The sequence below is a fragment of the Protopterus annectens genome, chromosome 9.part0 (assembly GCF_019279795.1).
Source record: "Protopterus annectens isolate FY-2018-M chromosome 9.part0, PAN1.0, whole genome shotgun sequence".
Classification (NCBI taxonomy): domain Eukaryota; kingdom Metazoa; phylum Chordata; order Ceratodontiformes; family Protopteridae; genus Protopterus; species Protopterus annectens.
Window position 1 is genome coordinate 461,565,948 of NC_056743.1, and position 72,089 is coordinate 461,638,036.

Here is a 72,089-nt window from a genome sequence, read left to right on the forward strand (position 1 = left end):
GAACTCCAAGAAGAGCTAAACCCAAACATAAAACTACTGTTCAATCTCAGCCTTACTACAGGATATGTGCCCAAAGAGTGGCGTACAGCAACAGTGGTCCATCTCCATAAAGGTGGTGCCTCAACGGATCCTGGAAACTATCGCCCCATAAGCCTGACTAGCTTGGTCTGCAAAGCTAAGGAAAGGATCATCATGGACCTCATAAATAAAGATATTGGGGACCTACAGACACTGGATCCTACCCAGTTCGGCTTTGTTAAGGGCAGATCCTGCCTCTTAAACCTGGTCGATTTCTTTGAAACAGTCACCAAGGCCATTGACGAGGGGAAGGTGGTCCACACAGCCTACCTGGACCTCGCAAAAGCCTTTGATACAATACCCCACTCGGGCATTATAGATAAGCTCACCAGCTTAAATATAAACCCCTATGTCACTAGATGGATTGCAAACTGGCTCAAGGACAGAACCCACATGGTTAGAATTGCTGGAGCCATGTCAGACTCCAAACCAGTTACAAGTGGTGTCCCACAAGGCTCATTTCTGGGACCTCTCTTGTTCAGTATATATTTCTCGGAGGTACAGGCCAACATGGAAGGACTGTGGCTGACCAAGTTCGCAGATGACTGCAAACTGGGCGCCATAATCGACTCTCCAGCCGACACAAGCATCCTCCAAAAGGGCCTCATAGAAACAGACAACTGGTGCCAGAGCCATGGCCTCAAGCTAAATGCCAAAAAGTGTATAGTCATCCCTTTGGCAAAACAAAGTGCCCACAAATTACCACATAGGTGGTAATCCATTAAGTACAGAAGAAGTAATTAGGGACCTGGGGACCCAAGTTGATAGCAATCTCTCATTTGACAACCACGTGGCCAAAGTGGTTAGAAAAACATTTTATATAGCCCACCTAATCATGAAGGGATTCACATCTAGATCGGGGGAGGTCATCGTGCCTCTTTACTCTTCCCTCATCAGGCCCATAATTGAGTACAATGCCCCTTTTGGGATGTACCTTACGAGACACCTGCAGCAACTGGAAAGACCCAGAAGTACCTCACCAAGAGGATCAAAGGGCTCAAACAGATGCCATATGCTGCCCGGTTAAAGAAACTCCAGCTCTACTCAGTGGCATACCGCCTGTTCAGAGGCGATCTGTGCCTGACGTATAAAGCCATGTCCAACCCGGAATTAATGGACATGCTGCACCTCAGAAAATCCAAATCCCATCGAGCTACTGGCTCCGAGAGACTTGAACCTCAGCACTGAAATAAATAGGACATGCTGGAGGGACAGATTCATAACCCAGAGGCTCCCTTCACTCTGGAATAAAATCCCAGTCCAGGTTAGGCAGAGTCCCTCATTGACTCTCTTCAAGAGGAATCTTGATGAGTGAATGGGAGATCGTAGGTTTACCCCGGGTATCACTTCTGTGTCACTGTTAGACAGAGGCACAGTATACTAACCTCGAAAAAGGGCATAGCAAAATAAATTTAAAATGGGTGGCGAAAGCCAAACACATTCTGGCTAGGCTTATAAATGCCCTAGGGCAGATAGCCTAGTATGAACCTATGAACCTATATCTCAGTCCATGGTAGTCCACACAAAGGTATTTCTGACAACAGTGCCCAGTTTACCAATCAGCTATTTCACAAATTTGCAAAAGAGCGGGACTTTATCCATGTTACTAGTAGTCCTGAGTACCCACAGTCAAAGTGCCTAGCTGAATTTGCAGTACAAAGTACAATGCAATTACTAGGGAGGTCAAAGCATGACAATACCGATGTTTTCTTGAATTTGCTTAATCTCAGTAATACATCCAATGACAATTTACTTGTCTTACCTGCTCAGAGACTTCTGTCTAGGCAAACCAGAACAACCTTACCTATCAGTTCCAGTTTGTTGGTGCCTAATGCTAAACACACCAGTGCAATCAAAGCCCAACTATTCAAAGAGCATTCATTTCAGAAGTCTAGCTATGATAAAACGAGCAGATTTATTCATCCATTGAAAGAAGGAGAGATAGTGAGGATGCAAACGGTGAAAGGCTTTGATTGAATGGGTCAAGTGAGAGGTATATGTGCGGAGCCGAGATCTTACTTAGTGGAATCTGACGGTATACAATACAGAAGAAATCACAGGCACCTTCTTCCAGTCTCTGAATCAATATCGCAGCACTGTACCTATGATACAGACTCTAGATCTCACAGCAACCCAGACGATGCTCCTGTTAAAGGACATATCTCAGTACCTATTCCCATTCCTGATGATGTCACAGATGTCCCTGAAGTTGAACATTCATTAAAGGCGGTCCCTGTTGTTAAACCCAGTCCTAGTTTTTATGTCACATGATCAGGTCATATTTCCAGACCTTGTGTAAAATACACAGCAACCTGGACATGATTGTTTCATTTATAATTAGTTCTGTATAATTGCATGTCAAAAGATTATTTCCGTACAACTGCATGTCAATGACTGTTGTCATTATTACTGCACATGACCTATTTCTCAAAGAGCGAGAATGTATGAGTGCAGTAGTCTATCTGTTTATAAGTTTAAGTTACTAAGCCTCAATCCTGATGTGTTTGTATATAATAAACCAGCTTGAACTGAACCCACAACTGTTTTTCTGTTTTACTGAATGAGCGACATTTTCCACTCAGCTGAGACAAAGCCAGTGCTCAGACTGAGATTGAAGAGTGTGCTCAGCGGTTCTGCTAACTCCTGTTTTAGACCATTTAATAGGCAGCCTGGGATGTTGCTGGTCCCAAAGAGGCTGTATTTTTGGCCTTGGAGAGTGCAGCTATGACCTGCTCTCTGGAGATACTAGACAGAGGATGGGTGACAGGTATGTTAAGGGGTATGATTGGTGGGGACAGGGGAGTGAAGTTTTTGCCAAACCTGTCTGTTTACTAGCAGGTTGGCGATTTCCTCAGGTTCAGTATAAGTGGTGCGGTCCCTGGCTACTTCAGCACAAAGCTAGGCTTTCCATTTTAGATTTCGGACGTAGTTTAAGAATGTATTGTGATTTACCTTAGCTAGGGATGCTAATTTAGTTTTGTAATTAGCTTTAGACAACTTTACAAGATGTCTAATCTGCTTGTCTATGCCTTGGAGGGTGGTGTTCTTTTGCTGGGACCATTTACTCTTGTTTTTTGACAGCAGTTTCTTTCTCTTATTGTATAACTTATTTATGCTGGATGTCCACCAGGGTGGCTTATTTTTTGTGAGGATCTTAATTTGAGCTGTTCCATTATGGCTGAGGCTATACATTTATATAGGTGTTTATACAGGACAGTTGTGTACACCTCAGTATAGGGGTCATTGCTGTCAGTGCTGGTAGGGGGGTCTGAAACTACTGATGCCATTGCTCAGTAGGCTACAGTTTGCTTTGAAGAAACTCTTTAACCTTTTTGCTCCTGAGGGTGGGTTAGGCATGATCGTTACTTCGAGTGAGACTGATTTTTGATCAGACTTTACCAGGGAAGACCCCATACATGGGGTAATGCAGTGATCTCCCAGGTTGGTGAGCACTATTTCAGGGATATTATAGTCCCTTGTGGGGGTGCTGACTATTTGCTCCAGAGCGCTTGTGTTAACAAAGTCCATATATGTTACCCAACCGATGGAAGGATAAAGTCACCCATGACCAGAGCATTTGGCTGTACTGAGAGTCACTCAATTAGGTCCAGGTAGGCTCTGTGGTTTTCATGGTTCATGGTAGGGGACCTATAGCTGACAATGATGTAGAGGGGGATCTTTCCTACAGTTAGTTGGACTTGGAATAACTCTACGGAGTCATATTGTTTAACCAGTCAAGAAGTGTATACGTCTTTAATGAAGATGGATACTCCTCATCCTTTGTTTTTTTCACATTCGCTGTGTGGTCTGAATGTTTGGAAGGCCCTGCAGCCCTGCATGGCCAGGGTACTCTCTGAGGCCTTGAACCAGTTCTCTGTAACTGCACAGACATCAGCATCTTCGAGGGTGAGAAGTGCAGTTTCTGATTTAGACTCCCAACATTAAGCAGCATAACCCTGATTTTTTTTTTCTGGAGGATATTTTTGTGTCAGGAATTTTATTCTTATGACATTGCCTAAAAAAGGCACTATGGGGGAGACAAGTTCCTTTGCCAGCAATCTAAAGCCTTGAGGTGACAGGTGAAGACCATCTCTGGCAAAGCAGCGTGGTCTGTCGACCATATCATCCCAGGCTGTCAGATCCTGAATCCCAGTGGATTAACACCAGAAGCTAAGGCCAATTGTTGAAGTCAGTCATTTTTTGTTTGCATTGTGGCGTCATCCTGGGTGAGGAAAGAATGCAGCTTATGGCTAGGGACATACCTGCCTGGGACACATAATCTGAAAGCTCCATCACGCCTCTTTTCATATAGTCCAGAGAGGTACGTCTCAAGTCATTCACTCCAATATGGGCTATGACAGAGTCATAACAGTATAAAAATAAAAACAACAGTTCACGGACTCTATTGGCAGCAAGTTTAGATATAAGACAAGCCCAAGATGCTGGAAAATCACACAAATCCTTTAGTCTTTGAAATAAAATATCCTGTTAGCGCTTTCGTTTAAACAAAGTGTTGAACTTCATCAGACCTGACCAGGGTCTGATGAAGTTTAACACTTTGTTTAAACGAAAGCGCTAATAGGATATTTTATTTCAAAGACTAAAGGATTTGTGTGATTTTCCAGCATCATGGGCTTGTCTTTTATCTAAACTTGCTGCCAGTAGAGTCCGTGAACTGCTGTTTTTATTTTTATTCAGTTTTGAGTGTTTTTTCTTTTAGAGTCATAACAGTACTTGCTGTTGACAGAATTGAGTGCATGCATGATTTGGCCAGTTCTGGCACCAGACAGGCAGCTGACCGTGACCTTCTTCTTGCCCAGCCTAGTGAGGGGGGCATCCGTGTGTCTCACTGCGGAGTTGCAGATATGTTTTGCCTTAGCAGTTTATTGGGCAAGACACTGATGCATGTATTATTACGTGCAGTGGGTGCTGTTGGTATCATATTGTATGCAGAAGTTTTGGGCTTGGGAGGTCTTTGCTCTTTTGCTATATTTCCAGAGAGTACCTCTGCGTATGTGGGTTTGTGTGTTCTGTGCTTGGTATGTGTGGGAGGTGGAATGTGGGTGCTGACAACCTGCTTGGTATTTAATATGTTGTTTAGAGAGAGAGAGAGAGACAGTATTGATTACAGATTCATAGTATAAATACATCTCCCACATATTGGATTTGCATGTTTTAGGAGTAGTGGGCTGTCTGTATGCGAGGCAATTGCTACATTGTCTCAGGATGCCCATGTCAATCAGGCTGACTGGAAAAACAGTGGGAAACTGACCTTCCATTATGCCATGTGTATTCTGTGATAAGTGGTGATGGGTGGGCTAGATGGACTAGGTTCTGTTGTAGAACTAGTAAAATCAGCTAATCCATGGGAGAGTTAGGGGTAGAAACCTGCAACGGCACCTCAAAAAGCGAATCTGGGTTGCTCTCTGGGCACCAGTGCGCAACTGTGCTGTGCACTGAGAAGCAGAAAGCTTAGGAGGGTTACCCTAACAGTTATCTATGGGAAATTTGACTGTTTAAGCATTTGCATCTATACACGGCAGTGCTAACCCTTGTTGCACAGTGCATACCTATGCGCAAATGCTGTGTTTAAATATCAGCTAAGTAAAACAGTTTTCAAAAAATCCAACCAATAGGAAAGCCCAAGCTTGAGCCTTGCTCTAACAATCTCCAACTCAGATGGGTTCTTGACTACAATATCTGAGTGGTTTGGCTGGCTACAATTAACTGTATTAGAAGCTGAAGTTAAGAACAAGCATGCAGTTTTAAAGATAATACTGTATTTTATTTTTGTGTTTATTTAATTGCTTCACTGAATATTGTGGTCTGTCTGTCTCTCTGCAGTTAGAGGGAGTTATTGCTGTTCTCACTTCTTTGTTATTCGATATTTAACTCTTAGCCTAGAGGGTTTCTCTGTGCTTTAAGTGTTAGCCACATAGCTGGGAATTTATTTTCTGCTCAATATCGGAGTGGTTTAGCTGGCTACAATCAACTGTATTAGAAGCTGAAGTTAAGTACAAACTTGCAGTTTTAAAAATAGTACTGTATTTTATTTTTCTGTTTATTTAATTGTTTCACTGAATATTGTGGTCTGTCTGTCTCTCTGCAGTTAAAGGAGGTTACTGCTGTTCTCACTTGTTATGCAATATTTAACTCTTAGCCTAGAGGATTTGTCTGTGCTTTAAGTGTTAACCACATAGCTGGGAATTTATTTTCTGCTCGGCGGATCCTGTTTGGGCATCCTGCAGACTACTACAGCACCAGAAACGAGAAGGAGAGACTTGCTGATCTAAGTACCTTTTTGGCTTTCTCTTAACTGATTTAAGCTAACTGTACTTTAAAAAGCCATTTTTACTGTCGTTTGCTGTATTTCTGCTGCATTGTACTGTTAATTCATTTTTACTGTGTGTGCACTAGTTTTACCTGTTTAAAACTTAAAATTTAAACTGAATTTATAACTGTAGTCATCAAACTCAAGTGTGACAGCCTTCTCTGTGCATCACTGCTTTTTAAGTGCTTTTTTCTGTTTAATTAAAAAAAAATACAAAAAAGTACTATCTCTACTACTCATTTCCTGCCCTTTCCTATACTAGAATAGTCCAGATCCCAGATCTGTGGGTTTCAGGTCTTTAGTTTTTGTTTCTGAGTGGTCCGGTCCTTGTTGTGCCAGTGGGAGGTCTTTCTGCTCATCAGTGAGAGTGGTAGGCATTAAAGCAGCCTATATGTCGTAACAGGAGTGGTCTCCAGCTCTGAAATTTACATTATTGGCTGTTTTTGGCCTAATTCCTATCCCTTACAAGTTTCTGAGTTAAAAACCCATGTTTGCACTTGTTTTAGCTAGGTGGATTCTGATTGGGCATCCTACAGACTACTACAGCACCAGAAACAAGAAGGAGAGACTTTTTGTTGATCTAAGTCCATTTTGACTTTCTTTTAACTGTTGTAAGCTAATCACACTTTAAAAAGCCATTTTTTACTGTCATTTGCTGTATTTCTGCTGCACTGTACTGTTAATTTGTTTTTTACTGTGTGTGTGCACTTGTTTTACCTGTTTAAAACTTAAAATTTAAACTGAATTTATAACTGTAGGCGTCACACTCAAGTGCAACAGCCTTTTCTGTGCATTGCTACTGTTTTAAGTGCTTTTTTCTGCTTAATTTAAAAAAAAAATACTATCTGTGCTGCGCATTTCTTACCCTTTCCAATACTAGAATAGTCCGGATCCCAGATCTGCTTAGTTTGTGTTTCTGAGTCATCCAGACCTTGTTGTGCCAGTGGGAGGTCTTTCTGCTTTTAAGTGAGAGTCGTCTTCTTCTTCTTTCAGCTTTTTCCCGGTTAGGGGTCACCACAGCGGATCACCTGTCCGCTCATGATTGGCAGTGGAGTTTTATGGTGTCGAGTTGCCAGCCCGGCGCCCAACCTTCCACAGAAGGCACACACACGCACACACTCACATCTAGGGCCAATTTAGAGTGTCCAATCCACCTACAGCATGTCTTTGGGATGTGGGAGGAAACCGGAGTACCTGGAGGAAACCCACGCAACCACAGGAAGGACATGCAGACTCCGCACAGAAGGTACCCCAGTCAAGGATCGAACCAGAGAACCTCTTGCTGTGAGGTGACAACACTAACCGCTGCACCACTGTGGCCGCCCTTTCTGCTTATAAGTGAGAGTGGTAGGCATTAAAGAGGCCTATCTGCCGCAAGAAGAGTGGTCTCCAGCTCTGAAATTTACCTTATTGGCCGTTTTGGGCTAATTCCTATCCCTTACAAGTTTCTGAGTTAAAAACCCGTGTTTGCGCTTGTTTTAGCTTGGCGGATCCTGATTGGGCATCCTGTAGACTACTACAGCACCAGAAACAAGAAGGAGAGACATTTTGCTGATCTAAGTACCTTTTTGGCTTTCTTTTAACTGTTTTAAGCTAATCACACTTTAAAAAAATGTTTTTTTACTGTCGTTTGCTGTATATCTGCTGCATTATACTGTTAATTCATTTTTTACTGTGTGTGTACTTGTTGTACCTGTTTAAAACTTAAAAGTTAAACTGAATTTATAACTGTAGGCATCACATTTAAGTGCAACAGCTTTTTCTGTGCATTACTACTGTTTTAAGTGCTTTTTTCTGCTTAATTTAAAAAAAAAATACTATCTGTACTGCTCGATTCCCACCCTTTCCTATACTAGAACAATCCGGATCTCAGATCTACTGGTTTCAGGACTTTAGTTTGTGTTTCTGAGTGGTCCAGACCTTGTTGTGTCAGTGGGAGGTCTTTCTGCTCATCAGTGAGAGTGGTAAGCATTAGAGCAGCCTATCTGCTGCAAGAGGAGTGGTCTCCAGCTCTGAAATTTACCTTATTGGCCATTTTGAGCGAATTTCTATCCCTTTCAATTTTCTGAGTCAAAAACCCATGTTTGTGCAAGTTTGCACATCGCTCGACGCTGTTTGGCTAAGGTTAAACTATTTCCAGCACCATAAATTCTGCTCTTCAGTTTTTCCCTTACAACTAGACAGCTTCTTATTTGTAGCACTTAAATCTGTTTTTTCCTGCTCAGCACTGGTTCAGAACAGCTGTACAAAGCACTCAACCTTTCTTATTACCTAGTGGCTAACAGTTCTTTTGTTACTTACTTATCTTCCTCAACGTTACCTTGAGGAAACAGCCCCAGTACTTACTACCCTCACTGTTTAGAGGAAAAAGTGAGTACCCAGGCATGTCCAAGGGACAGCTCCCGGTGTTCTCTCCTGTCTACCTGATGAATCTGGGCAACTTGGCACAATGTAGCAATTGCCTCATGTACACCGACAACCCTCTCTTCCTACCACCGAACACTACAACCTGTGAGAGATGTATTTACCTAGCCAAACTGGAGGCAAAGCTCTCTCAACCCAAGACTGAACTTGTCAGTCAGGAGAAGGCAAACATTTACTCCACACCACACTCACCACATAGTCCCAGTACATCTACACCACCAAGACCCACACATAGATACACAAAGACTTTCTCGGAGCTCTCAATAAAAATCTACCCAAACAACAGAGACCTCCAAAGCAGAAACGCAAGCAACCTCCAGCCCTCATCACAACCCAAAAGAGACATAACACACATACTCAGTGTGCCACTCAACCACTGACCGTAAGGCAAAACTACGTACCTAACACATTGGCCATAGGTGACTCTATACTCAGGCACACTGATGTTCCACTCACCAGAATAGACAAGAAGAAGGTTACTGTTAGCTGCCTGTTGGGTGCCAGGATTTGCCACATAAACCATGCACTCAGGTCACTCCACAACAAGTGCAAATACGACTCAGTCATTGTCCATGTTGGTGTGAACGACCTGAGACGTACCTCCCTGGATTGCATGAAAAGAGACATGGAGGAGCTCTCTGATCTTGTAATCCAAGCAGGTATGACCCTAGCCCTGAATAGCATCATGCCTTCGCCCAGAATGATACCGCAATACAAGGACAAAATGATTGACTTCAACAATTGGCTAAGCTTCTGATGTAATTCAAAGGGGATCCAGTATTTGTTTGCCTGGGATGACATGGTTGACAGACCATGATGCTTTGCCAGAGATGGCCTGCACCTGTCGCCCCTGGGATTCCAGATACTGGCTAAGGCTCTTGCTACCCCTAGAGTGCCTTTTTTAGGCAAAGCGCAAAATACAAAACCACCACTGTAACTGATACAGGCAAGCAAAAACTGAAGGTAATGCTACTCAATGCTAGAAGTCTAAACCTCAAAATGCACTCACTCGAGGCACTCCATAAAATGGAGAATATCGATATCTGTGCAGTGACTGAAACCTGGTTCAAGGGTCCAGACAGCACCGCTACATTACGAGGATACAACTCATACCATACCTTTCGGACATCAAACCAGGACCAGAACACCAAGGGTGGAGATGAGTCCATATTCATTAAGAACAACCACACCTCCAGGCAAGTTGCTCAACATAATTCATCCGAAATTATCCAAGTGCAACTAACTCTGGGCAAAACTGCAATCCATATTACAGCTTGCTACAGATCCCCCACCATGCCCCAGAATTCCCACTCCTCCTTTCTTGATATAATAGAGAATATCAGGGTCCACCCTAACACCTTAATATTGGGTGATTTCAACTACCCCACCATTAACTGGGAAAACTACTCTTGTACCAACTCCTTTCCTCAATGCTTTCTAGAATTCATAAAATCCAATGCCCTGGATCAACTTGTCCACACCCCTATCAGGGGCAATAATATCCTAGACCTAGTAATTACCAACACGAGTGACAGGTGCTCCACACCTGAAGTCAATTCCTCATTGGTCAGATCCGACCATAAACTAATCCCCCTAGATATCCACATCCTGACCCACCTCCATTAAGGAAACCACTGTAAAAAAACTTCTCCAAAGCCAACTTCGTACTTCTTAAGACAAAAGTGTACAATTCCATGACACCCATGCAGATGGACAATACAGTTACCACTGCCGAATCTTATACAAACGCAGTCTATAAGCACCTACACAGATGCATGGATCGTGCTATCCCTAATAGAACTAAGACACAGTCCTCTAATAAAAGGAAACCAATCTGGTGGTCCCCTGCTATAAACAAACTCTACAACAGAAGGAAGAAACTGTTGAAAAGAGAGTAAAATCCCACAAGTGGAGGAGCTCCCTGGTCAGCCTCAGCAAGAAGCTGAGATCCCTCATAAAATCCTCCAAAGCAAACTATGAAAACAAGATTGCCACTGACTCAAGGGAGAACCACAAAGCATTCTACAGCTATGTCAAGAATCTCAATGGCAACACCCAGATCTGCCCTGAGTTACAGCACAATGGCACAAAAATCATGGAACCAACTGATATCACCAACATCATCCCCCCTCACCTCCTAAAGGCCCCATATCCATACCGGAAGAATGCAGTGCCCCTGCAATCACAACAGAGCAGGTGAAAAAAAGAAGTTATGTACTCACCATAACGTTCCATCTGAGTAGTTGTACTTCATTTGTCTTCAACTTGTGGGTTATGGATCTGTATCGGATCCGAGTCGGCAACTTTTACTAGCATCAGCTACGAGCTCCAAACTCCTCCCCTTACCCATAATACACCTCCACTACCTTCCATCCCCAGATCGAGTTTGCTGACCGTCATAATGATAACCTGACCTGAAAAGCTTTACTTGTGACCTATACTGCAGCCCGTAGGCTGATCATATGCCAAGCTCCGGGGGAAGGAGGGAGGGACGGTTGAAGACAAATAAAGTGCAACTACTCAGATGGATTGTTATAGTGAGTATATAACTACTTTATCTGAAGTAGTTTACTTCATTTGATCTTCAACCTGTGGGACAGAGTCCCCAGCTACTACACCCCTGGGAGGCCCTCATGGAAGAATATTCCAGAGCATTGCGGAACCAAAGGATGCTCTCCTTCTGGAAGTCAAATCCAATTTGTAGTGAGAAATAAATGTATGAGATAAGGACCAAGTAGCTGCAGAACAAATATCATCCAAAGACACTCTAGACTAAAAAGCTGCAGACGTAGCCATGGACCTAATGGAATGAGTTTTCACCTGACCTGGAGGAGACAAGCCTCTGTCCTTATAGACCTGCAGGATGCATGAAGAAATCCATTTAGCTATAGTTACCTTGGAGATAGGCTTCCCCAAAAAGGGTTTATAGAAGGATACAAACAATTGATCAGATTTACAGAATTTTTTTTGTCCTGTGTAGATAGAATCTTAACACATTCCCTCTGGGAAAGCTCTTTTGAGTGTGTGCCTTTAACTCCCAGTGGGCATGGCTTAAGCCTTTAAAAAATGAAGTTATGAACTTACAGTTCTAGAAAATACTCATTGAGAAAGGTCAAATATCAATACAGTTGTGTTTGCTATCACATACGCTTCAAGATAAAATACCCTGGTACCTTGTATGTAACATGGTTTTGGAATTATTAATGCAAATATGAACAGGCAATATTTGACGCCTGGAGGAGCAGTAGGAGGTAACTGCAGAAACGCTTGGAGGAGCACTTGGCTTTAATGAGTTAACTGTCTATGAACATCCAACATATGGAGTTTATATTCTATCTTGTTAGTAAAATTAGGAAAAAACACAGGCAAATTGATGGTCTTATTGATATTGACTGGTGATGCCACCTTAGGAAGAAAGGATGGATTAGTTCGAAGGGAAACCCTATCTTTGTGAAAGATCATGTAAGGAAATTTGATGGACAAGGCCTGTAATTCTGAAACCCTTTTTTGCAGCAGTAATAGCCACCAGAAAAGCTGTTTTCCAAGATAAAAAATTCAGATCTGCAGTTGTGGCAGGCCCAAAAGGTGGAGCGACCAAAGCTTGAAGAACCATAGTAAGGTCCCATGGGGGAACCGGATCTTTGACCGGGGGGCGTAACAAAAAAGTGCCTTTGATAAAGGCTTTACACACTCTGTAAGAGGCTAACGAAGTAGAATTCTCACCCACATGAAAATGAGAGATGGCAGCCAAATGAACCTTGACAGTAGAAGAGCTAGCTCTGTGATGAAAAATATCAGCTAAAAATCAAGAATGGCGGAAATAGGAGCCGTGAAAGGGTCTAGACTCCTTTGAGAGGCACAAAAGGAAAAACGTTTCCACTTGCTGCAATAAACCTTCCTGGTCGAAGACTTATGAGCAGCCACCGAAATAGATCTAACTGAGGAGGATAGTCCAGGAGTCCTAGCAATCATGGGAACTGGAGCAGCCAAGCTGTGAGCTTCAGACTGTCCAGATTCAGATAAGGCACCCCGGAAGGGTGTGAAATCAAATCCTGAATGGGATCTAGGATCCAAGGTGGAGCCAGAAGGTGAGACCAAAGGAAGGGAAACCATACCTGGCGAAGCCAGAACGGGGCAATGAGGATCACTTTGCACCTCAGTTGATGAGCTTTCTGTAGAAACCTCGGAATGACAGGTACTGGCGGGTAAGCATACAGAAGACCGGGAGACCAAGCATGAACTAGAGCATCTCTGGGGGATTCTCCTGGCAGGGGTTTCAGAGCGAAAAACTTGCTGCACTTCACGTTGGAAGGAGATGTGAAGAGACTGCAGCAAGGCTGACTCTACTTGCTGAAGATTTGTTCCGCTACTGACTGATTCAGAGACCACTCATAAGGCATCACAATGGTCCGACTTAGCCTGTCCGTTAGGATGTTGGACCATCCCAGAATGTGCATTGCGATAAGAAAGCTACTGATGGAGATCGCCCATTCCCACACTCTCATGGCCTTGCGACAAAGGGGGTAAGATCTGGTCCCTCCCTGTTTGTTGATATACCAAACCACTGACATGTCTGACTGAATAGCAAATGTCCCCAGAGGAAAGAAGGCATGAAGGGCCTGCAACGCTAAAAGGACCGCCCTCATCTCTAAGACATTTATGTGCAAGCTGGTCTCTATGGAGGGCCACAGGCCTTGGACTGTCCTGCCCGAACAATGCCTCCCCACCCATGTTGGGAGGCATCCGTGGTCACTGTGGCTTGGGCCGGGGCTGGAACAAAAAGTCTTCCCTCCAAAACATCCAGAGAGCACATCCACTAAATGAGGGACCACTGACAAGACTCGACTGAGTTGAATTGGATATGTCAATGGCAGTTCCAACAGGGACCATTGTACAGCCAGAGTCCACTGTAGAACTCTCATGTGTAATTGAGCACACAGGAGAAGAATTATGGCCGCCGCCATCGAGCCTAAGGCCCTCAACACTGATTCCACCATAGGGAGATGAGAATGGTAGATCAGGGAGACATGCATCCTCAGGTTTTGAACACTCTCTGAGGTCAGGAATATTTTTCATTGAAGAGTATTTATCCTGGCACCAATGTAGTCTATCACTTGTACAGGATCTAGGAGAGATTTAGAGGCATTGATTGTAATTCCAAAACGCAGGGCAAGCGTTAGGAAATAATCCCTGGTTTGGGAGAGTAGACGCCTGGTGGGATCAGTGAGGAGCCAATCGTCCAGGTACAGATAGACCTGACTCCCCTGAAGCCTCAGGTGAGCTGCTACCACCTCCATCACTTTGGTAAACACCCTGGGGGCTGTGGTGAGACCAAAGGGTAGGGCTCGAAACTGGTAATGATTGGCTCCTAGCTGGAAGCGGAGGAACCTCCTGGAGCTTATGTGCATCTTTATGTGATAGTAAGCATCCTGGATGTCTAACGAGCACATCCAGTCGCTCCCTTGCAGGTACGGCATGATGGACTGTAATGTGTCCATCTGGAACTTCTCTTTGGCAACTGACAGGTTCAGGGTAGAGAGGTCCAGAATGGGCCTTAAGTCCTCTATTTTCTTTGGCACCAAAAAGGACATGGAGTAGAAGCCCGATCCGGACTGATCTGGGGGGACAGTTTTGATCCCTCGCTTTTCTAGCAGCTTGAAAATGTCCTGTGCTGCTGCCTCCCTTTGCCTCAGTGGTATGTCCAGGAGGTGTTTGGGAGATTTGGGGGAACCCATGAAGGGGATAGAGTATCCTCTGGATATGATTTGAAGCACCCAGCAGTCTGTTGTTATGGACTCCCATGCCACTAGGTGCAAGGACAATTGTCCCCAACTACCTCCAGAGTAGAGCATTCAGGCAACCCCTCAGGGTTGCTGCCTCGGTCTGTCCGAGATAGGTTCTCAAGACCCAAAGCTCCTTGGACCCCCACTGCCTCTGGGCTGGCGTCCATTCTGTCCCCCTCTACCTCTGGGAGAAAAAGAGCCCCGAGTGTCCCGGGAATACTATGACGTCCAGAACCACATCTTCTTCTGCCCTCTCTAGTTCCGGGAAAAGGACCTTTGAGGGTTAGAGAAGCGGATCGCGATGGCAGACAGTGTCTTCCCATCCTCCTCACTCTGGACTAATGTCTCTATGACGGTCTTACCAAAGAGTGTAGAGCCGTCATAAGGGGCATTAGCAAAGGATGCCTTGAAGGGTTCAGAAAATTGACATAACCTGAGCCAGGCATTGCACCTCATGGACACGCTGGACCCAGCCGCTCCTTCTGTAGCATGTAAAAGGAGTCGCATGGATGTGTCTGATACTGCTTTTAAAGTGGCCATCCTCGCGGAGATCTAAGCCTTGTCCTCCTGTGACATGGACTTGGGGTGAGACTCCTCCAGCTCCTTTACCAGGTCACATTGGAGTCTGGTGACATGGGCCAGGTAGTTCAGCGCCCTAATTGAAAAGGTAGCTGAAGAGTAAACCCGCTTCCCTAGGCGGTCCATTATCTGCGATTCTCGGTCAAGAGGGTGAACCGAGGAACTCTTCTGAGCAAGTTCCTTCTTAGTGGCTGCTGCTACCACCATGGCATCTACTGGGAGCCCTTGTTCCATGCTGGTCTGTCTATGGGGGGCTTAGGATCTTATCCGGTATGTTTGGGATAGGTTCCATGGTGTCTGGTTTCTTCCATGCCCATGAGTTGTCCAGATCCACCAAAGGATCCGTGGGAGGGGACGCCCAGGAAGTAGATGGGCCCATGCAGAAAGCCTCCAGGAACACAGACTCATTAGAAGAAGGTTTGGGGGCCGGCCAACTTTCCCGTTGGTGCAGGATTTCCATGATGTCTCCAAAGGAGACATCCTCGGGAGGTGACCTGGGGGAACCTTCTCCATCATCTAAGTCCATGTCCTCGGTGAGGGACTCGGAGGAGACCAAGTGCCTCCTCTTGCACATTTGCTTGCGAGGTACCTCTCCAGTGGGGCTTTCCGGGGGGAGCTCGCAAGCCACTTGTTCCTCGGGGGGAACCGTCTGGGGCTGTTTGAGCACAGGCTGTCCCTCTGATAAAATTATGGGGACTGTAGACAGAGCTGAGGGGGTCTGGGAGGAGTCCGAGGAGGCAGTCAGGGGTCTCGATCCAGTGGAGAGAACCCTTTCTACTACGTTGAATGCCGAAGGAGAGTGAACCTCCTGAGAAACCAATAAAGAGGCTGGTCTCCCCAGGTCCGATGACAGAATCAAAGCTGGGCCCGAAGTAGATGGAACTCCAAGGGTGGGAACCTGGCCCGGCATAGTCGGAGCTGAAGAAAAAGGTTCCACCTCGGATCCAACACCCAAGCTCTAGCTCCAAGAGTGGCTCGGATTCAAACTGGTTGGATACGAAATGCTCCAAGCAGCTGTCAGTGTCGAGGAAGCAGGTACCGTCGGCACCGACCCCCTGACCAAAGTCAACCTCAGATCCGAATACTCCGAACCCAAAGGTCGGATCAGAGAAGGCGATATAGGTTGAAAAAAGGTAAGCGAGCTCCCCCTCCTGAGGGAAGGGGGGCTGGCAAGATCCCCATCTGGATCTGTGTACAGATAAATCGCCTCATCATTTTATCCAGATCCATGTCAGACAAGGGCCGGGTGGACCACTACGAGGCCACGGACTATGACCTGGCGGGTTGGGGCACCGACGTCCAAGAGTCTGGATTGTGTCACGGATCCGTTGTGTCTTAGTAGGCGAAGCGAGGTCCGGAGACCTCTTTCTCTTTTCCCTCGCCTTTGACTCTCTCCCTCTCTCTCTCTACCTCTTTTCTGCTCTGCTGCCACAGGCTTTGGTACAGGAGTTTGAGTCCCAGCCTAGGAGGGAGGAGAAGCCAGAGGAAGAGAGGAGGGAGAGGCAGCCACAGCAGCTGCAGTGACCGAAGCCGGAGACAAGGAAACAAAGTCTGAAGGGGGAAGATGGCCTTTGAGGGCCAACTTGGCATTTCTATCTTTAAGGGTGTGGGGGCTGAAGCCCGCACATACGCTGCAGTCCACACTCAGGTGGGCAACGCCCAAGCACAAAACACACAGAGTGTGGCTATCCGCTGGGGACAACTTATGGCCACACTCTGTGCAACGCTTGAAAACAAGCTTTTCAGCCATACAGCCTGAGTAGAAAGAACCTGAGAACAAAAAAGAAAAGGTTTCTTTCTAAACTGGCACACTCACTCACCACACTCGTAAAGAGAAAACACTGAGAGGGGAGGGGAAGCTACAATCTACATAACAGTACAAACTACTCTAACTATCCTAAAACACTAAAATGCAATGCATCAAGTGAGGGGAGGAGAAAGAGGACCTATACTAACACTAAATAACAAAAAACCGTAGAAAAGGAGATACAAAGGTTTTAACCCACTGACTAACTTGGAGCTCAAGAGACATGATGCAAAGCTATTTGCGGCAAACAAGATCTGGGGATGGAAGGTAGTGGAGGTGTATTATGGGTAAGGGGAGGAGTTTGAAGCTCGGAGCTGATGCTAGTAAAAGTTGCCGGCTCAGATCTGATATGGATCCGTAACCCATAGGTTGAAGATCAAATGAAGTAAACTACTTCAGATCTGCACTATCGAAAGCCAAGAACACAGCATCCATGGGACTGGACAATATACCTGGCTGCATTCTACACGAACTTCAGAATGAACCAGCCCCCCACCTAAGCACCATGTTCAATCATAGCCTCTCAACAGACTTTGTACCTACTGAATGGCACACAGCAACAGTTGTACCACTCCACAAAGGGGGAGCCCACCACGGACCCCGGGAACTATCGCCCTATTACCCTGATGAGCCTCATCTGCAAGGCCATGGAATGTATCATCATGGAACTCATAAACAAGGAAATTGGTAACCTCTAAATTCTGGACTCCACCCAGTTCGGGTTTGTGAAGGCCAGATCATGTCTCCTGAACCTGATAGACTTCTTTGAAACAGTCACCAAAGCCGTGGACAAGGGTAAGGCAGTTCACACAGCCTATCTCGACCTCGCCAAGGCTTTCAACACCATCCCCCATTCTGGTATCATAGAGAAACTCACCAAATTGAGTATAAATCCATACATCACAAGATGCGTCGCCAACTGGCTCACTGACAGAACCCACACTGTAAAAACTGCTGACTTCAAATCTGACTCCACACCTGTGACATGTGGAATACCACAGGGTTCAGTCTTGGGTCACCTCCTGTTTAGCATCCACTTCTCTGAAGTACAGGCTAACACAGAGGGCCTCTAGCTGACAAAGTTTACAGATGACTGCAAATTGGGTGCCATAGTCGAGTCCCCAGACTACATGGACCTCCTGCAAAAGGGCCTCACAGAGACTAATGCCTGGTGTCAGAGCCATGGCCTCAAGCTCAGTGCCAAAAAGTGCACTGTCATCCTCTTTGGTAAAAACCCAGTACCCATGAACTATCACATAGGCACAGCCCACTTAACACCAAAGGCATGATAAGAGACCTCGGGACTGTAGTGGACAGTAGCCTTTCCTTTGATAATTACATTGCCACAGTAGACAGTAGTCAGGAAGTCCTTCTACATGGCACACCTTATCATGAAAGGGTTCTCATCCAGGAAAAAAAGAGGTCATTGTCCCCCTCTACTCAGCTCTCATCAGACCCATTATAGAGTACAACGCCCCATTTGGAATGTACCTTACAAGGCATCTGCAACAAATGGAGAGGCCACAAAAATACCTCATAAAGAGGATTATGAGATTCAAACAGTTACCCTATGTTGACCGCCTCAAAAAACTCTGGCTTTACTCCGCAGCATATCGCCTACTCCGAGGTGATCTCTGCCTAACATATAAAGCTATGTCAAACCCCAGAGCTGTTGGACATGCTACACCTAAATAAATCCCAATCCCTAAGAGCCACACGCTCTAGAGATGTAAATCTCATCACCACAATTAACAGAACATGCTGGAGGAATAGATTCCTGTCCCAGAGACATCCCATACTCTGGAACAAGCTACCTATCTATGTCAAGCAGAGTTCTTCACTAGCACTCTTCAAGAAAAATCTTGATGAGTGGATGTGTAATAGGAAATTCACCCCTGGAATCACTTCAGTGGGCCCTGCTAGACAGAGGTGCAGGTAAATAGCAGCCTTAGGTGGTGAAAGCCAGGGAACCTTGTTAGCTAGGCTTACATAGGCCCTAGGGCCGATAGCCTAGTACCTACCTATGAACCTATGACCTATGAACAATCTTCTGCCACAAGGGTGCAGGAGGGCCCTCAATGTCAGATGGCTGACTTTAGCGCTCAGAAAATGCCAAACAGTCTAGATTCAGCAAGTGCGAATCTAGCCTATGCTGCAAATCATTCAAGTACTGTAAATAGGCAGTGCAGAAAACACAGTCACAAACAATAAAAACAGTTTAAAGTAGGCTGCAAAACAGTTGCAAACAGTTTAAAAGTGCAAAGAATTATAAAAATACTTATTTTACAGTAGAATTCACAGGATGCCTTGGATTTCACTCAGATCGATCAAGTGAAAATAATAATTCCCACCTTCAAAGTATGTTCACCAATCTCTCCTCAGGATTACTGCCCCTTACTACATCTACTGACAAACTTATTCAAGAAAATAATATACAAGCAGATATTGGAGTATATAAATAAATATGCCCTACTTATTCTCGGCATGGATTATGAGTAGACCACAATACTCTCACTGCCTTTCATAGTGGAAATGGAAAAACATATGTAAAAGAGATGCTTCATAGCAGACATCTTCATTGGTCTAAAAAGGGCTTTTGAATGTGTTAAATGCATAGCACTACTACAAAAACTTCAAACATTGGGATGCAGCATCAGTATACTCAATGGGGTGGCAAGTTACCTTACAAAGAGATAATTTCCTATACAAAATAGAAATCCCATTTCCACTCAGGTTAAAGACAAGGCATGTCACAGGGATCAGATCTAGCCCTGATCCTCATTTACCAAGCAACTAAACATGTTTACTATTTACACAGGTGATATCCTATATAGATCTGCTCAGTGACCTTTGAAGTTCAAAGTCAGTATTGGATTAGTTTTGGAAAATTCATTTGTACACATTTTAGACAAAGTCAGTTTATGAAATGCAACCATATCATGCCTAAGTCCATATTTATTGCTTTATTGCTAATAGCAGATGGTCCACATATAATAATGTTGTTTTTGTTGTTGTTTGCCTTTCAGCTTTTCCCGGTTAGGGGTCGCCACAGCGGAACTCCAGTCCGCTAATGATTGGCAGTAGATTTTTTTATGGTGCCAAGTTGCCAGCCCGACGCCCAACCTTCAGCGAAGGCACGCCCATTCACGCATGTCTTTCGGAGGCCACTCGACCGCGGGGAGGGCATGCAGGCTCATGGTCTGCATATAATACAATTTTTAAATTAGGCTTTGCAAAGTGAATCAGTGTTTAGAAGTTATATAAATAAGCAGTTTGACTGGATACACTAAATTAACCACATTCATTTTTCTGTGTGGTCTGGCTCATTGTTGAAAACGTTTTATGAAAAATCATTTACAGAGTTAAAAAAGAAAAAAATATATCAATTAACAGCAGAAGCCCAAAGACAGAGTATTGTTGAATGCACGTTTGGTTTATAACAGTGAAAGAGGCAGTATGTCCTTGATTTGCACACTAAAATTTCATTGAAAGATGTAGTTTTGCAACTATGAAAGCCTAAGTTAACAGGATCACACAGCTACCTTTTCTTGAGAAGACTCAAATGTAATACACAATCAGATGGCTTTATCAGATCTATAAAAACTGCCCTAGTTAGGTCACTATGGCCCACTACTGTCTAAGCAGCACATATAAGTAACAGTATTGCAGCTGTTGTCCTAAAACCTGTTATGAGATCGTGCTGCTGCTCAATGCTCAGGCCATGAAACTCTTGTGTTTTTTTAGTTGTCCTGACACTGCAGTTTACAGTAGGTTTTTCAGGGGCAGTGGCACGAAAACAGGACTACAACATTTTGTGCTAGAATGACAGGTAAACTTAAGCAGCAGCAGCATTTGTGCCAGTTTCCATTGATGTGGAAAAATATGCGACATGAAGCAGATATTTAAAAAAAAAATCATGCAACTGGGAGACCAAGGCATTCTACATACACATTTTTTTTTTTAATTCAGAGTCTAGTTCATCTGCACCTGATCTCTTTGATTTGAACAACAGGGGCATTTAGTAACTTATCTCAAGGTTACTATCTGCAAGCAGAAAGGTTCACAATAAAATATTTCTTTGGATTACTAACTGACCATAATGTGGAATATGATAATGGGCAGAAGACATAATGCTGTAATTTACAAAGTCTTATGTTACTAACTTATGATTGGTTAGGAATGTACCACTGACTTCTAGTGTTTTCTGTTACTTTATTTTTTTATTTACTCCAGCTATAAAATTTAGGTCATTTCAGTACTTTGCGGTTTTCTGAAATAGGGACAGTTAATAAGGCAGCTGGCCTTAACATCGCTGATTTTAAAATTACAGTCATTACCGCGGTGGTGCAGCGGTAGCATTTATGCCTCACAGCAAGAGGCTCTCCCGTTCGATTCTCGGGTAGAGTGCGGGGAGTGCCTTCTGTGTGGAGTCTGCATGTCCTCCCCGCGGTTGGGTGGGCGTTTGAAATGACATGCGTAAATGGGCGTGCCTTCATTGAAGGTTGGACGTTGAACTGGCACCTCGGCGTTCGTGACAATCTACTGACAATCATTAGCGGACTGGAGTTCCGCTGTGGCAACCCCTAATCAGGAAAAGCCGAAAGACAAAAAAACTGTGTTATATAGATGTTCCAGTTTAGGATTGAGGTTACTTTTTCATATCTTTTGACACTTTGTTCTATCTTTTTACAGTCTCATTATATCTGCATTTATCCATAGAACCATGGGCAATCTAGTTCAAGTTGTTACGGGAAATATTTATCTTTGAGTAGTAGGAGTATAATGAAGAGAAAGTACTCAAAATATGGAGTCCAAGCTGTCTTGTGATATTACTGACTACTAGTTTGTTGAAGCAAGCTAAATGATTAGAAGACACTGACAGTTTGATAAGGGCTGAAAATGGATGCCACATTTAATACTTTTATTTATTAAATTATTAATTTATGTATGCATGTGTATATTTTAAAAATGCAATAAATATAGAACAATTGTCACTAAAACATCGGGTACCTTATTAGAGAAATACTGGGTTTGTTTGCCAGATACTACCCTATTAATAAGTGCTTATCATCTTTATTGCTTTGATATGCACAAGCAATGATTTCTATTCTCTAAACCTGCACATGTATTTATCTTTTTAGGCAGAGAAGTGCTGCTGCCACATCATTACTTAATAAATAAATGGCCTATGTTGCCCTTACTCAAAGTAGTCACAGCTGCAGGGCCCTATTTAAAGTGTTAGTGGTCCACATGGCTGCCAGAATCATCCCTGTTATAATCTGCCACTGTATAAGCTAATTGTAACAACTCACCTTCTCTCTTTTAAACCTACAGGAAACTCCACAACTTAACCAAAAAACTGGTTATTCTCAATAAGAAGTTTTACCAAAACCCACTCAATAACCCACACTCCAACCAAAAAAAATTCTGGCATTCCGTAAACCAACTACTACATCCAGGCAGCCCATCAACACCAAACCCCTTCCCAAACATCTCCACCCCTGAAACAGCCACTTTCCTCAACTCCTTTATTGAAACCATCCAAAAACTAACCAAGCCAAACAATATCTCCCCCTATACCCCCACAACTTCCCTTCCAAGTTCCTTCTCACTTACACTTGTTCCTACTAATTATATTAGGTCTTCCTTTGTAAATTAAAACCATGCTCATCATCAGCTGACAATCTACCCCACATATCTCCATACTAATAAACAGAGTCATTATGGAAAATACAGTCCCTAATATTTGGGGAAAAAATTCTACGTTTTACCACTTCACAAAAGTGGCAATTCCACTGACCCCTCTAATTTCCAACCTATTACCATACTGTCTCCTCTCTCTAAAACACTCAAAACGTGTGTTCACAAACAGCTCCTTAATCATCTGTTACATGAAAATCTCCTAACCCCCATCCAGCATGGTTTTTGCCCACAACATAGTACATCTACTGCACTAATATCTTCTACACAATATCGCCAAAGCTTGCAATGAAAATAAATGAATCTCCTGTTTATTCCGCTACCTCTCCATGACCTTTGATACCATCTCCCATCCTCTACTCCTATCCATACTCTAAGTTAAATCTCTCAGACTCTACTATAAACTGATACAGAAGCTACCTGTCAAATAGATTTCAATCCTTCAAATGTCTAACATCCTTTTCACCCTTTCTAACTGTAAAAAAATGGTGTGCCCCAAGGCTCAATTCTTGGTCCCCTTCTTTTCAACATCTTTATTAACTTCCTCTTCACCTCACGCCCTCTCAACCATTATCTTCTCCTCAGACCTCAGACAATTTTGACAAATTACACACCATCACTCAACAATCTCTACACTCTGTCAAAAAATGGCTAACATCAAACCGTCTGCTTAACCCTAAGAAAACCAAACTCATCCTTTCTACCAAAAGCACTTGAACCTCTAAAATTCAATTTCACTGTCATATCCCTAAACAACACTACAATTACAGTTGAAACACACACTAAAACTCCTTGATGTAATAACAGATGACCAACTCAAATTTGACCTCCAAGTTCGACAAAGTATTTAAAAGAACACCAGAAATTAGGACTACTATATAGATAGAAAAAATTCCTGTCAGAAAAATCTAAACCCATCCTTGCTCAGGCTTTCCTCCTTCCCACTCTATTCTATGCTGCCCCTGTCCTCACCAATCTTCAATCTGACTTTATAACTAAACTGGAGCTCACATACAACACAGTTGCTAGATTTGCTGCTAATATGTCCTATCAGTCTCACCATTGCCTATCTCTAAAAGGCCTCAAATGGCTGGAGTTCCATCATCAACTCCTTCTACCTCAGCTGAACCTAACTCATTCCATTCTTAACTACCCCTCCTCTTGCCCAGCTCCCTCCTCTCTGATATCTTACTATACCCCAAATCAAACTCTTCAAAGCTTACAAAATGCCAAAGAAGAACACTGGCAAACTCCTATACAGCCACACCTTACCACACACTTGTAACAAATTACCCCCTCACATACATTCCATTACCAACACTAATTTCTTTAAAAAAGAGCTAAAATCCCACCTGCTAAACTCATGGTCTTGCCCCCGCCATGATCCCACTTAAATTCCCTTCCAGCTTATCTTCCATCTCCACCCATCTGCTTTATACAGTAAACCATTACTGCACTCCCACTCTCTATATTGCCTGGGAGTCTTTCCTCTCACTGTTGAATACTGTTGCATATTTCTTTGCATATATTTGTATTGTTACACTGAAAAACATCATTGCTGATTATTCTTGTATTTATATTTTTGATGCATTCCCTATACTATATGTACTAAATCACTGTTGAACATAGTTTCCCTACTTCTTTGTATATAGTTTTATTTTGCACTGAGTTTGATGTGCTAATTTGTAAATAGTCTCAGTCTGAATATGTATCTGTCCATGTTTCATTCCTCTGACTTTACTGTATTGTAATAATTGAGTAAATCTGGAGCTCTTCTCCTCGAGCCTCCACTGAAAAAGGGCTTTCAGCCAAGTATGACAAACCCAGTCAACGAATGTGGAAATAAGTAAGTAAGTAAATAACTAAATAAATAAATAAGAAAGCCTTCCCCTCATGTTAAAGGTCAAGTGCAGGGCCAGTGTCAATGAATACCCTCACTGGGAACACCACTTCTCCACCCTATCCAAAACAAAGTGACATCTCATAAAACAGAGATTTGACCTCTTACTCAGAAGCACAACTTTGTAAACTACTGTGGCTTGAAACACAGTACCAGCTAAACTCAATGAAAAATATCCACCTAAAACTTGAGGGGCTACACTCAGTCAATCACAATCCTCTTAATGCCCACAACTGAAGCTGCACAGGACCACACTCTACATTCTGGCTTATAATCCCCATACTGTAGCCCCTACCCTCTGGCCTACAATCCCCATACTGTAGCCCCTACCCTCTGGCTTACAATGCCCATACTGTAGCCCCTACCCTCTGGCTTACAATGCCCATACTGTAGCCCCTACCCTCTGGCTTACAATCCCCATACTGTAGCCCCACTCTCTGGCTTACAATCCCCATACTATAGCCCCTAACCTCCGGCTTACAGACCCCATACAGTAGCTCCTACACTCTGGCTTACAATCCCCAAAGTGTAGCCCCCATCTTCAGGCTTCAGCTAAAAAAATACCTTCTCAATGAATCCCAATGCTTCTGCCTCCAAAGAAGTCATCTCACCTAACCTACTATCCACTTCAACATCCTTCTCCACCCTCCTTGCCAACAATTTATAGTTGTACATACCGAATATAATTTAAATCTTAAAATGATACTACTCTTGAGCAAAGGAACCAGGTAGGGGTGTCCTCTTCCCCCTTTGTCATTTGCCTTATATTTAGAATGACTGGCAATGAAAAGCAGCAGACACCTCCAAAGCAGACACCCAAGCAACCGTTACCCCAAAACAAAACACGTGCAACACAAATCTCACAAAGCCAGTATGCCGAACAGTCACAGCCCTTAAGACTAAACAACACACCTGATACACTTGTAATAGGTGACGTTATCGTCAGGCACACTGACGTCCCGCTCACCAGGCTGAACAAGGAGAGGGTCACGGTGAGCAGCCTGTCGGGCACTAGGATCTGCCACATAACACAAGCACTCAGGTCACTCCAAGGCAAGTACAAATATGACTCAGTCATTGTCCATGCTGGTGTGAATGACCTGAGACGCACCTCCCTGGACTACATGAAGAGAGATATAAAGGAGCTCTCTGAGCATGTAGCCCAGGCCGGTACGACCCTGACCTTGGTAGCATCTTACCCTCACCAAGAATGATGCCACAATATGAAGACAAGATGATCAATTTCAACAATTGGCTTAAGTACTGGTGTCATTCAAAGGGGATCCAATGCCTGTCAGCTTGGGATGATATGCTCGACAAGCCACGATGCTTCGCTAGGGACGGCTTGCACCTGTCACCCCTGGGCTTTCGGATATTGGCAAAGGCTCTTGCTACCCCCATAGTGGCTTTTTTAGGCAAGGCTCAAAAGACAAACCCACCTCCATAGGTATCACAAGGGATAAGAAACTAAGAGTAATGCTACTCAACGCCAGAAGTCTAAACCTCAAGATGCACGCACTCTAAACTCTCCTTAGCATGGAGAACATCAATATCTGTGCAGTAACAGAAACCTGGTTCAGGGCTCCCGAGAGCACCCCAGCACTACCAGGTTTATACCTCATACCATGCTTTTCGGCCCCAAAACTTGGACCGAACCACAAAAGGAGGGGGAGTATCGATATTCATCAAAGATACCCACACCTCCAGGTTGGTGGCAAAGCACGAAGCATCAGAGACTATCCATGTGCAACTAACAGTGGGTAAAACTGCCTTCCAGTTTATAGCCTGCTACAGACCACCCTCCCAAACCCAGGAACCCCATTCGGCCTTCCTGAGAACACTGGAAAATATTGAAGGTCTCTCCAAACACCATTATATTGGGCGACTTCAACTACCCAAACATAGACTGGGTGCATTACTCTAGCTCCAACACCCTAGCCCAAAGGTTCCTAGAATTTATAAACTCAAATGCTATGGAACAACTTGTTACCACTCCCAGAAGAGGGGAAAACATACTGGACCTGATCATCACCAACATGGGGACTCTATGCTCCAGACCAGAAGTGTATCCCTCACTGGTAAGATCAGACCATAAACTAATCTCACTGGATATTCACATCCCGACCCCACCCCCTGCCCAGAAAACCACAGTGAAAAACTTCTCTAAAGCAAATTTCACACTCCTCAAAACCGAGGTGGAATCCTTCAAAGCCCCCGGGCCTGTGGAAAATACGGCCCAGACCGCAGAATCCTTTATAAACGCATTCTATGAACACCTTCAGGAATGCATGGATCATGCGATCCCAAATAAAACCAAGACCCAATCCTCCAAAGGCAGACATCCTGTCTGGTGGACCCCAGCCATAAACAAACTATACAATAGAAGGAGGAAGCTACTAAATGAGAGAGCAAAATCCCAAAAAGAGAAGGCATCACTGATCAGTATTAGCAAAAAACTACGGGCACTCATAAAATTGTCTAAGGCCAGCTTCGAGAGAAAAATTGCACAGGACACTAAGGATAATCACAAGGCTTTCTTTAGTTATGTTAGGAACCTGGGTGGTAATTCCCAGATATGCTCAGAATTAGTCCAAAATGACAAAAAATACACTGAACCCACAGACATTGCCAACATCCTAGCTGACAGGTTCAGCGCAAACTTCTCCCACCAAAGGGCAAATATCTATCCCAGCAGAGTGCTGCCCTCTGACATCTCAGATGCTCAGGTAAGAGCCGCCCTCTCCAAAGCAAAAAACACAGCATCAATGGGACCAGACGGTGTCCCGGGCTGCGTCCTACATGAACTCCACGAAGAGCTAAACCCAAACATAAAAGTACTGTTCAATCTCAGCCTTACTACAGGATATGTGCCCAAAGAGAGGCGTACAGCAACAGTGGTCCCTCTCCATAAAGGTGGTGCCTCAACGGATCCTAGAAACTATCGCCCCATAAGCCTAACTAGCTTGGTCTGCAAAGCTATGGAAAGGATCATCATGGACCTCATAAATAAAGATATTGGGGACCTACAGACACTGGATCCTACCCAGTTCTGCTTTGTTAAGGGCAGATCCTGCCTCTTAAACCTGGTTGATTTCTCTGAAAGTCACCAAGGCCATTGACGAGGGGAAGGTGGTCCACACAGCCTACCTGGACCTTGCAAAAGCATTTGATACAATACCCCACTCGGGCATTATAGATAAGCTCACCAGCTTAAATATAAACCCCTATGTCACTAGATGGATTGCAAACTGGCTCAAGGACAGAACCCACATGGTTAGAATTGCTGGAGCCATGTCAGACTCCAAACCAGTTACAAGTGGTGTCCCACAAGGCTCAGTCCTGGGACCTCTCTTGTTCGATATATATTTCTCGGAGGTACAGGCCAACACGGAAGGACTGTGGCTGACCAAGTTCGCAGATGACTGCAAACTGGGCGCCATAATCGACTCTCCAGCCGACACAAGCATCCTCCAAAAGGGCCTCATAGAAACAGACAACTGGTGCCAGAGCCATGGCCTCAAGCTAAATGCCAAAAGTGTATAGTCATCCCTTTGGCAAAAACAGTGCCCACAAATTACCACATAGGTGGTAATCCATTACGTACAGAAGAAGTAATTAGGGACCTGGGGACCCAAGTTGATAGCAATCTCTCATTTGACAACCACGTGGCCAAAGTGGTTAGAAAAACATTTTATATAGCCCACCTAATCATGAAGGGATTCACATCTAGATCAGGGGAGGTCATCGTGCCTCTTTACTCATCCCTCATCAGGCTCATAATTGAGTACAATGCCCCTTTTGGGATGTACCTTACCAGACACCTGCAGCAACTGGAAAGACCCCAAAAGTACCTCACCAAGAGGATCAAAGATGCCATATGCTGCCCGGTTAAAAAAACTCCAGCTCTACTCAGTGGCATACCGCCTGTTCAGAGTCGATCTGTGCCTGACGTATAAAGCCATGTCCAACCCGGAATTAATGGACATGCTGCACCTCAGAAAATCCAAATCCCATCGAGCTACGTGCTCGAGAGACTTGAACCTCAGCACTGAAATAAATAGGACATGCTGGAGGGACAGATTCATAACCCAGAGGCTCCCTTCACTCTGGAATAAAATCCCAGTCCAGGTTAGGCAGAGTCCCTCATTGACTCTCTTCAAGAGGAATCTTGATGAGTGGATGGGAGATCATAGGTTTACCCCGGGTATCACTTCTGTGTCACTGTTAGACCGAGGCACAGTATACTAACCTCGAAAAAGGGCATAGCAAAATAAATTTAAAATGGGTGGCAAAAGCCCAACACATTCTGGCTAGGCTTATAAATGCCCTAGGGCAGATAGCCTAGTATGAACCTATGAACCTATAAAATAAGGGACTCAGAAATTCAAGAATGTAATTGGTATAGTGTTCAAGAAAAACTGGCATTATTTGCAGATGACATTATTTTGTACCTGATGAAAACCAGAAAAGGACATCTCAGTGCTGTTGAACATTCTGAGACAGTTTCAAGTCTTTTTAAGATACAAAATTAATGAAGATAAAACAAAGGCTACAGCTGTAAACTATGAACCCACACATAAATTGGTTCAGCAATACACATATTTATGGGGATATAATAAAATGAAGTACTCAGGAGTATGGGCTAAAAAGGATTTTGTTATGGCAGCTAAGGATATAAGTGAAGAGACTAAACATAAGATAATACAAAAATTGAGAAACTGGAAGATCATCTGTTTTTTGGATAAAGATAGCAATATATAAGCAGTGAAAATATTTTAGTCCCTTTAGTTTTATACACAGGTCAGGCATATTTTTATCAACCAGAGGAGAAGTTGTGAAAAGTAATAAATAGTTGAAGGATTTTATTGGGGGGGGGGGGGGCAAGAGTCAAGTGGATAAGTTGATCCTTCCAATAGAAAGTACAGTTGTGCAAGATCTTACCATAATGGCAAATGTCCTTCCTTTCACTGTTGCAGTATTCTTTATAATAGGGATCCACTGTCCATGGTGGCCTGACATCCAGCTAGTATACCAAAGCCTTTAAATTGCTTTAAGGTATGCCGTATGTCATACAAATGATTCCCGTGTATAACATAGGGCATAAAAGTGATGTGCGGACATACCAGCCTGACAACTGTCAGCCCCAGTATGAATGCCAGTCCAAGGAAAAAAGGTGTAATGAGTACATCCAGAACAGAAAAGAACCGGGGGGGGGGGGAGTGAAGAGAAGGACATCTACCATTATGGAAGCTCTTAAACAACTGTACTATGTCCTTCCATTTCACTGTTGCAGTATTCCTTTCACTAGGGAGAGTGTAAAAACACAGGAAGAAGGGGGTAGAAGGAGAGACCATTAGAGCTGTACAGGAACCCAAGGAAAATGGCCTTAATATAGTCAGCTTTATCTCCATAAATCACATCCAACTTAGAATGTTTGGTAAATGTATGCACAGACCACCAGGTAGCTTCCTCAAGAATAGAGTTAGTATCCAATCCCTTGAAAAAAGTAACAGAAGTGGAATGAGCATTAACAGAAGAAGAAAGGCTCTTAACAAAGAAGGCATAAGAAAAAAGAAATGGCTTTAGAAATCCATGAAGAAATAGTTTGCTTGGAAACAGCCAAACCTGAGGATCTAGGATGAAAGGAAACAGCTGATCAAATTTATGAAAAGTCTTAGTCTTATCCAAATAAAATCTGAGTTGTCTATGCACATCTAAGGTGTGCAGCACCTTCTCACTAGCAGATTACAGAGAAGGGAAAAACATTAGCAAATGAATAGGTTCAGAGATAAGTTCATAGATGGCTAACTGCCCATCTGGGCCATTTTAAGCCTAGCCAATTACCCCTTGTGAGACTCAAACCCTGCATCTTGTGTCTGTAAGGAAAACACCTTAACCATAATGCCAACCTCCAATCCCCAACAACAGACTGATTAAGAGACAACTCATTCACCTCCTTGGGAATAAAAGAAAGATTAGTACAAAAGAATGCCCTGTCCCTATGGAAAATTAAAAAAGAAGGAAAAGCCATAACGGCTTGAAGCTCAGACACCCATCTGGCAGAGGTAAGGGCTACCAAAAGTACAGTCTTCCAAGAAATGCTGTAAGGAAGCTGAAACAGCAGGCTCAAAAGCTGCCTGGGTTAATTTTTCTACAACAAAATTAAGATTCCAGTGAGGAGGGGCAGGCCTCCTGGGAAGTCTAATATAAAGGATATCTTTAAGAAACTATTGAGCCTCAAATCTAAAAGCTTACGGAGGTGATAAAGGCAGACAAGCAGCTGATAAAGTGAGCCTTAACAGAAGAATAACCCAACCCAGCACTGCACAATTCACACAGATAACATAGAACCAAAAGAACATCCACAGAAAGTGGAACCAGGCTATGAGAAAGACACCAAACAGAAAATTTCTTCCATTTGGATAAGTAGAATTTCCTAATTGTGGGCTTCCAGGCCTCCTCCAGGGCCTTAGGTATGTCCTCAGAAAAAAGGTGTCTGTATGGAATAAAATCCTATCACCCACTATGTCAGTTGAAGAGTGGACAGGTGGGGATGGATGAGAGATCCCTTGTCTTGTGTGAGTAGGTCCACCTTGTGAGATAACTTGTGATGATTGCCCTTGGCTAAATACAGAAGAAAAGGGAACCAATGCTGTCTGGGCCAAAGGGGAGTCACCAGCAAGACTTTGGGAGCATCCTTTCATATTTTGAACAGCACTTTTGGAATGAGGAGAAAGGGAAAAAAGGCATAAAGAAACATCCCCTTCCAAGAAAGGGAGGGGAAGTTCACCTTCCAGACCAGAGGACCTGAGACTGGCACAAAATACAGGCAGTTGTCTGTTCAGAGGGGTAGCAAATAGATCTACTTGAGGAGAATCCCACTGGTGGACAATGTCCAGAAACCCATCCCTGTCAAGTATCCATTCCTGGGATTGAGTCATGCACTGGCTTAGACAGTCTGCCATAATGTTCTGACCTGAGGGAATATAAATTGCCTGAAGAATTACATGGTACTGGATAGCTAGTTCCCACAGTAGAAGAGCCAGACAACAAAGGAGGTAAGATCTCATCCCCCTTACTTGTTGACATACCACATCACTGTGGTATTGTCTGCAGACATCTTGAGAGGCCCTTGGGAGAACAGAGGGTGAAAAGATTGAACAGTCAGAAGAAGAGCTCTCATCTTTTTCACAATGATGTGGCCTTTCCTCAGTTCAGGCGACCAAATACCCTGCACCTTTAGAGAGCTGAAGGATGCTCCCCATCCCACATCTGAAATGTCTGAGAGTCAACTGCTGAATCCACCGCTGAAATTCCAGCCTGAGGCATGCAGAAGAGGAACTAAGAAGTTCATGAGAAGAGAATGCTGAAGTCAAACTGAGTTTCGAAACCACTGAAGTTTTCCCATGTGGAGTTTGGCAAAAGGGAGTCTGGGAATGGTGGAGACCATAAAACCTAGAGCTCTCAGAAATTCCCTTGCTGTGATTAAGGCCAGAGGAAGAAGGGATTGAAAGAAATAAATGAAGGTCAAGGCCTTGGGAGGAGACCATCTGGATTCTGCACCCCAGAAATACATGATCCTGTGAAGGAGTCAGAAAAGACCTTTGGAAATTTATAGTGAACCCTAACCCTAGGCTTTGTGAAAGGGAAATCGCAAAGTGAAGATGCTGCAGTAGAATCTCTGGAGAGGATGCCTGAAACAGAAGTCTAAGTAGGGAAAGACTTGTATCCCCCTTAGCCTGCAGAAAGCAAAGTAGGGAAAGACTTGTATCCCACTTAACCTGCAAAAAGCAATCACAGGAGCAAGGCATTTGTGAAAACCTTTGGGGGCAGTAGAAAGGCCAAAGGGCAAAGCAGAGAAATGAAAATGCTAGGAAGCAACAGAGAAATGTAAACAATTCCTGAAAGGAGGGATTAATAGGGGTGTGAAGATAAGCATCCCTGAGGTCCAGAGACACTAGAAAAGCCTGAGGAAGCAAGCAGAGTTAAAGTCTGAAGGGACAGTCCCCAAAAGGAAGGGACCTTCAGAAATGTGTTTAAATGTGAGAGGTCTAAAATGAGTCTCCAAGTGCCCTCTTTCCTTGGAACTAAAAACATTCTGGAGTAAAACCCCTTCCCCCTTTGGGAAACTGGAACCTCCTGAATAGTTCCCCCGAGTCAAAAGATCATGCAGCACTTATAGAAAGAAAGTCAACTGTTCCTGAGGAGGCTGAGGAATGCCCCTGAAAGGAGGAAGAGATTTTCAGACCAAGTAATAACCTAGATGGCTAATGGAAAGGATGAAAAAGAGGAATGTGGCTGAGAAGAACAGGCTAGTCAGACAGCACCTGGTTTGTCAGGAAAAGGAGATTCCTGGGTTGCAGGAGTCTGGGTAGCTTTAACAGGAGGAGCCCTTTTACCCCCTTCTTACCCTACATAAAAAGATCGGCTTATTACGATCATTTCTTTGAAACTTAGGGACACAAGAAACAAAAACATGTTTAAGTTCCTGCAAAACCTCGCCCTTATCCTGAATAGACAAACAAATTAGCACCATCTGCACCAAATAAGTGTTTGTTATCTAGAGGAGCATCCATCAACTTAGCCTTAATATTCATCAGGCAAAGTCTGCAGCTGAAGCCAGGAATACCTCCTCAATACAAAACCAAAATCAGCAGCTCTGGAAGAAGCATCTGCTGCATCATAACTGCACTTAATAGAATTGCAAGCTATCTGAGAAGTCATCCCCAACAAAGGGAGGGTAGAAGTCTTCCTGTCAGAATCAGGAAGGTCAGATTACCTGACAGGCCTATAAAAGAACCACCAAAATATACATGGACATATGAGTTTGGTAACTGACAGCCCTAAAAGCCAAGGTAGCAGAGTTATATAAACCTTTTTACCTAGCCTTTCCATAGTCCTACTATCTTTACCAGAAGGAAAAAGCTTTGTAGAAGGCAGTAACTGAGATGGCTTGTCAGATGTCACAGACACCACAGAGGTGGTCAGCTGAAGGACATCTATAAAATAATTTGCAATTCATAGGCACCCTGTAAAACCTATCAGGTTTTTTTGGGGGCATGGGGTTGGGAGTCTGAAGCCTGAGACACAGTAGAAAAGGCATTCAACAAGGCAGCCAAAACAGGAGGGACAGCAGAAGGTCTGGGAGAGTGCATCTGCAGAACCAGAATCCCATTTAAAAATTCCATCATCCTGGAAATTGTGTCTCTGAAGGAAATCTCCTCAAAGGGAGTGTTGGGACTAGTAGACTCCTCTTCCTCAGAACCATAGTCTAAAGGAGAAGGAATATGGGATGATTAAGCAAGAGATTTCTCATCTGAATACACCTCTTCCTCAGACAAATCCTGTTCCTTTTAAGAGGAGTTGAGAACCAAGGTGAAGCAGAAACAGAAACTCCTTGAAGAGGTTTCAAAGCCATAAGGGCATTAAATAAACCATGAGTGAGATTCTGCCATTCACTCTGAGGGTCCTTAGGAGTAGGAGAAACATGCTTTGTTTTCTGTTTCTTGTTCAAAGGGACAACTGCCCTGTAAAACTTAGAAGGCTAGGACACTGGACGACATTTCACAATTATAGTCGGAACTTTCTCTTTAACCAAAATTTGAGGAGCACCCCTAGGCTCTTCGGTAATAATCAGCAATGGTTCCACCTGAACATCCAAAGCAGATGTTTGCGAGGTCTCCAAGGAAGTGCATAAGGTGAGATCCATGTCGGCTTCCAAAGGGGTCGCGGCAGAGGAATCCAAAAAGAAGAGCTGGGAAATCCTCTGGGCTTTCACTAGTCTCGAGAAACACATCCAGCAGAGGCAATACAGCAGAAGAATCAGACTGGGACTTCTTGGTCTTCTTCACAGACAGCTGACTTTTAGAGCTGGAAGTTCCCTCCATAGTGTCTTTCCTGACAAAATGGATATGCAATTTCCAAACGTAAACATAGCCAGCTTTGTAGATATGGGCATCCTGAGACAATGTAGCAATTGTCTCATGTTCTCAGGCAACCTTTTAATCCTTAAAGAAGTTAACACAGTATATGAAAAATGTACATACACAATTTCCTTGGAGGCAAAAATCTCGCTTGCAAACAAGGTTGTCAAGAATACACACACTACATCCACCACACATAGTGTTCATCACATGAACAGACCATCTTATGTTGAGACACTAAAAAGCAATCTTTCCAAAACTCTGAGACCTCCCTAAGCCTACAAACATCAATGCTTATCCTCAGCAATCTCTAAAGCACACACCAAAGCAACACCAAACTCCGCACATACGGCTACACCCAACTGACTAGAAAAATGAAGCCCATAAGGTAAGCAAATACTTTACCTAGGACTCTTGTCATAGGGGACTCCATTGTATGACACATAGATGCCCTGTTCATCAGACTGGACAAGGGGAAGATAATGGTTAGTTGCTTATATGGAACCAGGATCTACCAGGTTACGCAGACACTCAAGTCACTGTACCGGAGGTACCAGTATGATTCTATCATAGTCCATGTGGGTTTAAATGACCTGAAACATACTATACTGTTGTACATGAAGAGAAACATTATGGATATCTCTGAATATGTGACTCAGATAGGTATGTGCCTTGCACTGAGCACCATTATGCCTTCACTAAGGATGATGCCATAGTATGATAGAAAATGACTGACTAACAATTGGCTTAGTTTCAGGTGACATTCCAGGGGGATTCAATATTTGTCAGCATGGGAGGACATGGCTAACAGACTACATAGCTTTGCCAAGGATGGTTTGTACCTATCCCCCTGGTCTTCTCAATATTCACCAAATCTTAATCCCCCCCCTTGGAGCCCTTTTTTTAAGCAAAGCAAAATTGATGACCACCTTAGCAAACAAAACGCAGAGGAGCCAAAATTCACACCCTAAAAGCTCTCCTCACTCTATAAAATATACACATCTGCGCCACTACTGGGACATGGTTTAAATCCACATTTAGACCATCAGCTGCACAGACAGGGACTAAAAAAGGAGGTGTCTCGATCTACATTAAACAGCAAGTATACCTCTATGTTGGTTAAATAGGATGATGTTCCTTGAGTTCATCCACCTACAAATCATCATAAAGTCCCTTACCATATCCAAGCAAGTTATTAGTCACCATTTATTCCCCAAGAATCCCATAACTCGTACCTAGACCTGCTGGAGGCACTCATTATCAAACCAGATACCTTATTCATGGGCAGGGTTGCCAGATTTCCAACCAGCCAGGTAGGGACAAAAAAAAAAAAAAAAAGGTCTTTCACGGCAAGTGAAGACAAAAAAAAAAAAAAAAAAAAAAAAAAGTCTTTAATGCGGAACAGAGTTTCACATTAAAGAACAGTAGCTCTGCACTAAGTAAGCATGGAGCTTCTCGTGTTTAATCCATTGTATACCGGCATAGGGGCCAATTAAAAATCGTTAAACACAGAGCTACTTCTGTTTAATGCGGAACACAAGAAGCTCTGTGTTTAGCGATTTTTGATTAGCCCGTATGCCAGGTATACGGGCCAATCAAAAAAAAACCAAAAAAACAAACAAAGCGGAGGCTGGCCGGGATTTAAACCGGCAGGGCAGGACTCGGGATCAGGCTGCTGATCTCGGGACAGTCCCACCCAAATAGGGACATCTGGCAACCCTGTTCATGGGAGACTTCAACTTCTCTTCCATAGACTGGAAAACATTCACTGCCTCCAGCTGCAGATATAACATTTTCTGGATTTTATTAATACAAATACCCTTGACCAGAAAGTGCACACTCTAACCAGAGGATTAAATATACTGGATCTGATACCCACAAATATGGGACAGCACTGCACCCACTGGTGAAGTTGGATCACAAAGCTATCTCCATATAAATAAAAATAAGCTTGGTAACAGCTAGGAACTATTCTAAAGCAAACCACATACTATTAATTGACAGTTTGTCAAAATTCAGTGCCTTTCCAAAAGCTATGTTCACAGCAACCTATGCAGAATTGTTCACAGAAATCCTATACTACTATGTAAATGGTTGCAAAGAGGCCATTGTAACCACCAAAAGTAACCTCAAAACAAACCACACTGGTAGAATCCTAACCTTAACAATGGTTGGGAGTGTGGCCTAATGTTTAAGGTGTTTGCCTTACAAACACAAGGTACAGGGTTTGAATCTCACAGGGGGATAATTGGCTAGGCTTAAAATGGCTCATAAAAGCAGTTAGCCTAGTACTAACCTATGAACCTATATATAACAAAAGAAAAAAGTCATGACCAAAATCAGAAAGATCAACTCTCATAATGACAAGAGCTCACTAATTAAATTAAACAGGAAACTTACAGGAGTAATTAAATGCAACAAACCCAATTATAAGATCAATATAGCCTCTCAGGCTAAAGACAACCATGAGGCCTTCTACAGCTATGTCCAAAAGCTTAAAGGTAAGACACACACCATTGAGATGAACTGGTGGTAAATGGAACCACCTTCACCGAGCAGTGTGGCATTGCAAATCTACTGGCTGACAAATTCAGATCTAATTTCACCCCCCCCAGTGAAATCCCTATGAGCACATCCCCCAGCTATTAACAGGAAGCAAGTCCTGGTAGCACTTGCTAAGGCCAAAATCACAGGCTCAGTGGGCTCAGACAATTTCCCAGGATACTTCCTAAATAGCTTGAAGCATGACTTATCAGGACCACTTGAGAAAATTTTCAACTGATCAACAAAGACATAGGCAATCTACAGATACTGGACCCATCGCAGTTTGGTTTTGTCAAAGGAAGGTTATGCCTACTTAACCTGGTAGACTTCTTTGAGGGGTCAGCAAAGGAATAATGAGGTGGAAAATGGTGCATGCTGCCTGCCTAGACCTGGCTAAGGCATTTAGTACAATACCCCACTCAAGTATTGTTGACAAACTCACTGAACTATTTACAAATCCCTACATAATTTGCTGAATTATCAGCTATTTCACAGATAAGACCCAAGAAGTAAGGACTGGTGAGACCAGTGGAATACTTCAAGGCTCACTGTTGGACCTGCTGCTGTTTGGCATCTACTTTTTTGGAGATCAAGGCTAATGTCAAGGGCCTCTAGCACACCAGTTTGCAGATGACTGCAAAATGGGAGCTATCACAGATTCCCCTACGACACTTACATCCTGCAGGAGGGTCTAACACAGACAAATAACTGGTGCCAAAGCCACAGATTAAATCTTAATGCCAAGTAGCATATTACAGTACCTTCTGGGAAAAAGTTCAACCAGGTTAATTATTTCACCTATAAGATACCTCTAAGAGTTGACCAAGTAGTTAGGGATATGGGAATATATGTAGACAGTAATCTGACCTTTAAACAATACATAGCCAAGGCAGTAAGAAAATAATTCTATGACTCCTAACTTATAATTAAGGGTGTGGCACCCAGGTCCAAGGAAGTTATAGTACCACTGTACTTGGCCTTTATTAGACCCATCATTGAGTACAATGTCCTCTTCAACATGTACCTGACCAGGGATATGCAACAGCTGGAACACCCACAGAAGTTCCCACCAAGAGGATCCAGGGTATTAACACATTATCCTATACAGATCACCATAAAGCCCTATCACTATATTCAGACTTTTACAGGTTACTGAGAGGCGATCTATGCTTGCCATATAATGCATCCCCAGATCTAAACCTGATGGGCCTTTTACACATCCTCAAAACAAATAAAATCAGAAACACTAAATCCAAGGACTTAAACTTTCCCTGAGACATAAATAGAACATGTTGGCAAGACATATATGTGTCTCAAAGGATTCCCACATTCTGGATTAGGTTCGCCATCCATGTGAAGCAGAGTCCATCCCTAAGTCTATTTAAACATAACCTTGAACATTTGATGGGAAATCAAATATTCACTTCATATTGTTTTTGTTCACTGAGGAAGGCAGCATTGCCGAAACCGGTCTGATGGATTTGGTGTATTTTTTAATACACCATGTATGAGTTATAATATATTTTTCCACACCGATTTGTGCTGGCTCTTTTTTTGATTTGCGTTATTTGGAGTTTTGGGCCGTTGCACTGGCCGTACTTGCGGGTTCCTCATAGCATCAGTTGGTCAACCGCCTAATTAACATACCCCTCCAAATCGCTGCCCATATTACATGAAGACACAACTAGGTTGAGTTGCACAGCTAGGCTTATAAAGGCCCTGGTGGTTGTTAGCCTAGTGTATATAACTATGAACCTATAGGTTCATAGGTAGGTACTAGACTATCTGTCCAAGGGCATTTATAAGCCTAGCCAGAGTGTGTCGGCTTTCACCACCCCATTGATTAATTAACTGATCCTCTGTCAAGTAGAGCCAATGAAGTGATCCCAGGGGTGTATTTTCTGTTACCCATCCACTCGTCAAGGTTTCTCTTGAAGAGTGTTAGTGAGGGGCTCTGCCTAATGTTGTTTGGAATTTTGTTCCAAAGCATGGGGAGTCTCTGTGACAGGAATCTATACCTCCAGCTATTGTTGTGGCGAGGTTTAGCTCACTAGAGCATATGGCTCGCAGTGACTTGAATTTCTTTTGGTGTAGCATGTCCATCAATTCTGAGTTGGACATGGCTTTGTAAGTCAGGCAGAGATCATCTCTGAGTAAGCAATATGCCATTGAGTACAGCCGGAGTTTTTTCAGTCGGGCTGCATATGACATATGTTTGAGGCCAGTAATCCTCTTGGTGAGGTACTTTTGTGGTCTCTCCAGCTGTTGGAAGTGTCTTGTGAGGTACATCCCAAATGGGACATTGTACTCTATGATGGTTCTGATGAGTGACGAGTAGGTTCATAGGTTAGTACTAGGCTAACTGCCCTAGCGAGCCATTTTAAGCCTAGCCAGTTATCCCCTGTGAGATTCAAACCCTGTACCTTGTGTTTGTAAGGCAAACACCTTAACCATTAGGCCACCCGAGTAGAAGGGCACTATAACCTCTTTATTTCTAGATGCGAACCCTTTATTAATTAGATGGGCCACACAGAAGGATTTCCTAACTACTTTGGCAATATGATTGTCAAAGGAGAGATTACTATCTACCTGGGTCCCTAGATCTTTTATTACCTCTTCTGTATTAAGAGGGCTGCCACCTATGTGGTAATTTGTGGGTGTTTTGTTTTTCCCAAACGGGAAGACACTGCATTTTTTGGCATTTAGCTTGAGGCCATGATTTTGACACCAGGTGTCCATCTCAGTAAGGCCCTTTTGGAGGATGTCCGTGTCAGCCAGGGGTCTATCTTAGAGCATCGACTTTTTAAAACGTGGAATGTTCTAATATCGACCCCTATTCAGCAAACGCTGACAACATCGAACATGCAGAACAGCAAATTTTTTCCAAGGGAAAGAATTTGCTGTTCTGACACACATACACACAACACAAACACACCAAAACAAACAGCAATCTACACACATACACCTAAAATCCTACATCTAACCCTACACTAAACTGTACACACACCACTAGCTATCCACTTACCTTAACCCAAACCCTAACCCTAAGGTCCGTCACTATCGCACACTCACCTCATCTGCACCCTAACCCTAACATCCACACAATTGCACACTTATCTGACCGGCACCCTAACCCTAACTCACCTACCCCGTGCCCTAACCATCACGTCCACACAATCGTACACTTACCTGATCCCGACCCATAACTTTCCACCACAGTGAACATAGCGAAGCCACAGGAATGGCCAACCAAATTCCTTCCCTAGGAAGAAATTTGGTGTTCCGCAGATTCACTATTTTCAGTGTTCGCTGAATAGGGGTCGATTTTAGAACATTTGAAGTTGTGAAACTTCAATGTTCTAATATAGACCCATCAGCTAGAGAGTCAATTATGGCTCCCAGTTTGCAGTCATCGGCAAACTTCTTTAGCCATAATCCTCCTGTGTTTGCCTGTACTTCTGAGAAGTATATGCCGAACAGTACGGATCCCAGGACCGAGCCTTGCGGGGCACCACCTGTGACTGGTTTAGAGTTGGTTTGGTCTATGTATGACATGACTATGTATGCAAATGTCTTTGTCTCAAGCACTCAAGTGCACTTCTGACTCGTGTTCATGTGTGTATCTCTGTGTGCCTGTCAGCATATGTGTATGTGTGCATACCTGTGTTCATGTATGTCTGTGTATGCTAGCACATATGCATGTATCTAAACCTCTTCTTATGTCTGTGCCTGCAGGTGCACATATGATGTCTCTACACCTGCATTCTGGTATTGCTGTTTGCAATCATGGATGCATGTGTGCACAACCTCCTTTAATGTATAAACGTGTGTGCACATCTTTGTTCAGATTTTAGAAAATTAATATCATATCAGTTTTTCCAGCAAGGTATTTACCTACAGGAAATGTTAAATACTAAAATTCCAGACTTGACATGTATGGCTCATTTGTTCACCCAGCACAGACTCTTTTTTTCCCTTCCTCTCAGCCTGTACTATCAGTTTGATCTTGGTGATTGCTTACAATAGCACAGACACTACTGCCACAACAGTCTGGTGTTTGCAAATGTGTTTGTAGAGTGGTTAGTGTTTATATCAGGAATGTATCAACTTAAATAAAAATCACTTTACAATCAGCATGTGTTTGCACATCATTGCTTGTAGGCTTTGCAAATTAGCAGAGAGAAAAACAAACCTGCTGAAACAACAGTACTGAATTATTCTCTGCTGCACTATAAAGAAGCTTTATTAATAGTCACATACTCCAATTGTTCACATTAATTTAAAGAAGGTGAAATTTATCTATCTGCTTATTTTCAGGCATTTCATTAAAATTATTTCTACAAAAAATATGCTCATTTCAGATTTAAGGCAGCAAAGCATACTACTACTTTTATTGTCAGTATTGTGTTCATATTATAGTTATAATTTCACATAAAACAATGCTGTTTCCCTGTGCTTTTGTATATTAAAATGAATAATTAAAAATGAATATTTTTGTGAAGTTATCTGTCTGCTACATCTCAATATGCTAGTGCAAGAAACTTGCAACATGTATTCTCATTGTTATAGCATTCCCCCTCTACAATCTATGCTTTACAGTAATTAGATGCAACTTAGAAGTCATCTTGATCTGCAGCAGTTACCTTGCCTGTTTCTAGACATCATTACTGTACAGAATTTGCACAGTGTTGTACAAGTTCTTGTGTTCTGTTGCATTGCTTTCTTACTGTCAGTTGGAATTTTGTTGTTCTAGCCTTAATTAAAACAAGCACGCATTAAAGGAGAATAATGCTGTGTTTATTGTTTTAGAGTAAATAGTTGGTGGTTATGGCCAAAAAGGGTCCTCAAACCAGTTCACTTGCCAGGTAAATGTTAACTAAAGAAATGCAAAATGAAGAAGAAGAAGACAAAACCAGACAGTACTTAATAGGACCACAGGTTGTACCATGCTTCTTAGCAAAGATAACCTTTCTTTTAGGTTAGTTTGAGCCTAGGTATGTGTCTGTCACTTTGGAACATTTGTTCTTATTAGTTGGGTAAAACTTCAGTATTTTATGATGTACGTAGTTTTTTGTGTTATTATTAAGTTAACAGGCTTTAGGGGGATAGTGTGTGTGTGTGTTTCAGGGTTTTCACTAAAACAAAAGGTTATGTAAGATGTGACACAGGCTCAAATCGATAGGACAAGAAACAACTGTACAAAAGATTAACCTGACAAAGAATACATGCATGTAACACAAAAGCTGAAACGAGACATTTAACAAAAACGCTGTTATACATAAAAGGTGGGAATAATAATTTTTCAAGAATATGATGATTTCTATAATGGCTTTAAAAATGAATGGTCTCACAGATAAATACAAAAAAGAAAGAGTAATGAATTATGTTAAAAAATGTGGAGTGCAAATAGCTATGACATAGAAGACAGACCTGAAAAGAAGTAAATGTGTGAATTTGATAAAGAAAGGTTTTCAGGATGGTTATTCATCAGAATACCTGGACGAAAGAAATATATTAATTGCAAGAGGAGCAACAGTGTTAGAAGAGGATAAAAATGATAATAATGGTAGATTTATAGTACTAAGGGCTACTGGCAAGGTTGGAGGATTAAACTGGCATGTATTTATATGTCACCTAAAACCGTTACAATGGAGCTTAAGAAAATTCTGGGAGAAATAATTAGCTTTCAGCGTGGAATATTACTTATAGGTACAGACTGGAATTTGATTTGCAGCAGTAAAGATGTGTCTGGGGGGGGGGGCAGAAGGGAAAATATAACAAAGGAAGGTAGATATGTGAAGAAATTTATGAAAATGTTTGGCATGGAAGATGTGAATTCAGTACTAGGAGTTTGGAGTGAATTTACAAATTATTTCCCAAGATACAACTACTGGTCTAGGCTAGACAGAATTTACATTTCACAGGAACATGTGCATTTAATTGAAAGTCTTGATATGCACCCATTAACTATTTCAGCTCTTGTGCCAATAATAACTAAAATGAAAACACAGGGTAATGAAATAAAAATAAGATAGTGGTACTTTCCCACCTATCTGTTGAAAAGAGAGGAATTTAAAGAATGGGAAGTGGAAATTATTAGGGGCTATTACAGGAGATAGAAACATTTTCTGAAAATATAACTAGTGAGTGGGATAAAATTAAAGTGCAGTTTAAAAATAGGGTGGAAATAAAAGAAATGGAGATACAGTTAAGAAGTAACAAGAATTATTTAAAGCGACTGACAAATGTTAAAGCACTGCAGAATAGGGGGAATCTCACAGAACAAGAAGAGGATCAACTGCAGAATGCTAGGCATAAAATAAGGGATTACCTTGATAATATGCATGAATTTAGAAAGATTGCTGTTAAGCAACTGTTTTTTGATAATCACCCTAAAGCACAACAACTTTTAGCACAACAACTCAGGCAACAGAAAGTAGAAGGGGCTGTTGCCAAGTTTAGGGAGCCTATAACAAGGAAGGTAAAAAGAGCTCTTGTAGAGGTATTAGAAATATTTTGGAAATTCTGTGAAAGTCTGTATAAAGCAGAGAAATATGGAAATCAAGAAAAGGTACAAATGGAAATGTTTATGGAAAAATTAAATATGCCAAGGTTAGAGGTAGATGAGGCTCAATTACTAACAGGATAAGAGAAGATGAGATAAAAATGGTGACATGTAACCAATTTTACAAGAAAGTCCCCAGAAATAGATGGTATTCTCTTAGAAGTTTGGAAGATGACTTCATTGAGGGACGTTTTCCTCCTTTTCTGCTGTAGGTCTCTGCTTTCCTTACCATATCTCTCAAAGTACTCATGTTTACGTTTTTGGATTTTGCTAACTGTGGTCTTGCTAATACCAAAATATTCTGCCATCTTTCCTTGGCTGCTGCTTTCCAGAAAATGTAGATCATCAACCTTTTCCTTTAATGTCATCTCTTTGAGTTCTTTCCTTTGGACCATTATGTCTTGGTTAACTGTAAAATGTTTCAGTAATTGTAGGGTGTACCTACAATTCAGATCAGTCTTTCACGTTGAAAAAATCTTCACCAACATGTGACAAACAATAGGACATTGGCCTGATCCAACACGTGGTAATAGTAAATCATGAAAAAAGAAAAGAACTTATACTAAAGAAAACATCATACAACTAAGGAGCAAAGCCCACACCTTCTACCTCTTAGTGTAGAATGGACTCAACTGGTCAAGTTATAGAGGGTAAATTAATATTGTGTGTCACAGTCCAAGTGGTCAAGATACAACTTACAGAGATGGTCAATATAGAGAGGGTGGTCTTCCATTAAGTATGTGTGATGCATGTCTGGTCTATGAAAATTAGATCAACTTAGGGAGATGGTCAACTATGGAGGTTCTACTACACTTTGAAACTGTCTATTGGTTCATAAATCCCATGGACAGCAAAGTTTGAATTCAACTAATATCTGGAGTGGAGTTCTTGGCTGGTATGCTCTGAAATGTATTGGAGTATTTCATGTTGCACTCACATTTTTTGGAGATGGGTTGGTGAGTGGGTAATAATTGTATACATTTAGAAAATGTAGATATGCATTATTTTATTAAATAGCTAGGGCTGTAGAAGGATTTTTTTTCTGCATGCAGTACTTAATAAACTGGAAAGAATGTAATTCATTTGGTACGCAGTGAGCCAGCGCATGGAAGGGGGCTATTTGAGTAAGTGTGGTTGAGTTGTATGCATAGCTGTTATTTCTGTGTTCATTGATAATCTTAAAAAAAAAAACTGTACAAAGAACTGATTTACAAAGTTATGAGATGTGCTTCATGCAGTTATACTAACCGAACCTATTTAGCTACATAGCACACATTTCAAAAACTATAGTGTAAAATAAAAAAACTTTGCTTTTGTAACCCAAAAATTGTGTGTGTCATGTTTGATTTTTATTGATGAATTTATTTGCAAAGCTTTTCAGTGTTGTTTTGCTGTGTGTGATTCATCTGCTTTTGTAGGGGCTAGTGTTAATCTGTAAATGGTTCAGCTATGTAATTTTGGTATGGGAAGTTAAGAAGTGGAAAAATTGCTTAACATCAAATGGAGAAAAATCTATCATTGAAGTGTATTTTTTCATTCATTTTATGTCCATTAGGGTCTAATATACTCTTGTAAGCCCTCAACAAGAGTCAGTGGGCATAAACCTCTACATAACTTGCTGGATTATCAGCTAGCTCACAGACAGGACCCAGGAAGTCATATTTGGTGAGATCACCACCACTAAGAGACTGTCTGCCAGTTGGGACCACTCTTATTTGGTGTCTGCTTCTCTGAGGTAATTTTGAAGATGACCGCAAACTGGGAGCTATCATAGAATTTCCCCATGACAGACACACACATCTTACAAGAGGGTCTAACACAAAGGACTAATCCTAAAGTCACCTTTTGGGAAAACTTCCACCCGGGCTAATTACTCCATCAAAAAGATACCCAGGTGATTATTCCATAAAAAAAAAAAAACACTGCTAAGAATTGACCCAGTAGTCAGGTTTCTGGGAACATATGTAGACAGTAATCTGGCCTTTGACCAACATGTGGCTAAGGTAGTGAGAATATTCTATGTTACCCAACTTTATAAGTAAGGGCATGGCATCCGTATCCAAGGAAGTCCATAGAGCCACTTTTTATTCTGCTGTTGCCAGACCCATTCACTGAGTATAATGCTCCCTTAGGCATATACCTGAGCAGGCATGCACAACAGCTGGAACACTCAAAAAGGTTCCTCACCAGGAGAATCCAGAATATAAAGTTATTGTCTTATACAGATCACCTTAAAGCCCTTGGTCTTCTACAGGTTACTGAGAGGCAGTCTATGCTTGGCATACAAGGTATTCTTGGATCCAGCACTGATGGACCTTTTGCACATCTGCAAAATAAACAGTATCAGAATCTCTAGATCTAAGGATTTTGCTTGTGACATATGCTGGTGAGACATATGTGTCTCAGAGTATCCCCATGCTCTGGAACAGGCTCTCCATCCATGATGTGAAGCAGAGTCCATTCCTAACCCTATTTGTGTAACCTTGACCAATAGATGAGAAATTGAAAATTCAACCCAGGTCTGACCCCCATGTCTCTGATAGACAGAGGCAGACATTAATGCCCAAACTAACCCCCCCATAACCTCTAGAAACTTCCTAACTAACATACCCCCTCCTGGTAAACACTCATGATACCTAGGGAGACAACTGGGTTGCATGGCTGGCTTATAAAGGCTCTGGTGGTCATTAACCTAGTGTATACCTATGAATGGACTTTATTGTGTAAGTATATTGGGTAACACAAGGAAAGGCTTATTTTTCCAAATGATAACTTTTTAACCTTACTATCTGCTAATTGTGTTTTTTTTTTGTGCAGGAAGGGAATTGTTTGCTTTTCAGGTTTTGTATCTTAGCTGGGTTTTTGCAACTTGTGAATGAAGACTGGTAGGATAGAGCTTTTAGTTTTTTTTTTTTTTTATATATGAGCGAGAGGGACATGGTGTGGATTGTGGTCGTGATTTGGTGTTTGGGGAGATAATATACATATCCAGTGGAGTCAGTAACATTGGAATATGGATTCAAGGAGCCTCCATGGGCAATTTAGAGCCAGAAGATGTTTGTTAATTCAGGTTAGTGTGATGTAAATCATATGAGGAATTTTTTTTTCATTTTAATTTTTTTATGTTTGTGTAATGCTAACCTCTATAATAAAAGGGGAAAAAAATGCTGTCCAGGACCAAGAAGGAGCAGATTCTTAATTGGAAGCAATCTCTCCTTAGTCTGAACAAGTAAATAAGAGCAATAGTGAAATCCTCCAAAGCAAACTTCGAGTCCAAACTGGCCACATCTACTAAAGACAATCACAAGGCTTTCTTCACATACATCTACAGTCTCAAGAGAAGCACCCAGATCTGCTCAAAACTGGTGGTCAAGGACACCACATACACAAACGCCATAGATATTGCCAACCTGCTGGCAGACAGTTTCAGTGAAAACTTCACCCCTCTGTCCCCCATCAGTAAATCAGGACATCCCCAGCACCTGCCCCCCTCCCCTTATCTCTAGGGATCAAGTCATCACTGCCTTCTCAAAGGCAAAAAATACAGCCTCCATGGGACCCAATAACATCCCAGGCTGCATCCTACATGAACTCAGGCAGGAACGTGCAGCACCATTAGGCACCCTATTCAACCAAAGCTTGAGTACCGGCTTCGTCCCAGCTGAGCAGAGGACAGAGACTGTCATCCCTTTGCACAAGGGTAGAATTATAGACCCATCAGCCGAACTAGTCTGATCTGCAAGGCCATGGAGCAGATTATCCTGGACCTCATTAACAAGGACATTCTCAGCCTCCAAACACTTGATCCCATGCAGTTTGGTTTCATCATGGGAAGGTCATGCCTGTTAAATACACTCAACTTCTTTGAGAGAGTCACCAAAACCATGGACGAGGGAAAGACGGTGCACACCATCTACCTTGACCTTCGATACTATTCCCCACTCAGGTATAATAGATAAACTCTCTCAACTAGGCATCAATCCATACGTTACCAGATGGGTAGCAAACTGGCTGACGGATGGAACCCACCTAGTCAAAATAGGGGAAGCCACCTCAAGCAGTTGACTTGTAATTTGCAGTGTACCCCAGGGATCGGTCTTGAGGCCTTTGTTGTTTGGGACATACTTTTCCAAGGTACAGGCCAAAACCAGTGGGCTATGGCTGACCAGGTTTACAGGTGACTGCAAGCTGGGTGCTGTCATCATTTCACCTAGTGATGTGGGCATCCTCCAAGAGGGTTTCACCCAAACAAATGACTGGTGCAGAAACATAGCCTCAAACTGAATGCCAAAAAATGCATCATCAGCCCCTTTGAGTAATGTCCCCACAAACTGTAACATTAATAACAAGGTCCAAGCTCCAATCAGTCGTGAGGGACTTGGGCACTCAGGTTGATAGCAAACTGACTTTTGACCACCGTATTGCCTCTGTTGTATGGAAAGGTTTCTACATGGCCCACTTCATTAGTAAGGGTATCTCATCCAGGGACAAGGTGGTCATAACATCCCTGTATTCTTCCCTTATAAGACCCATTAATGAGTACAGTGCCCCTTTCATCATGTACCTCAGAAAGCATATGCAGCAAGCTAGAGAGACCACAGAGGCTCCTCACCAGGAGAATCCAGGACCTCAAACATCTACCCCACACAGATAGGTTAAAGGCCCTGTCCCTCTACTCAGTCTCCTACAGACTTCTCAGAGGTGACCTCTGTCTGGCATACAAAGCAATCTTAGACTCCACCTTGATGGGACTGCTACATACCTGCAAATCAAGTTCCATTTGAGGAATCAACACTTGCAACCTCAACCTGGTCTGTGACATCAATAAGATTTGTTGGTGGGACAGATTTGTGCCCCAGAGACTCCATCTTCTGTGGAATAGACTCCCACTCCATATCAAGCAGAGTACCTCATTAACCCTTTTTAAGTGCAACCTGGATAACTAGACAGGGAACAGAAAATACACTCCCTGGGATTCCACCTGTGTCCCTTCTGGGCAGGGGCATCGGATGCTGACTTGTTGGAACATGGGCTAAATTCTTGGCAAGGCTTGTAAGGGTCTCAGGGCCAATACACTAGTAACTTCCTATGATCCTATGAAAACACTGATAAAGGTCTGTAAGGTTTTGTTTAACAGTATTTTAAGAAGAGGAGAAGTACCAACATCCTGGGAGAAAGCGGTGGTAGCTGTAATACCTAAACAGGGTAAAGGTCCATCAGAGCCAGCTTTGTACAGGCTCATTTCAATACTGAACCATGATTATAAAGTATGTATGTCTATAATAGCTAAAATAATGTCAACAGTGATGCTGAAAATTGATAGATATAGATCAGTGTGGGTTTTGTGGAGGGGAGGCAAACTTCTGACAACATTAACAGAACACTGATGATCCAGAGTGAAGCAGAATGTAAGAAAATACCACTGTTGCTGGTGGGTCTTGATGCAAACAAAGCATTTGACAGAGTAAGCTGTGATTTTATGAGTTGGGCAATGGAAGCATTTGCATTCTCTCATTTATTTTTATTTTATTTTACATTTGTTGACTGGGAATTTGTCTGACTGAGCTGAAATAGCCCTTTTTCAGCAGAGGCCCGGGGAGAAAAGCTCCAAAAACATTATCAGTACAATAGATAAAATTAACAGAAACAAGTATTCCAAAAAAGGATGACAGAGTCAATATATTGACACGTATTACCAACATTAATATCAAGGAAAAAACAGTATTTTAAAATTATAAGGTTGATTAGGAGGATATATGAGGGATCGGAGGTAAAAATTAAAGTGGGTGGGGTCCTCTGTGATAATTTCTGCTTGAGCAGAGGAACCATGCAGGGGTGTCCTCTTTCTTCTTTTTTATTTGCATTATATTTCGATCCGTTGGCAAAGAAAATAAGGGACTCAAAAATTCAAAGATATAATTGGTATTGTAGTCAAGAAATGCTGTCTCTATTTGCAGATGACATTATTTTATACCAGAAAAGGACACTACAGTGCTGTGGAACATTTTGAGACAGTTTCAGACATTTTCTGGATACAAAATTAATGAAGCTAAAACAAAACTAATAGTGGTAAATTATGTACCCGTATACAAATTGGTTCAGCAATATCCATATTTATGGGTTCATGAGAAAATGAAGTACTTAAGAGTATGGATTAAAATGATTCAAGTGTAGCAGAAAAGGATATGTGGGAAGAGACTAAACAAAAAATAATACAAAAACTAAAAAATTGGAAGCTCTTTTATATGGATATGGATAGTAAGATTGTTTTAATATGTATTCATGTTTGATTTTTTAGACAACTGTTTAATTTTTGTTTCATTTTAAGTATGTTGTTAGAGATTTTCTCCCCGGGTCACCGCTGAAAACGGGCTACCAGCTCAGTCGGACACTACCTAGTTAACATATGTAAAATAAAAATAAAATAAATAAATAAATGGGTATTTAAAATGTTTTCAGTTCCTTTACTCTTATACACTAGTCATAGGTGACTCGATAGTGAGGCACACTGATGTCCCACTCACTAGGATGAAGAAGGAGAAAGTAACTGTCAGCTGCCTGTCAGATGCCAGGATCCGCCACATAACGCACGCACTCAGGTCCCTCAACAACAGGTACAAATATGACTCTGTCATTGTACATGTGGGTGTGAATGACCAGAGACATACCTCCCTAGACTACATGAAAAGAGACATGGAGGAGCTCTCGGATTATGTAGCCCAGACAGGTATGACCCTAGGCCTGAGCAACCTCCTACCATCACCCAGAATGATACCACAGTACAAGCAGAAAATGATTGATTTCAACAATTGGCTATGTTTCTGGTGTCATTCTAAGGGGATCCAGTATCTGACTGCTTTGGATGACATGACTGACCTAGATGCTTTGCCAGAGATGGCCTGCATCTGTCACCCCTGAGCTTCCGGATACTGGCCAAGGATCTTGCCACCCCCTATTGTGCCTTTTTAGGTGGTGTTCCAAACACCAAATTACCACCATAACAGCTACAAACAAATACAATCTGAGAGTCATGCTGCTCAACACAAGAAGTCTAAATCTCAAAATGCACTCGTTCGAAGCACTCCTTAAAATGGAAAACATCGACATTTGTGCTGTAACAGATACCTGGTTCAAGGCAGCATATAGCACCCCTGCACTACCAGGCTCAACTCATTCCATACCGTTCGGCCCCAGAACTTGGACCGAAGCTCCAAAGGTGGTGGTTATTCCATATTCATAAAGGATGCGTACACCTCCAGACTGGTAGCCCAAAATGACGCATCAGAGATACTTCAGGTGCAGCTAACATTGGGTAAGACAGCGATTCAGGTCGTAGCCTGCTATAGGTTCCCAACCATGACCCACGACTCACACTCCACGTTCCTAAGCACCCTGGAGAATATTGGGGTCCAACCTAACACTAACTTACTGGGCGACTTCAACTACCCCTCCTAATGGGGTTTTCCCTGTTAATCTATTCATGTACCAATACACTTTCCCAACGTTTCTTGGAATTCATTAATTCCAATGCCCTGGACCAGCTGATTCTTATCCCCACTACAGGTAGCAAAATCATTGACCTGGTCATTACTAACATGGGTGACCGTTGCTCTGTACCAAAAGTCAACTCCCTGGTTAGATCCGACCACAAACTAATCACCTTGGAAATCCACATCCCTCCCACTCCCTCCAAAGGTAACCACCATGAAAAAAACTTTTCCAGAGCTAACTTTGGGCTCCTAAAAATAGAGGTGGCTAACTTCACGGCACCCATGCAATTGGAGAACAGCTGCATGAATGCCAAATCATACACTACTGCCCTGTACGAACACGTACACAAATGCATGGATCTCGCCATACCCAAAGAAACCAAGGCACTCTCCTCCAAAAAAAGGAAGCCAATCTGGTGGTCCCCTGCCATAAACAAACTCTATAACAGAAGGAGAAAACTGGTGAGAAATAAGGTGAAGTCCCAATACTGAAAAAACTCCCTTATCAGCCTCAACAAAAAGTTGAGATTCCTCATCAAATCCTCTAAAGCTAGCTATGAAAACAGAATTGCAACAGATAGTAAAGACAACCACAAGGCCTTCTATAGTTATGTTATGAATCTCCACGGCAATACCCAGATTTGCTCGGAGTTGTTGCACAATGGCACTTCCTATACTGAGCCAACATATATTGCCAATATACTGGTCGACAGACTCAGTGCCAACTTTACCCCTCTCTCCCCCACCAAAGGAACAATCACAATATCAGTAGACTGCCAGGCACCCAGTATTACTGCTGCATGGGTTAAAACAGCACTGGCCAAGGCCAAGAATACAGCTTCTATGGGACCTGACAATATCCTGGCTGTGTTCTACATGAACTACAGAAAGAATTAGCACCTCACCTGTGTGCCCTGTTCAATCACAGCCTCACCTCAGGCTTTGTCCCTACCGAATGGCGAACTGCTACAGTCATCCCTCTCCACAAAGGATGAGCGAATACAGACCCTGGGAACTATCGCCCCATTAGCCTGACAAGTCTGATATGCAAAGCTATGGAACACATCATCATGGACCTAATAATCAAAGATATAGGGAACCTCAAAACTCTGGATCCCACACAGTGGTTTTGTGAAGGGTAGATCATGCCTGCTCAACCTGGTCAACTTCTCTGAGTCAGTCACCAGAGCTGTGGATGAAGGCAAGGTGGTTCATACAGCCTACCTTGATCTGGCCAAGGCCTTTGATACAATTCCCCACTCAGGAATCATAGAAAACCTCACTAAGCTAGGCATTAACCCCTATATGTCTAGGTGGGTTGGAAACTGGCTCACAGATAGAACCCACAGTGTGAAAGTAGCTGACTCCAAGTCAGAATGTTGACCAGTCACGAGTGGAGTCCCACAGGGTTCGGTCCTGGGTCCTCTCCTGTTTGGTATCTACTTCTCTGAAGTCCATGCCAACACGAAGGGACTCTGGCTGACAAAGTTCGCAGACGATTGGAAGTTGGGAGCCATAATTAACTCCCCAAGTGATGTTGACATCCTACAGAAAGGCCTCACTGAGACCAATGACTGGTGTCAGAACCATGGCCTTAAGATCAATGCAAAAATTGTCGTCATCCCCTTTGGGGAAAAACCCGATTCTCATGAATTACCACATCGATGGTAGTCCACTGAACACAGAATCATAAGAGATCTGGAACACAGGTTGACAGCAACCTCTCTTTTGACCACCACATTGCCACTGCGGTCAGAAAGTCCTTCTATGCGGCACATCTCATTGCTAAGGGCTTTGTATCCAGGAAGAAAGAGGTCATTGTCTCCCTCTACTCTTCCCTCATTAGGCCAATCATCGAGTACAATGCCCCATTTGGCATGTACCTCACTAAAAACCTACAACAACTGGAGAGGCCGCAAAAATACCTCACAAAGAGGATATTAGGCCTTAAACACTTGTCCTATATGCACGGACTCAAAATACTCCAACTATTCTCTGTCTCATATCGCCTACTTAGAGGCAATCTCTGCTTGACTTACAAAGCCATGTCTGACCCAGCTCTGTTAGAAATGCTACATCTAAAGAAATCCCAATCCCTCCGCACTACACACTCAAGAGACCTCAACCTCATTACCACAATCAACAGAACAAGCTGGAGGGACAGGTTCATAACCCAGAGACTGCCCATGCTATGGAAGAGACTTCCCATACATGTCAAGCGGAGTGCCTCACTGGTCGTCTTCAAGAGAAATCTTGATGAGTGGACGGGAAATAGGAAATTCACCCCAGGGATCACTCCAGTGGCTCTACTTGACAGAGGCACTGGGAACTAAGGACGGGTGGCACGATGCCGGGGTAATCCTATGGGCTAGGCTTGTAAAGGCTCCAGGGCTATTAGCCTTGTACACACCTATGAACCTATACGCAGGCTAGGCATATTTTTATCAACCAGAGAAGTTGTGGATAGCAATTAAGAAGAAGCTGAAGGATTTTGTCTGGGAGGGGAAGATGGCAAGAATCAAGTAGGATAAGCTGATTCTTCTAATAGAACAAAGTGGATTGGGATTACCCAATCTGAAGGGGTATTTCAGAGCTACACAGTTAAGGCTCCTATACATAGTACAAGTAGAGAACTATAATTCAAAGTGGAAAAGGATGCTGATGAGACAGGCGGAAGCTCAAAAACAAGGGGAGTCTGGGATTTTGGATGCAGATCTTTAAGGAGATTAACAATAACCATACAGAATATTATATTCATAAAGTAGCATAAAGTATTCTAAGAACTAAGACAACATGGGATTCTGCTGATAGGGATGATTGCAATTAGGGATACAGACAATAGGGAAGAGGAGGCTGGAATTTATTGGAGAAAACTGGGAAAGGAACAAAGTTATTGGAAGCAAATAGCTAAAGAGGGAAAGGTAATAGAATGGGAAGAAGTCATTTGGACTGCAGGTTACAGACTGCCTTCCTTATTGAGGAATGATATCAGAGTGTAGGCAGAAAGAAAGAAATGGGGGGGGATCCTAAACAAAAGACCAGCACTGCTACAGTTTTTAGTAGAATCTAGAACAGAAGCTTCTGTTAAAAAGGAATAATTAGTAGACCATATAAAAATATTGCATGATAACTATAAGAATCAATCAGAGAAGGTTAGAAAGGATTGGGAAGAGAGATTGGATAAGCAATTTACAAAGAAACAATGGGGGATATATGTATGTCTCCCAAATATGCAAGAAAATCTAGAAGATTTAAGATTTTTGCTTAGAAATGTTTATGTCAATATTTTTATACCCCAAGAAGACTCCAGAGAATTTGTCCTCAGATTGACAGCAAATGTTGGAGGTGTGATAGGAAAGAAAGAGGTAATTGGGAAAATATTTTCTGGGAATGTAATGAGTTGGCAGACTTTAAAGATGTCCTGCAGACTATTCTATCACAGATACTGGTTGAGCAAATTGGCGTATCTAGGGAAATGATTTTTTTCTGAGCTATGGTACAAAATCAGAACTGCCTAGACACAGTAAAGTCTTACTGAGTCTAATTATGGTGGCTACCAAAAAAGCAGTTACTACAAAATGGAAGTCAAAGTCTAAACCAATTGTACTAGAGATAAATCAACTGGAATTGGGATCTTTAGAAAAGGGTAGGAGCAAATTATACAGGAAAATAGGAATTGCATGAACAATACATAGAGGGCAGGAATGAAGTTTAAAAGAAGGCAGAATTTGAATGAGCTATGTAATGTTTGACTAACAAGATTAGGTAGATTATAAGTGATGTATAATGTTTGCAACTAAAATTATGTCAATATGGTTTGTGATGTATAATGCTTGCAACTAAGATTATGTCAATATGGTTTGTTTTATTTTATATAAATGTGTGACTGCCTATATCATAAGTGATAATATAATAAAGATGCTTCTTATTTAAAAATAAAAGAACCTCAAGTCAGCTGGATTAGCTAGCTCAAATGGAGCAAGAGTTGGCTTTTCTAACACAAAATTATGATCCCAAGAAAGGGTCAAAGGTTTTCTAGGCGGCCTTTCATGCAAAACCCTTTTAACTAACATTTTAATATGAGAGTGTATTAAAAGAGGAAGATCTATTGCAGACATGCAGAAATATAACACATACAAATACTGTAAAACCAGAGAAGAACTAGCCCTGAATAGGTGCTAGTTGTGTTGTTGGCACAAACTAGAAAACCATTGCCATTTGTTAATGTATGATTTTCTAGTAGCAGACTTTCTTGCTCCATTAGTACCTGCTGCATAACCTCAGAAAACAGGTGCCTAAAAGGAATTATTATACCATATCATTCACGCAATCAACTGAACATGATTGCTGTTGGGGTGCATCAAACACCCCTAGTCTTGTATGAGTAGATTCAGTCTGTGAGGAAGCTTGTGGTAAATGCCCCTGGCCATTTCCAAAAGAAGAGAGAACCATGGCTGCCTGGGTTAGAAGGGAGTCATTAAAGTGATCTTAGGTGATTTCTTCTGAATTTTCATAAGTACCCTGGATATTAGTGGAAAGGGTGGAATGGCATACAGGAACATTCCTGTCTAAAGAAAAGGAAAGGTATCTGTCTTCCAGGCCTTCTTTCATGAAGTGCTGGAACATAATTTTGCCATTTAATTGTTCACAGAAGAGGCAAAGAGGTCTACTTGAAGAATTCCTCACAGATGGATCAAATTGTGGAAGACTCCCTGATTAAGTTTCCATTCATGGAGGTCTGCCCTGGTCCTGCTCAGTTAGTCTGCCTCACAGTTTTTCTCTGATGGAATGTAGGGTGCCTGTAGAGTGAGATTGTGCTGAAAAGCTATATCCCAAGCTAATGTGTCTAGCCTGCAAAGGGGATATGACCTGGTTCCCACTTGCTTGTTGATGCACTACATGACTATGGTATTGTCTGTAACCACTTGAAGAGGTCCGGGCAAGCATCTCTATGATATTTATGTGCTTGCATCTGTCCTTGGCATCCCACAGCCCCTGAACTTTTATCCCTCCAGAAACTGCTCAACAAACAAAGTCCGAAACATCTGTGGTGACTGACTGCTTTGGAGCAAGGAGGGAGAAGGGGAGACCTGGATTTAAGGATATCTGTTGTCTCCACCAAAGGATTTGTCTTCTGACAACTCCCAGCACTGGGATCTGAAAAGATAATGGTTGTTGATGTTGAGATCAAAGATATTTCAGATACCACTGTATCTTTCTCATGTGGAGTCTTGCCAGGAGTTTATGAGAATCATAGATGCCATGATACCCCAAATATATTCCCTCACAGTTACCGAAGTCTGAGTGGAAAACCTTAAAAATAGATCTAGATAAAGATGTGGAAGAAAAGCCCTTTCAACTGAGATATCTAGCTGGCACCCTAGGAACACAATCCTGCATGAGGGAATCAAAAAAGACTTTTGAATGTTCTCTTAGAATTCCAGATTGTGCAAAAGATCTCTCATCCAAGAGAGAGATTCCTGACACCATGAAAAAAACTCTGCAAAGATACACAAGTCAGCTAAATATGGGAAAAATGGGGATGCCATGTTGCCTGCAGTGAGCTATAATCAGAGCTAGACACTTTGTGAACACTCTTGGTTCAGTGGATAGTCCAAAGGATACGGCAGATGACTGATAATGTGACCCAGACACACAAAACCTTAAGAAATGATTGTAGTCTTGATTAATATGGATGTGATGATAAGCATCCTTTAAGTTTGGTATTAGCAGGAAACTGGAAAGAGGAAGAAGAGGAAACAGGTTATGAAGTGACAACATTCTGAATTTGGGCATTACAAACAGGTTTAGGAAAGAAAGATCCAGAGCTAGTCTCCAAGCATTTTCTTTCCTTGGCACTAGGCACATCCTTAAATAAAACCCCTTGAGGCACTGGCTCTTTCATTCCTTGGGACAGCTTATGATGAAGAACAGGTAGAAACAAAAGACTCAAGTACAGGATGAGGAATGACACCCTAGAAAAGATTAACTTTCTCCCACTGCATCTGTAACTTGATTAATGATTTTCAGAACCTATTTGTCTGAAACAATCTCTTGCCAAAGAGAAAAATGGAGATTCAGACTTTCTGGAAGGGAAAGGGGGCCAGAATTGGAAAGAGGGGATCACAAGGTCTCTAAAACAGTCATTCAGACATGTTGGACTGTCCTTGGTTTTGGGAGGTTTGTGACTTCTTTTTGGAACCCCCTTGCCATGTCTTCTTAAAGTTACTTGAATTCTGTTGAGGTTGTTTTTTTTTCTCTCCAAAATTAGATGAGGAGAAGGAAAATCCTTTGGACAATTTGTAAAAGGAGGCTGAAAAAATCTTGGAGATTCCCTGGATCAGCTTGCCCCTTTCATCACACTTTTTGATCACCTCTGCATATATAAATATCTATACAATGGAGAATTTAAACTCTCATTTTTACATAATCCGGGAGGTTCTGAGAATGCAGCCAAGCAAACCTCCTTAAAATGGTACCAGTGGCCATAGCCCTGGAAGTATAAACATAGTCATACACGCACTGCAAATAATGAGTAGTAACCTGAACAATAGTTGAAACTAAGTTATCTAAAGCAGATTTTTATTTACAAAAATAAAATGAAGATAAAACATTCCTCATACTTTCACAATTTGTCAGAATAAACTTTAACATATGAGCCTGACAATTTAAAATTCTGAAAAATCAAAGTTGCAAAAGAATATGCTTTTTTCCCCATACCTATCAATAATTTTCCCATCCTTATTAGAAAGAGTAGGATTGGAATTAAGTGCTTAGCAACAGTGGAATCAACTAAGGTTATAACTGCTGGGTCAGGCTTGGGAATAATGTATAAAATTTTAAAAGACTGAGGAGCTTTTATACAGTCTATCTGCCTTTTTAGGAAAAGCTGAATGTATATTAGGAAAACTGCAGGCAGTAAGACACATTCCTTAACAGTAAAGGAGGAATGGGTATAGGTTCTGGACAATCTTCCTGTAAAAACTCATAGTATTTTTGAGGGACTGAGGAAACTCAGTGTTATCCCACTGAAAACATAGGGATATTCTAGTAATAGTTCCAAAGAAAGAGAAACACCCACAGGGGGAATCAGAAACTGAGTTCTCCTCTGAATCTGAATCAGAAATCAGGGGAAAATCACTGCATCATCCTGTTCAGATTCACAATCCCTTTTCCTTTTACCAGAAACTACTTTACAAAAAGGATCAATAGCCTGAATAAAACCCAGAACCAGTCACAGTAAACTACTCTCCAAAGAAATTTGAGGAGGGGCTAAATGCATGCTTGGTCTTCTGTCTCTTTTTATAGGTAAAATGGGGTCAACCATGTTACTAATGGCAGCAGCTACATCCCTGGCGATGGCACAACAAGCAAACCTTCCCTTTTCCCTCTTCCAGGACCGACAACAGTGGCTTTCTCCCTTGCCCACCAAGGGGACTCCAAAAGTCACAGAGGATAAGGCTAACTCCTGGTCCATAATGACCACAGGTGCTACACCACAGGGAGCTGTACTAAAAGATGAGTGGTCTGAGGTACAACAAATGGCCACAGCAGAGTCACCCACCTGCAACTGAGGCAAATCACTAGCTTGTTGTGGTGGCAACATCTGCTTGCTTAACTTTTTCTTTTTGAGGCTGGAAGAAGGACCGGTACTCTGTTTCATGGTCAGGCTGAAAATGGTGCCTCCTTCCCATGGAAGACAAGTAGCAAATGCCAGTAAAACTACCAGTCTGTAAAAATTATGTTTGAGATGGAAAAAACACAGTAAAAAAGCAGTTTAAAACACTATAGGAGCCCCCAAACAGAAACATAAATACAATTTCTCCCTAGAAAATACATTTTTAATGAGTTTACACTACTTTTTAAACTGACAGAAAGATTTGAGAGCTTTTGTTTAAAATGTTTTGAGACAGTCTGTTACAAAACAATACTCCTAGCTTTAAATAATTTTCCTGAAGAAGAAAGTAAAAAAAAAAGTAACGAAATTTAAAAAAAAATGGAAGGCTTTTCCCCCCAAAGGGAACTTATCTGCCAAGCAAAGAAAAACACAAGCTGTCAATCCTCAAAGAAACATACTCTTCTGTGGCAGTAAAGCTCTGAAGAACTTCATGCCCAAACTTCTTTTAGTCAGGTCAGCTCAGCTCAGGCTGCTTGATCAGTAAGAACATCAAAGGTAAAATACTGGGCAATGCAACACAATAATGGAATTATGCAGTCCTACAAATAGAAGGTGATTGGTGACAGGTAAATTATACAGTCTTAATAAAAAAAAAGTTTTGAAAAACAAATGGATACTGGCCATTGATGAACATTGAGCAAATACTTTATACAAAATAAGAAAACAATTAATCAAGAAATAAAAAAAAATGCTGATAATTAAAAAACTTGGGTGAAAGTAAGTAAATCCGAAGTAATCTGTTAGCAATACAACTGTTGATAAGATTAGTCAGACATTTTCTTTGAAGCAGCTGCAATTTTTGGAACTAGTAAGATGTGCAATTAGCTCAGTTCTGAAAACTGAATAACTCGATTTGTTTTACATTTATGTGGGTACAAGATTCCAGTTGACTGGGGTCACCTTACTGAAACCCTGTATGCTAATACACAGTTAGGCATATCTAAATTGAGGGATTTAACAAAGTAACTGCAAACCTTATGAAAACCTACATGTATTTTGGTGGGGCTTGCTAAGCAAAAGCCTAGATGCATTAACTTAAGGAGAGGTGAAAGCAGGTATGTAGGGAACCACTTGACATTGTTTAGGAGGAAACATTGGTGCTTGTAATCATTGGAAAATTAGACAAATTCACATATTTTTATTGATTGCAGTTAGTAGAAGCCCACTGTTTAAACAATCAAATACAGGGAAAAGCCCTAAGTATGACAGAATTCATCATAGTGCTATTGAGGTAGTGTTTCTGAATACTTGGTGGTTTGAGGGAAAAAGAAAGAAAGCTCAACAGAAAACAGTCTGGAAACACATTTCAGATAACATACATTTTAATGAGAAAAATACATCAAAATCAGAAGCAGAAAAAATGTGGTATTCATACAGAATAGCAAACCTAAGTCAATCATACTTACAACTACGTACTACAAAACAAATTCTCCATACACTCAAAAGAACCACAGCGGGGAGGGGGGTGGGCGTGGCCAAGATGCTAAGGAGATAACAGCACTTTTTAGATGCTCTGCCTAAAAGGATTTATTCTGACAGGATTTTTTCATATTAACATTTTACAAACTTTGGATTCTACTCTCACTTATTCATCTTGATAGTGTGGATAACTTTCTTTACAAGGAAATCAGTTTTAGTGAAGTTGAAGTGAGTTTTTCCTGCCAGAAGTACTACACCTGTTGCTTACAGACTTTTTTTTTAGTCATGAGTCATTCAAAAACTTCTTCCCAGGATAGTTCCATGAAGAAAGAACTACAAACAATAATTTCCAGTATAAAAGATCTTTCCATGAAGATGGATGGTTTGGAGAAAATTATGGAAGGCATGAAGAAAGAAAGTAAAAAACAGATAGAAGACTTGAAGGAGATTATTACAAAACACACTGTTCAGTTAGCTGCAATTGAATAATCTATGAATGAAATAGATGGAAGGCAACTTGAAAATGACAATCAGATAGACTTCTTACTGAAACAAAACACCTTATTATTGGATAAAATGGAAGATCTAGAGTCAAGATCACGAAGAAATAATATGAGAATATACGGTATACCTGAAAAAAATGGAGGGAAATAACATGATTCAATTCTTAAATGATTGGTTACCGAAGGTGCTAAATCTGCCTGAGGCTCTCTCTTTTGGGCTAGAGAGAGCTCACCGGTCTCTCTCAAACACATCTTTGTCAAAAAATCCTAACACAACAAGATCTATTATTGTTACATTTTTATCAACTCCAGATAAAGACCTAATTCTGAGAAATGCCTGGTCGGATAACCCTATACAAATAAATGGCAGAAACATAAGGTTTGATAATGATTATACATCTTCTATAATAACTAAAAGAAAAGCCTGTGTTCCCCTCATTAAAAAACTAAAAAATCATATTTCCAGCCAGAATCAGGATCAACCTCTCTAATGACATAAAAATATTAAACAACCTTGAGGAAGTCACAGACTTTGTGAAAAAGAACAAATTATTAGAAAATGTTGAAGAAATGGATATTTCCCTTCCTAATTTGAAAAGACAGGCAACGAATGGCAAAATGCTTTTAAATGACAAAACAAGCAAAAGACTTAAAGGCAAATAACTTTATTGCTTCACTTTCTAAATTCAATCAAACACCGGATTTCTCTTTCTTTTTCTACAAAAAACCAGCCTCATTTGGAAAAGTACAATTACTCTAAGTTAATGTCATTTTAACATTTTCTCTCTCTTGACATATCTATAAACATATATCAAACCACATAGTTTAGCGCTGGCATAGTATCTTAATATTGTACCACAATGTATTATTGCTGGTTCATTTGGGGGATTGATTTCTACACGGAAATAATTGCTTTTAATACTCAATAGTTACACTAAAATAACAAAAATGACCACATTTAAACAAAAGCTTTTAGACTCCATGATTTCTATACACATATCTGTTTGGTTGTAAGTTGGGCTTTTACTTATATGTCACTTTTACATGCCACGGGAATTTCACTCCTAAACTTTTAATTTATATATTTGGTCGTAGATTTCCATACTTTGTGTCCTTTATGGGTATTATTGGACTTTTGTCGTACGTAATTTAAAGACTGCTTGCTTCACTTAACATCCTTCCACTTTGTTGTTGTATTACCATATAGGGAAGGCATGCTCCTAAATTGATCGCTTCCAGCGATGCTGGAGTGGTTTCTTGCATGTCTAGGAGGGATGGGAATTTGTTGTGTTCACTGAGAGGACTTGCCACAATGAGATGTCATTTGACATCCCCCAAAATGTTTTGGCATTTAATTTTGAGTTTGTATGTTCTTGTAATTAAGAGATACCTCCTTTGTGAGTGTTGTGTCAGTTTAAAACTCTATTGCAACTTACAGTACAATATTAGATTTAGTTTTTTGGTTTTGTTTGTACCCGCTAAACGGATAATATCTAATATTTCACATTTTGTTTCCCTCTCATTCACTTCACGAGCATCTCATGAAACGGCAATAAAACCTTCAACGAATACCTAATCACAATCACCGTACTGCCAAAATCTGTAAAGCTTCAGTGGAACACCTCCATGAAATTTTACATTGAATCCTTCATCCATCAAAACATTGCTGCTTACCTCTGTGCGTAATCGGAAGGTTTATGACCTCTGAACTCTTGTCGCATACCTACGAAAGCAAAAGAGATGATCCTCCGAGCAGCTGAACATCAGAAGCATTCAACGAATATTTCTTTTTGCTTGAGTTTCAATGTCATGTTTTAAATTTGTTTTAGAAAGTCCTTTACAGGAAATACTAAACTGAAAATTGAGTGGTAAGCTCTTTATAATAGTTTTTTATTGCAAAAAAGTCAATCTAACTTTAATGGCTTTACACACTGCTAGAGCTCTGGTTCAACAAACTAAGTTGCAATGACTTACAAATGTATTTTTATCTTTATTGTAAATATGTGTTTACCTATTTTCACAGTGGCTTAATACCATAGGCTTAATTTTACCATTGTTTCTGATTACACACAGCTGTTTGTCTGAAGAATATGACTTGCTTTCCTAATAATGCATTCTTAAAGCAGTTTTATTTTAACATATAGTCATATGACTCCATTTGTTCCTTGCTTCTGGATTAGCATCTGCACTTTGGAAATTAGTTAGAGGCTAGTGCTTTTCCACTGAGACATTACTGAACTGTTTTGTTCCAGGTTTAAGGTGTAATATAAAACACCTTTTATTGAAATCTAGGAATGCAGCTTAAAACATAGTGTACTAAGGACTGGAACATGTATTCTTTTCTTCCCTTTTTGCTAAGGACGTATGCAAACACCTGGTGTAATATTAAGTACATTCTACCAGCTGAATTTTTTAGTTTGTTTCATGACAATGTGCTTAACATCAAGTTAGTCCCTGTTTTTTTTTTCTCTCAGAGATTAGGATGGAAAAGGGAAGATGAAGGAAAAGAAAGACAATAAGATAACAGAATTCTTAACACTCATATTTTATTACTAATATCCTTGTCTTATTGTTACCCTTAATGCCTTTTTCATTACAAGTTTAACTTCAAAGACCATAAATTATTCTCATGTTTACTTATTATACTCTAATTAGTGATTGAATACTAAGTTTATAGTCGTAACCAAACCTTTCATAAGAATCTTAAAGTAACTTCTAACTACCCTGGAAAATTAATTGATATATTGTCTGTTTGTTTATTTACTTTTTAGGTAGTTGCATTAGCGAATAGTAGTCTTGAGCTCCAAGGATGGTTGCGGGTGGTTTTGATGATTTATTCATCAATCCAGGAACTAGATGTTCCATGTTTAGTTCTGTAAATAGTTTCTTAAATTTTACGCTTTATGTCCAAATAGCTTTTAATGATTTGAAATATAATCCTCATGTCTTTGTGAATTTGACAGTTGTATGTGAAAGTGTTCTGATGAAGTCCACAATTTAGTGGATGAAAGTGCTAAACGAGGCTGGCTTTACACTATTTTGATTTAATACATTAAAGCTTATTATACCACCCTTGTTCGTGCATTGGCTTTATCATTGGAACTGTTACATTTCGTTATTTTTGCTCCAGCAAGTATTGCCATGTGCTTTTTATATACTCAAACAAAAATGGTATGTTATGTGAAGTGGTATTGGAATTAAATAAGAAATATTTTACTTTAGTAAATACTTATTAGATACCTGGCATCGATGCTAAAACAGCAAATAAATACCTTGAAACAATTACAGCCAAATCCAAAGGAGATATCATCTTGGCAGGAGATTTTAATTGTATCCTTTCAGCTAAAGATACTTCTAAAAGTGGAAACATTACAATACAAGCCCCAGCTAAAAAATTAGCCTGTTTGGTTTCTTTATACAACTTAAAAGACATATATATCAAATAATCAAAATCTTTGAATTTCACTCACTTTTCATATAGATATGGCACTCAAACAACCATTGATAAAGTTTTTTTATCTGATAATTTATTACCCAAGACTTGTGATGTCATAATTACTTTCTGCCCATTGTCTGACCACAATGCAATATTATTTAAAATTAGTATTAAACCTAATGAACTTATTCACTGGCAAAGATTGCCCGCTTACATCACTAAGATAAAGGGCTTTAAAGAATGGTTATTAAGTGAAATGAATTCATTCCTTGAATTTAGAAATAATAATACTACTGCCAAAAATCTTTATTTGGGATTCTTTAAAATCTTGTTTATATGGGAAAATAAAAAGTTGGTACTTACACAAGAGAAAGGAATGGGACAAAGAATTACGCAATATACAATTGAAAATTGATACATTAAAAAAGAAATTAAACCCTAGTGATATGGGCTCAAGTTTGGAACTAAAACATCTAAATTTGGACTATGTGGAAATCCTTAATCAAAAAGTTGCAATTAACTTGGAGAGACTAAAGTTACAATCATATTCTCTTAATCCCAAAAACATACACAGACTAGCAGTTAAAGCAAAAAGGTTGACTAAGAATAGACATATAACAGATATAATAGACCCCTTCAAATGTAAATGAAAACCATTATCAGATTTAAAAGATATTCTGGAGATATTTCGATCTTACCAAGAATCTATTAATAAAATAGATCTGGACACTAACAATAATTCACCAAAAGTCAAATTTTTAAAAAACAATATAAATAAAAAACTTTCTAAGGAACAAAACAGCAGATTACTTAAAGCAATATCATTAACAGAAGTAAAAGAGAGAATATAAAACCTTAAAAACAACAAAGCTCTGGGTTTTGAATTGTACAAGATTTTTCCTGACAACGTTTTGAAAATACTAGCAAAAGCCTTTGAGGAATTTAGAACAAGTGTTAAGTCTTTTCCTTCATGAAAATATTCATTAATCTCTCCCATTCTAAAACAGGATAAAGACCCTAAACATGTTTCCTCCTATCACCCCATTTCCTTACTGAATTTAGATTACAAAATTTTACTTCTATTTTAGCTAATAGACTAAACCGAATTATGCCAACATTAATAAACAATGATCAATCAGGTTTTATTCTAAATAGAAGAGTTCAAGATAATGTCATTAGACTTCTATCTTTAATAGATTTTGCAAACAATAAAAAAGAACTCTTAGTCATCAGCCTTGATTTAGACAAAGCATTTGACTCCATAAACTGTCCATATTTTTCCAGGTGCTGGAAGCATTTAACTTCACCTCTGATTTCATAGACTTATTAAAAAAACTATATGTAAATTCCGTATCCTATATTAAAATTGGCGCTTTTCTTTCGGGTCTTCTTAAAATAATGAAGGGCACTAAACAGGGTTGCCCACTGTCTCCTTTATTTATTATCAATAGAGCCTTTTGCCAATTTCATAAGAAATAATACCAATATAAGGGGTTTAGATGTTGGTACAAATTATACTTCTAAAATTCTATTTTTTGCAGATGACATCCTATTAACAATTAGTAACATTGATTCATCTATTGATCATATTATCCTTTCTCTACAATTCTTTGACGCGATCTCAAACCTTAGATGTAATCACAATAAAACAGAAACCATTTTAATAAATAAAGAAATAAGTAATGTTTTATCCAATCATAGCAACTTTAATTGGGCAAATAATAAATTGAAATACCTTAGGATCTATATTAGTTCTAACTGGAAAGACTCCATAAAAATAAACTATAAAAATCTGTTAGATGTAATTAGAGAACACATAAATAACTGGAATAAGCTGCTTTTCACCATGGAAGAAATACTACCTCTAATAAAGATGATTCTATTACCCAAAATCTTGTTCTTTTTTCAAGCCCTGTTAGTACCTCCTTCCAAGAAACAATTAACACACTTGAACTCCCTATTAATCAAATTCTTATGGTCACACCTACAACCTAGAATTAACTATAACTGGCACTATAAAAGTTGGATTGAAGGAGGAATAGCATTCCTCAACCTTGAATTATAAGCTGATTCTGTTATCCTTAGTCTAATGAGCTTATGCCTAAGCCCGAAATATATGTCAAGTTGGAAAAATTTACATAAGGCAATTTTACTTTGCAATATGGACTCTTCAATAAAAGCAGTGTGTTCTGAAAATATCAAATTTTTCTTAAATGTTACAAATTTCTTCTATAATGAGAAAAACTCAAAATGCATTCCCATTATTAATTATATTTTGAAAAATGTTTAAAAAGTAGCAAATAAGAATCTTGTAATTAACGATCTAGCTTTCCTAATGTTTCCAATAGCCTTTACTAACAAATGTCTTGATTCCTTTAATACGGTGAAAATGAAAATTATGGAGGAAAATGGGTTAATATATTGGCATCAGTTCTTAGGAAATAAAAATATTCATGACACCACTTATCTTTTAGCCAGATTTAATGTTTTCCAAAATAATTGGCTAAATAAACAAACCTTTAGAGATTTTATTTTATCTGAATCCAAGCTATCTCAATTCTCTGGCACAGTGGATCTTCCCAAAACATTGTCTTGTCTTTTTGAGCTCAGTAACTTAGCTAATAATAATGGTATTTCATTGTCGAGATTCTATAACATCCTTAGATCTGATTTACGAATTCCAGAAGATTGTTTATGGAATTATATTAAAATCAACTCACAATTTTCAGAAATTGAAAAAAAACACTAATCTTTAAATCAGTAAATAATACAACCTCTTCTACATACTGGAAAATTTTCACATGGAAATTTATTCATAGAAGCTTTATTACACCGCAAAAGGCTTCCATAATATCTCAGAAAGAATCTATCAAATACTGGAGATGTGATGAGTCACTGAAAGCTGATTGGGCTCATATGTTTATAGAATGCAGAATTGTAACATCATTTTGGTCTGAATTTAAAAAAAATCATTAAAGCCTTGTGGTCAGATAGATGTGAGGTCACACATTCTTTGCTACTGTTTAATGCACCAATATTCCAAGGTATAGTCCGTTAAACCAAATACATCTTTTGTGGTCTCTTCTTGCAATAGCAAGAAAAATTATCACTAGAAACTAGAAATGTAAAAATAACCTCTCTTTTAATGAATTTATATCCTTATCCAAGATCATCTGTAATAGGGAATTACAAACAGCTTTGTTGCATACTTCAAACGTGACTCATAAATAAATTGCTTGGTTAAAACTTAAAAAGTTGCTGGATAAAATGTAATATCACTGTAGACATTGTATCTATTTTGGACTCTGTATATAGTTTATGTTAATTTATTTTATTTTATTACACCTAAGAAATAGTTATTTGAAATTACTGTACTTGTTTCTATTTCTGAAAATCAATAAAAAATTAATTTACAAAAAAAAAAAAAAAAAAAAAGAACCACAGCATATACTTTTGTTTTAGACAATGTCTGATGGAGTAAAAACAATCTTTGCTAAGCCTCCAGGGCATCCATCTAGAAAAAAACTCAGCCATCTAGGGATACACTAATATTTACCAACATGCTTACATTTTCACATTCCTCTTCAGGAATCATAGGAAATACATGGCTATTAGACCATAGGTCATGTGCCAATATACCAATAACCACTGCAAGTATATACCAATGTTTTCAAAGAGGGCAGGACTTGTTAATTCCTGGACTGTATTTTAGGGTATGCAGTCCAGTTGTCTAGCTATGTCTGAAGGCTATTTCAATGTGAGGGGAGGTACTGGTTGATGAACTCCTCTCGCCATTTAGTTTTATTTATTCCCTGATGTAGATTGAGATAGCTTGTTATAGGGTTGGCTACACTATTAGACACATCAAGAAAAATGAGGTCTCAGATAATGGAATCCATGAGGACACAGAAAGCAAGACAAAGATTTTTTTTTTCCCTCGAGGCTATTTATGACACTGAATACAGGAATAATGATTTCTGCCTTTCCCAATAGCTAGAATTTTTGATGTGTGAGATTCTGTTTGTTGGAAACCTCTGCAATCTTTTGATTTTTTTTTTTATATGGATATGAGATATGTGGCAAAGGGTAAATTATATTATTTACTGAATCTCACTAGGCAGCATACTGGGGAACAATAACTTCCATGGTTTTGGAAGAGATCCCCTTGGTAATTAGTTGTGTCCTGACCACAGTTGCTACATGTTGATCAAAGGAGAGAGCACCATCATCCCAGATGCCCAGGTCCCTGATATCAGACTCACTGAAAATGGAGAGTCACTGATGCAGTAGGCGGTAGAAATTTTGTTTTCTGAAGGAGATGATACTGCATTTCCTACCATTTAGTTTGAGTCCTTTCTCAGTGCATTAGGCGTAAATGCATGACAGTTCCATTTGAAGGGAATTTGTATAATTTATTGATTTGATAACTACATCCAACTTGCAATCATCAATGAAGCTAGTCAGCCAGAGATCTTTGTTGTCAGTGTTGAGATGAGGGAAATAAATGCCAAAAAAGAGGGGGCACAATAAAGAATACTAGGAAATGCCACTTGCCAGTTTTCTTTAACTAAGGAGGCATCATTAACCCTGACAACATACATTCTGTCCATTAGCCAATTTGCAATCCATCTTACCACAACAGGGATCTACATCTAGGGTTATTAGCTTATTTACAATCCTGTCATGTAGTATGGCATCAAATGCTTTTGCTAGATTTAGGTAGGCAGCACAAGCAGTATGACCATTGCCCATTACCTGTATGAACTTTTAGAAGTTCATAGTTCTGAGAAGGCATGACTTTCCCTCAAAAAATCTGAACTGCTGCAGATCAAACCTGGTTAAATTCTTAATGCTCGGGTTTATGTGATCATGATGATGCACTCCATGGCTTTGTAGACATGATTAGTAAGGCTAACAGATCTGTACATTCTTGGATCAGTGTTAGAGCTACTCTTATGAAGGGGCATCACTACTGCAGTATGCCACTATTTGGAAGCATAACCCGTGGCAAGGCTGAGGTTGAACAATTTAAGGAGGGGATCAGCAAGAACCTGTTTGACACTGTTTATAACACAACACAGTAAGTTGTCAGGATCCAGTGAAGAAGTATTTTTTATCTTGGAGAACAATTTAGGGCTATAGTCCTTGGAAACAGTGGATGTGGGGTGCTTCAGATACTTTTGGGGCACATATAACAGCTTCTGGGGAGAAATATGCAGTAAACTTGTTAGCCAATGTCATTAGGCTCTGAATAGGAGATGCCACTAAATGTTTTAAACAGTAATGTGAATTATATCTTAGTTTTCCAACACAGTGAAAGAAGGATTTATAATTATCTTTAGCCTCAGAAACTAACCTATACTCATGGGAGGCCTTGTTGGTCTTTATAGATGCCTTCACAGTTTCTTGGTGAGTCACTTTATATTCCTATTGTGATGAGGGGTTCTGGACTTGCAAGGTAGTATAAGCAGTTTCTTCCTTCCGTTGGAAAGTTTATTTATAATTACTGACCAACAGGGAGATTTGTTATTGAATTTGCCTCTATGTTTACTCCTTAGTAGAGGAAGCTCTATCAGTGCAATTATCTAAATGAGCATAAAGGTCCATGACATAGGTGGCCACATATTCCTAGTTCCATTTTGGGGGAAGCAAGGAAGAATTTTGGAATTTCATTGTACAACTGTAAAAGGTTAGCCTTTCTGAATTGTCTAAAGAGGGTGGTGTTAGCAACTAGAGAAGAGGAACTTCTAATAATAAAGGTAACCAGTTGGTAATAAGAGTTAATAACTGAGTGACAAGCTAACAAGGAGCCAGTTGGCTGAGATGTGCCAGGGTAAAGGGCTGGTGCATGGAAACCTGACTAAGGCAGACATGATTACAGCTTTGCTCACAGCTGGATCAGAAAACAGCAATCAGGAGGACAATCAGATTGGCCATGGAGATGTACACCACTCAGAGAATGGACAGCTCAACCTTTCTGCAGATGACGTAAAAATCCATCTGGAGCTAAAGAGACTTGAGTTGGAGGCCAGACATTTGGAAATGGAAGCTGTGGAGGAGGAGAGGAAGAGGCAGCATAAAAAGGAGATGCTGATTTGTCACCAGAGTCATGGAGGTAATGGGGAAAGGAGTAACTGGACCCCAGAACCACAAAAAGGTCAGTAAATTTCTTCCACAGTTTACAGAGGGGGATACTTTTGATAGTTTCATTCATATGTTTGAGAGGGAATGTAAACAGTATGATGCTGACCAAAGGGTCTGGGTACGGTTCCTGACCCCCCTTCTCCATGGTAAAGCCGTAACTGTGTTGTCTAAGTTATCTGATCGTGATGTTTTGATTATACTGCTGTTAAGAATTGTTTGTTAGAATTTTTTAAGCTAACACCTGAAACTTATGGGAAAAAGTTTTGTGAGGATAGTCGCAAGGCAGATGAAAGTGTGTGTGAATATGTTACCGAACTAAGCACTTATTTTCATAGGTGGGTGAGTGGATGTCAGGTCACCACTTTTGAAGGTCTGGCAGGCAGACCTTTTGGTGAGGGAACAAGCCCTTAGCACTTTCACTGACGACATGAGGATCTGGTTAGCTGACAGACACTGTGCTACTTCAGATGAGTTGGGGAAGAAGGGAGACCTAAACCTAGCAAGCAGTGCATCCCTGCACAGGAAAGGGACACCCAGTGTTGCTCATGGGTCTAAGGAAACTCATGGTGGGAAGCCAGACTCCCCCAGAAGAATCTGCCAGTAGCAGGGGAAGCCACTATTCCAGGTACACATCCAGGACCTAGGGTTAAATCTTATGAATGCAGTCAGTGGGGCCATGTGGCATACAGATGTCCATGGAGGCAAGGTGGGGAACAAAAGGTGAGAGAGCCAGTAAGTGGGAAGGACAAAATGCCAGTAGTAGGTTGTCTTGAGACAACCAGGGTACTAAACTACCACTAGAGGTTATATCCTATCGTAGTGAATGGCAAAGAAGCCATTGCTAAGAGAGAGACGCAGCCCCTGACATAACCATTGTGAAGCCTGTAAAGGTTACAGAAGAGCACTACTTGCCTGGGCAGTCTACTCCAGCCAGAGCTTTAGGAGGGAGCTAGGGTTCACCTTGTCTGGGAGGGTGGAAAGGGAAGCCAGCAAGTAAGTGTGTTGGAGGATATCCCTGCAGATGTCCTAAAAGAGAATGATTTTGATAATGCAGTATCATTTGCTCATACAGTTTCACACAGTCAGGCTTGGAGACAAGCATGTAGGTCTGGCAGCCTGGGGGAGACCCAGACAGACCGCACACTTGCAGCAAGGACTGGTGAGGTGGTTAAGTCAGGGAGGCAGCTACCCTGTAGCACTGAGACTGAAGGTGAGCCACACCTGCTTGTGGGTACTGATGGTCCCTTGGACAGAGTGACTGCAAAGGCAGAGGTGAGTAGTAGTACCCAGGCTGACAGTGAGGCACACACACACACACACATATTTGAAAGTATTATTGAAATTATTTTGAAAATATCAGGGTAAAATCAAACTGTGCCCCCTGGCTCACTAAGCAAACACACTCTATTATGCATCAGACGAATGCTGCCTGGAAAACCTGGGTCAAAAATAAAACTCCTCCCCTACTCCAACATTACAAAGAACTTAGAAACGTGTAAAAATCTAATCATCAAAGACAAAAAAATCATTCTTCTATGCCAACCACTGCAGTCTACATACTAACCCTATGAAATTTTGGTCCACCGTTAATAAAATCCTCTACCCTAGTACCCCCCCTACCCTCAACTCCTTTCCTTCTCAATGCTGCCACACTCAGCATAGTCCCACTGCCTCTTCTCTTCCTTTACCTCCCAGTCACCTACCTCCAAAACCTTCTCCTTACAACCTGTTCCCACTGCCTTTATCAAATCCCAATTGAATAAACTCAAACCCTGATCTCCCTCT